This window comes from Dipodomys ordii, unplaced genomic scaffold, assembly GCF_000151885.1.
Source record: "Dipodomys ordii isolate 6190 unplaced genomic scaffold, Dord_2.0 Scaffold10, whole genome shotgun sequence".
Lineage (NCBI taxonomy): Eukaryota > Metazoa > Chordata > Mammalia > Rodentia > Heteromyidae > Dipodomys > Dipodomys ordii.
This window is the reverse complement of record NW_012267226.1, coordinates 17,460,769-17,532,475: the sequence shown is the minus strand read 5'-3', so window position 1 is coordinate 17,532,475 and position 71,707 is coordinate 17,460,769. Positions and strand designations below refer to the sequence as shown.

At 41.2% G+C, this 71,707-nt stretch overlaps 4 protein-coding genes across 5 annotated transcripts in view; 2 read left to right on the top strand and 2 right to left on the bottom strand.

The window, feature by feature from the left end:
• Positions 1–468, top strand: part of Nxpe4 (neurexophilin and PC-esterase domain family, member 4) — an 18,627-nt gene extending 18,159 nt beyond the window's left edge. The window contains exon 7 of the mRNA XM_013009587.1: positions 1–468. This exon is cut by the window's left edge and continues 250 nt beyond it. Coding sequence (XP_012865041.1) covers positions 1–286 — 286 coding nt within the window. The 3' untranslated portion in view covers positions 287–468.
• Positions 469–24,423: 23,955 nt separating this feature from the next.
• Rexo2 (RNA exonuclease 2) lies at positions 24,424–33,796 on the bottom strand. Its single transcript, XM_013009722.1, has 7 exons — positions 33,578–33,796; positions 32,451–32,534; positions 30,517–30,594; positions 29,785–29,896; positions 28,361–28,469; positions 27,114–27,167; positions 24,424–24,814 (listed from the first exon to the last, which is right to left on the bottom strand). Exons 1-7 carry the CDS (start codon positions 33,722–33,724, stop codon positions 24,685–24,687), a joined length of 714 nt encoding a protein of 237 aa, XP_012865176.1. The 5' UTR covers positions 33,725–33,796; the 3' UTR covers positions 24,424–24,684.
• A 4,248-nt stretch (positions 33,797–38,044) lies between these two features.
• Positions 38,045–43,544, bottom strand: Rbm7 (RNA binding motif protein 7). Of its 2 annotated transcripts, XM_013009720.1 has the most exons (5): positions 43,385–43,544; positions 42,181–42,343; positions 41,483–41,570; positions 40,571–40,661; positions 38,045–38,796 (listed from the first exon to the last, which is right to left on the bottom strand). In XM_013009720.1, the coding sequence occupies exons 1-5, from the start codon at positions 43,478–43,480 to the stop codon at positions 38,437–38,439; spliced, it is 798 nt and encodes a 265-aa protein (XP_012865174.1). In that variant the 5' UTR covers positions 43,481–43,544; the 3' UTR covers positions 38,045–38,436. The 2 variants fall into 2 exon arrangements, with proteins under 2 accessions (XP_012865174.1, XP_012865175.1); XM_013009721.1 differs by lacking the exon at positions 42,181–42,343 and having other exon boundaries at positions 43,385–43,470.
• Positions 43,545–43,670: 126 nt separating this feature from the next.
• On the top strand, positions 43,671–44,232 carry LOC105980711 (chromosome unknown open reading frame, human C11orf71). Its single transcript, XM_013009610.1, has one exon. The coding sequence runs from the start codon at positions 43,811–43,813 to the stop codon at positions 44,171–44,173; it is 363 nt and encodes a 120-aa protein (XP_012865064.1). The 5' UTR covers positions 43,671–43,810; the 3' UTR covers positions 44,174–44,232.
• Positions 44,233–71,707: the final 27,475 nt, after the last annotated feature.

The following is a 71,707-nucleotide window of genomic DNA, read 5'->3' as shown; positions in this document are numbered from 1 at the left end:
AGCCCTCAACATCCACAAAGCGGTACAGAGACTTCTTCTGAGAAGCCCAGACACTGTGGTTATCATCAAGACAGAAAACACCAGGGAGATGCACAGTGATGTGGAGAGATTTGGCAACTTCCACGGATACATCCAGTATCTGGTCATCAAGGACATTTTTGAGGATCTCCATGTGGGCATTATTGATGCCTGGGACATTACAGTTGCATATGGCACAAATGACGTCCACCCACCACAATACGTAGTTGGAAATGAAATTAATATATTCCTAAACTATATTTGCTAGATCACACATATCTCAGAAAATTATTTAACAGAAAGGTCTGTTTTCCGTCTGAGAAGGTAATCTGTACTACGGCTGACAGGGTCTATGAATTGAGCCAAACAAGTTATATTAAACTGGACTGAAGCTCAGTAACTGTAACCTTTTGGTATTATCACCTTTATATAATAGCAATTAAAAATTAAATTGAGGGGCTGGGAAGGTGGCTCAGCGGTAGAGCGCTTGCCTTGCATGCCTGAGGCCCTGGGTTTGATTCCTCAGCTCCACATAAGCAAAAAGAAAAAAGCCGGAAGTGGCACTGTGACTCAAGTGGTAGAGCGCTAGCCTTGAGTTGAAGAGCTGAGGGACCAGAGTTCAGGCCCCACGACCAGACCCCCCCCCCAAAAGAAATAAATAAAATAAAAATAAAATTGAAAAATGAAGCTCAGAAGAGTCATTGGGAAATGACTGCCCTTCTTGATCAGAGCCATGCTAGTCTTCTCTAATGAGAAGACACCTGCAGGGTAAAGATCTTCTCTATAATACATGCAGTCAAAGAAATAAGTAGAAACACAGTAAACATTCAGATAAAGCAGTCTTTCTTTCTCTTTCTCTCAGTAATAATATGCCACCCAAAGGATCTTCAGATGAGAAGGTGGTGCTATCAGGTAATTCATCTACTATCATGGAGGAGCATGGTCCTGGAAGCCCCAGTCTTCTCTCCCTGTGGGCACCCCCCCCCCCCACACACACACACTGCGCTCCAAGCTGATTCTCTACAGAGACTAACAGGTAAGTCACAGAATGCTGCCATTCAAGGAGCTGGGCTTTAGTCTAGTTGTCAATCATTTTAAGGCCCTATAAAAGTCAAGTCAGTTCCCTGGGCCTCAGTTTCCCAAATGTGTAGCTGTGGATGCCAGAAAGTGGTCCTCTGGACACTATTTTGAGGGGTGGACAGAATACAGGAATCCCTGTAACTTCTGCCAAAGTCAATCTTCTCTGTATATTGCATTTCTGGGCCAAGGTTAGATCTGATAAAAAAAAAAAAAAAGTTCCACACCTTCGTACAAGTTGGTAAGGGCCATTATGTAGGTAACCAACAATATCAGTTTCTATAATATCACCTTTCATGATGGTTAACATTTTAATCACAGTCGTTTGCACTCTAGGACTTCCAGAAGTCTGACCAAAAAAGACTGATTAAAAAGAATTTCAATGGAATAAGACAATATCATTATCATAACTTGTACTATTCATGTATACCTCCTAACACTGGGCCCTGACCCACTCTTGCTACACCTGGGAGACAACAATTAGAACATTTATTAATTCTTAGGCATAGCCAGTGTATTCTTAGAAAATTGAAGGGTCAAGAAGACACCTGAAAATATTGGCCATCCAACCTCATCTACAAAAAAAAAAGAAACAAAATATTTCAGAATAATTCCTAATACTTTGACAAATATGAAGTCTGTGACAGCTAAGGTGGTTAGAGCATCACATGCTGTGGTGATGGAAATGCTGCCTTGCTAGAGACATCTTAGAAAAGCATTTCAAGCAGGATCAAAATGATGGAAAGGAAAAAGCCATAAGAGACATGGAGGAGAGAGGGCACAGATTGTTTTGTGTAAAGAATAGGAGACCAGGATGCCAAGAGTATTGCTGATCAGAGAGATCAGTACAAAGAAGGGAAGGATGGAGGGAAGCAGGCGCCAGACCCTAGATGGCTCTGAGCCATGGGAAGGAATCTGAAATTTATTCTATTTATTATGGACAGTTGAGGGAGGGCAGGAGGAAGCAGGGTGGGAAAAGAAAAAAGACAAAGGAAATGAGTGGAGACAAGATAAAGGAAACTTCCAAAACTACAGTAGGAGAAGAAGGCAGTAAGAAAATGAACCATACCTGCTTTCTCTACTCCACAGTGTAATTATGCATCTGTTTCTTGGATAAGCTAAAAATCACTATGTCTGCACCGTCTAATGCTCTCTGCACATTCACAGCAATAAGTCCCACCCCCTAACTGGGAGCTGTCATCAGTCTCCTGTTTCTCAGCGGTGAGTTGACTCACACAGGTGAGCCACCCTGAGTATTCTTTCAAAAGTTTTTAAAATTTATTTTGTTCATGTGGCACTGAGGAATTGAACCCAGGTCTTCATACATGCCAGACAAGCACACTACCACTAAGCCACATTCCCAGTACAACCACCCTGAGTATTCTTTTTAAGCCATTTTTTATTGACATTAAGTGATTACATAAATTCCACAAATTTCAGTGTGGTAAGATAGTGATACTTAAAGTCACAAACTCATTTTTAACCTTCACAAGGCAAACTGTCATTATCATCATCTATAATGTTTGTGAATTCTATGAGCTTTGACAATACAGCTATTTCTTCCACATTAGGTGGTATGTGCATTTCTTTTCTTTTGCTTTGTATTAGCTGTTCCCTCTTTCCTTCTCATTCCCTCCCTTCCATCATTGCCCTTGAGTTGCTTAGTTCATTTTCATCAATGTCCAGTGCAGCTGATGGGTCCCTCTGATGTATTTTTTTCCCATTTCCTTCACACACACACACACACACACACAAATATGTTGTCAAGAACATGGAGTCATTTAGAAATGATTTGACAAATTGAGTGAAGGTCCTTTGTTTCTTGAGTCCTGTTTACTTTGTCATATCTCCTTGCATTTTGGATTTAACATCCAGATATCCACCCTGAGGATGCTTAACACTCAGATCTCAAGAAACTTAGGTGTCTTAAAATGAAGATTACTATCTCCATGGGAAGGGTTGGGAAGGGGAAACAAAGGAGGAGGCTACAATGCTTGATAAGAAATGCACTCATTATCTCGCCCATGTCATTGTAACCCCTCTGTACAGTATTTTCACAATTAAAAAAAAAGATTACCATCTCCAAGAAATGGGAGAAAATAAGACTCGCAAACAATTCCTGAGAAACATCAGGTTACCAGAGGCTTTAGAGTTACATCACCACCTAATTTGTACTATTCTTTTCTTAAAAGTTTTGTTTGAAATTAACAAATCACTGTGTAAGTTTATGGGGTACAATGTGATTTTACCATACATTAGTATATTGTGGAAAGATACGTGAGGCTAGTTAGCATCTTCTCTAATATTTTATCTTTTATTTCTTTGGCAAGAACAAATAGTCTCTTGTTGCTATCCAATGTTGTTGTTATCTATAGCCATATTCTGTGCCATAAAACAACGTGACTTAACCCTCCTATCTATCAACTTGAAACTCTGAACTCGGTACAATTTTTATTGCCTCTCCAAATCTATGCCCCAAGATAATAATAAATCAAGTGACAATGACTATATTCTGATACAAATTAAATTGTTTACAGACAAGGGGGTGGGGAGAGAAATGAGGAAGAATTCTCAGGTACTTTTCCAACCTCCCAAGTAAGGAAGTCTGTGTTTCAGGGAACTAGCAGAACTCTGGAGGGTCTGTCATTGTAGCTCTAACCTTGCCTGGTGTTTGTGAGGGAGGAGGGAAATCAAAAGCGATTAAAAATACCATGTCTCCGCAAAGAATTCTCAAATAAGAAATAGATAAGAAAGGGGGAACATTCAGGGGACACAAACAGAAAGAAATAAGCACATATTGACAATGACAGTCTCTCTTCTTAAAAAAGGACAGGTTAGTTTTGAGTATGACATGTATGAAGACAAAACGGCTTCCTAAGAACTGACCCAGTACCTAGTACTGAGTACCGAGCACTCCAGGAGGAGTAGGTATGGAGACAGCACATTATAATTAGGAACTGATCATCAGACTATGCTACTAAAGAAAATGAAAACCATAAAAAGGCATTTGCAATACAATAATCTTTTTTCATCTTCAGTCTGATGGCATGAAATCCAGTAATAAAATGAAATGTGTATGAGTGTGCCCTTCTAATTATAAGCGAGATCAAAAAATTAATGACAAATGAGAAAAATACTTTAACCTATATCCCAAAGTAGCTATGCACTGGTGTTTCACACTTGTAATTCTAGCTACTTAGGAGAGTGAGATCTGAGGTTCTTGGTTCAAAGCCAGCATGAGCAGAAAATTCTATCAGACTCTTAGTTCAAATTAGCTAACAAAAAGCAAAAAGTAGAGGTATGGGACAAGCGATAGAATGCCAGCCTTGAGCAAAAAAGCCAAGCAAGAGTACCAGGCCCTAAAAATAAATAAATAAAATAAAGAAGTAATAAAGAGTACCAGACCCTGAGTTCAAGCCCCAGTACTAGTACACAAAGAAAAATAAGCTAAAGGGCTGGGAAGGTGGCTCAGTGGTAGAGCGCTTGCCTTGCAATGCATGAGGCCCTGGGTTCGATTCCTCAGCACCACATAAGCAAAAATAAAAGCCGGAAGTGGCGCTGTGGCTCAAGTGGTAGAGCACTAGCCTTGAGCTGAGGGACAGTGCCCAGGCCCAGAGTTCAGGCCCCACAACCGGACCCCAAAAAAAAAAATTTAAAAAAAAATAAAAAAAAAAAATAATAAAAAAAAAATAAAAAAAAAAAAAAAAAAAAAAAAAAAATAAGCTAAATATATATGTGTATGTATATACATATATATATGTGTGTGTGGCTTAGTGGTAGTGTTCTTGCCTATATATACACACATACACATATATATGCACATATATATACACATACATGTGTATGTATGTATATATATTTTTTATGATTTTTTTGCCAGTGCTGAGACTTGAACTCAGGGCCTGGGCACTGTCCTTGAGTCTCTTTGTGCTCTAGGCTAGAACTCTACCACTTGAGCTACAGTGCCAGTTCTATCTTTTTTTGAGTAGTTTATTAAGAGTTCTTAAGTAGTTTATTACAAGGATTTATTAAGAGTCTAACAAATTTTCCTGCCCAGGCTGGCTTTGAAGTGCAATCCTTAGAACTCAGCCATGAGCCCCAGTGCCCAGCTCTAAATATTATTTTTTATGGTTTAAAAACAAAAGGACACTTAGCAAAAAAATATATGAAATTTAGTAAAAAGTAAAGCCGCCTTTAAGCATAGAAAAACATACATACTAAAATTGCACTGACTGAGAAATTACTTCTCATCTATCTATTGGCAAGAATCTCGGCTAGAAAGTATACTCTGTTGATAGTGCTGTGAAGAAAGAGGCTCTCTCCTGTATTGCTGATAGGAATTCAAAATGGAACAGTCGCAGAGAAGGGAAATTTGGGAATATTTAGAAAAATTATGTATTCATTTGTTTACCTTTTGACCCAGTCTAGAGATAACAAACAAATAAAACAATTATGTAAAACATTATTGTCACATGACTGGTAATCATGAAAAAAATGGAAAACAAATCAATGCCTCAAGAGAAGATGGGTAAAACGAAGTATGATGATACATTTCTTCAAAAAACAAAAAATGCTGGGGCTGGGAAGATGGCTCAGTGGTAGTGGTAGAGCGCTTGCCTTGCATGCCTGAGACCCTGGGTTCGACTCCTCAGCACCACATAAGCAAAAAGAAAAAAGCCGGAAGTGGTGCTGTGGCTCAAGTGGTAAAGCGCTAGCCTTGAGCTGAAGAGCTGAGGGACAGCGCCCAGGCCCAGAGTTCAGGCCCCACGACCGGACCCAAAAATAAATAAATAAATAAATGCTATTTTGAGAGGAGGGGGCGCTTGATTAACTACAACGTTGTAGTCCCTAGGACATAGTGTTAGAAAAGAATGTTGCAAGATATGTATTATGCAACCTTTGGGGTAATAAAAAAGAAAGGCTATAGTTAAATGTATTTACTTATGCTAGCAATAATACCACACAACCGCAAGATAAATCAAAAGTAAACTTAAAAAGTCATTCATAAAAGCCTGGTGAATTCAAGAGCAGGAGTAAGACTTCTTTTAATATGTCCTGCGCTATACTTTCGCATTTTAGAAATGCACGTGTAATTTCTATATTAATTCAATCAAAAAGAAAAATGTAACGTCTACAGACCGGCATGTACTGCTTAACAACAGGGGTGGGTTCTGAGAATGGTACTAATGTGAATTTCATCACTGTGCAAAGATTATAGTGTTCAGATGATGCAGGCCAGCCACTCAATAAGGCTTCTTAGTGCTCCAGGCTAGCACTCTACCCCTTGAGCCACAGAGCTACTTTGGCTTTTTCTGTGATTAATTGGAGTCTTGGGGACTTTCCTGCCTGGGCTGGCTTCCAAGCACAATTCTTAGATTTCAGCTTCCTGAGTAGCTAGAATTACAGGTGTGCAGCTATGTCTGTTTTGCTGGCTATCACTCTTCCTGAGATCATCACTGAAGATAAAACACCATTTTGTTCAGCAAGAACCCTATCCTAGTTAGCCAAACCAGTTTTCTGAGCACTATGAAAAAGGGACAGATTCTCCTCTTAGGTATCAATGGATAACAAAGGGCAGACCAAAATACTCCAGATAAATAAGTAGTGGGGAAGGACAGAGAAAGATGACTGTCACATGGAGTAGCCATCAGAGGAGCAAAGCAAGCACTTCAGCCCAGCTGCTGTGCAGACATGAGCTTTAGGAGTATTGGCATACGTGGCTGGACCTGAAATATGGGGCTACTTGAGTTGGGTGTGTGGCCTAGAACTCCTGGTTACAAATGATAAGGCCAGCAGAGAGGAAAGTGCAGTAAAGAATCAGAAAGTGGGTTTGCTCAACTGAAACTCAAACTGAACATTTATAAAAGGCACCGTAGGAAAGCTGACTGTGGGAATTACAGACAAGGCCATGGCCGGAAAGACACCAGATTCTAGCCTGGGGGAAACTGTGGCCAATTTGTGGAAAGAAGCTATTATAGAGGGACGAAGGTGTCGCAGAGGAAATGACACCAGCACACACCTCACATGAAATCAACTCTTGGAGATAGTTTTCTTTCACAACATTAAAAGAGGAGATGATAAAATGACAGAAGTTGGTTCAATGGGAGAAAGGATCAGCACAAACAGAAATGAGGCTGGACACTCTCCATGAGCTACTTTTTGTACAAGGTTAGCGCTCTACCACTTGAGCCACAGAGCCACTTCCAGCTTTTTCTATTTATGTGATACTGAGGAACCAAACCCAGGGCCTCATGCATGCTAGGCAAGCACTTGACCACTTAGCCACCTTCCCAGCCACTCAGATTAATTTTTTCTTTTCTTTTTTTTGTCGGTTGTTGGGCTTAAACTCTGGGCTTGGGCGCTGTCCCTCAGCTCTTCAGCTCAAGACAAGCACTTTACCGCTTCAGCCACAGTGCCACTTCTGGTTTTCTAGTGGTTTATTGGAGATAAGTCTTATGGACTTTCCTGCCCGGGCTGGTTTTAAACCGCGATCCTCAGATCTCAGCCTCCTAAGTAGCTAGGATTATAGGTGTGAGCCACTGGCTTTGTCAGTCATGGGGCTTGAACTCTGGACCTGGGCGCTGTCCCTCAGCTCATCAGCTCAAGGCGAGCACTCTACCTACTTGGGCCACAGCACCACTTCGTTTTTCTGGTGGTTAATTGTAGATAAGGGTCTCATGGACTTTCCTGTCTGGGCTGGCTTTGAACAGAGATCCGCAGGTGTCAGCCTCCTGAGTAGCTAGGATTATAGGCATGAGCGAGCTACCAGCGCTGGCCCCTTGGACTATTTTTGATTAGTTTTTTTTTTAATGATTATGTTAACTTCCAATGTTTAGGCTTTCAATAATATACTATAAATATTATCCTTGGGCTGGGAAGTTGGCTCAGTGGTAGAGCGCTTGCCTTGCATGCCTGAGGCCCTGGGTTCGATTCCTCAGCACCACATAAGCAAAAAGAAAAAAGCCGGAAGTGGCACTGTGGCTCAAGTGGTAGAGTGCTAGCCTTGAGCTGAAGAGCTGAGGGGTAGCACTCAGGCCCAGAGTTCAGGCCCCACGACTGGACCCAAAAGAAAAAAGAAAAAAAAATATTATCCTTGCCATTTTTTCACTTCTAAATACATAAATAGCAGTCTGAAAGTTCTGAGTATGTTAGCAAACAAGTTTAAGGGTCATAGACAGACGACAATCTTTCCCACTGATGATTCCATTCCTCTGCATAGTGTAGTGTAGTTTGCATGGCCCTACCCTTTCACACAGGTGAAATGAAACACGTCCAGGGTCTATCAAAGATACCCAACAAATGTCACCTGTCATTTCACTGATACCACACACCTTGCTTACTGCAAAGTTTCTTTTGATATCTACACTTGTGGAGCCCGTTTTGAAGAAGGGACTATTGACAGAGTGAACATCTAAACTTGTTTAGGAAGGAGACAGGACAACTGCATAGGCTTTACCTAATCCAATCAGATTTAATCCCTATCCCGAAGTCAGGTGTGGAGAGAGATGTGCAGTGAAACTTGACACACTTCGTCATCTAATAACCTTTCTTTCCTCAGAAGAATCAGCAGGTTGTGACTGTTACCCATTGTTCCTCAGTTACACCAATGCCACATGCCTCTTACCCAGATATCCTGCTGCAAAAAAAGAATAGCACTCCAAAGCTGTTTGCACAAAAACTTCCTGGTGGGCAAGGGGAGGAAGAGGCAGAGGTTGGCTCATAAGTAGAAAGCTGAAGTTAGATAGGAGGAGTTATGTATAGCAGAGTAAGGTGACTATAGTTAAAAATAATTCACTGCACATCTCAAAATATCCCAGAGAGAAATAGAACATTCCCAAAAAGAGATGCTGAGTGTTGGAGGCGGTGGATATGCATATTACCCAGATTTCTCACACATTATATACATGTACCAAAATATCACACCGTACTCTATAAATATGTGTAATTATGAGAATCAATTAAAATAAATGTAAAGCCCCCTTTGAAGTAAGTACCAGAAATATTGTTTAAAAATAGATTTACAATTTTTTTTTTAAAGAAAACCTTCTCTAGTATTTCCCAAACAAGGCAAAACCGGTCATGACAGAATGACAGGCTAAGACTTGGCCTGGGAGAGCAAATCATTCGTTACTTGCTCTTGGACAGTTACCTGCCAGTAGGTGGCGCTCTCAGGACTGGATGAATGTCATGAGTCTGCAGTGGCAGCTGTCCCTTGAACCTTGGGAAGACACACTAAAGGTTTGTGAATCTGGGAGTGGCAGTCTCTATTTTCCCAAACCCCAGCACTTTGTGCCCCCTGCCTCCAGAAATGCAAGCAGTAAAACTACAGTCGACAGCAAGGTTATGGTTGTCTCAACAGACAAAAACATAGCTCTATCCTCTACCCCGTGTTTAGAAGCTGTCAATTAAGAATCAGGACTCCACTCCCCACATATTTGGGGAAAAAAAAACTGCATAGGATTTCCTACTCTCTAAACGAAGGTACATTATAATTCTATGTATTTCCTTATACATGTCTTGCACTTTGTGTGTATGTGTGTGCGTGTGTGCTCCAGCCCTGAGACTTGAACTCTGGGCCTGGGTACTGTCCCTATATTTCTTTTGCTCAGGGCTAGTAGTGTTCTACCACTAGAACCTCAGCCCCACTTCTGGTTTTTTAGGGGTTACTTGGAGATAAGTCTCATAGACTTTCCTGCCTGGGTTCGCTTTGAACCATGATCCTAGACCTCAGCATCTTGAGTAGCTAGGATTACAGGTGTGGGCCACCAGTGCCTGGCTTCTTGCACATTTTTGTACAAAAAAAAGAAACTACTGCTTTTTGATAAATGGTAATGAAACAAACTGAATATTCATACAGAAACAGTCAACTTTAACTCAGATCTTATATATAAATGGGGAACTGGAGGTATGGTTCAAGTGGTAAACACCAGCTATGAGGGAAAAAGTCAAAGCCTTGAGTTCAAGCCCCAATCCCAGCACATGTATATACATGTTCACATTCATGCACGCATGTGCGCACGCACACACACATACAAATTAATGCAAAATGTCATACACGTAAGAGTAAAACCTAAAACTATACACACTCTAGGGAAAAACAAAAGATAAAATCTTTATGCTTTTAGTCTGGTTAAGACTAAAAGAATGTTCCATAGAAGAAAATATTGATAACTGGACCACCTCAAAATTAAGAAAGTCTCTTAGAAAAACACTCTAATGGAATAAGAATGCAAGTAAAATTGAGAGAAAATGTTTGCCAATTACAAATCCAGAATATGAAAAGCACCCTCATCAAAGCCCTTGAAACTTGGTCTTATGTCAGTGTGGCAGGGCCTGGTCCTCAAGCTCAACTGAGGCAGCAGTCTAGATGCTACTGTGAGAGATTTGGTTGTTGGTGTCATTGTTTAAATCAATAGTCTTTGAATAAAGGTAATTTATGGAATATGGGCAGGCTTCATCAAGTGAGTTGAAGACTTTAAGAGAATAAAGTTTTTTCTCCTGAAAATGGAGGTAGCTTTTGGATTTGAAACCATGCCAATGGCTGACCTCATCTGTCTGCATGCCTCCTGAGGCTTTCAGACATGCCAGCCCCATCGCATGAGCCAGTTCTGCAAAAACAACTCTCCCCTGCCATACCATTGGTCATCTTCCTCTAGAGAATACACAACCCAGTTTTTTTAAAGGCAAAACATGTGCACAGATACCTCAGCAATGAAGATACCTGGGTAGCAAATAAGCCCAAGAAATAATACTCAACATCATCTGTCATTTGCATTAGGAAAATACAAATTAGAAATATAACAAGTTACCAGTACACAGCTACTAAAATAGATTAAAATTCTAAAGAATTTAGGCTAGCCATACTAAATGGTTGGTGAAAGTACGGAGTGACTAAACTCTCTACATAGGCAACGAGAATGGAAAACGGAAAAACAACTTCAGAAAACCGTAGTTTCTCAAAATGTTAGATATATACTTACCTTATGATCCAGAGATCCCATTCCTAGGTATTTTTCTCCCAAGAAACAAGAGCACATGCCCATACAAAGACTTACTTGTTCATAACTGAACATGCTATCTTTATTACGGCCCACATCTAGAAACAATCCAAATCCATCAAAAAGGCAATAGATAAACAAATTGTGGTAAAACCATACAATGAAGTGCTACTTAACAATAAAAAAGAGCAAACTGCCATGTTCTTGACCTCATATAATGGTATAAACATCTGTACATCTGAGGGAAGCTAGGAGGAGGACACAGAATCAGAGGGAAATGGGAAAACATACAACAGAGGGGCCCGTCAGCTGCACTGGACATTGACGAAAATGAACTAAACAACTCAAGGGCATTGATGGGAAGAAGGGAATGAGAGGGAACAGCTTACACTAAGCAAAAGGAAATAAATATACACATCACCTGATTTGGAAGAAATAGTTGTACTGTCAAAGTTTATAGAATGCACAAACTTTATAGGCCATGATTTGCCTTGTGAAAGTTAAAATGTCTTTGGGACTTTAAATATCACTAACCCACAATACTGTGAGATTTATGTAATCACTTAAATCTCAATAAAATTATTTTAAAAAATTGTCGATACCAGCTGCTGATATTGAAACAAAGAAGACATGCAACCATGCTAAGGTACAAAAGATGCACAAAACCAAGAGCACTCACCAAACCATCGTTGACATAGAATGCCAGAGGATGCAAGATCAAAACTACTCAGCCCTGACAGAAAACAGATCTGCCTTTACTGACCCACATTACACTCACCAACTCTCCTCTCCTCTTTTGAAGGGATTATCATTTCACTAGCTATCTACCATGATTGCCTCTGGAAAGTAAGTTTTCAAAAAGCCAATCCTAATGTCTTCTTTCAACCTGGGGCCTCCTGTATTACAGTGTGATCGTGATTATGATTACAGAAGATATTCTCCAGTACCGTGGCCTACAATGGCCTCTTCACTTCTGGAACCGTGAGGAACTGTTCTAGTTTGTGACCATCCTGAGAAGCTGAGACATGTGGAGAAGCCTGGGAAGGCCTCCTACGTCTCTGTTCTACAGTTTTAGGGTAGATGTTAAAAACAGTCCCTTTTGGGGCTGGGAAGGTGGCTCAGTGGTAGAGCGCTTGCCTTGCATGCATGAGGCCCTGGGTTCGATTCCTCAGTACCACAGAAGCAAAAAGAAAAAAGCCAGAAGTGGCGCTGTGGTTCAAGCAGTAGAGCGCTAGCCTTGAGCTGAAGAGCTGAGGGACAGCGCCCAGGCCCAGAGTTCAGGCCCCATGACTGGACCCCCCCCCCCAAATAGTCCCCTTTCCCTGAAAGAAAAGATTTGGCTTTATTCAGAAATAAATAAATGTGGAACACATCAAATTTTAATATAAAAACAATGTGCTTATAAACACAGTAGGAGCTAAGACATGTTTTTGAAAACATGTCCCAAAACACTTTTACTAGCATAAAAATGCTAGCTGTTTATAGATCCATGTGTAAGTTAAATTTCTAAAGCTCTGACTTCTGAGAAACGTTAACATGATGCTTTAACTACAGATAGATACATTCCTTTGAACTTCGTGATAAAAGTTGTGCAGAGTATGAAGTCACTTGAGATAAAAATTACATGGAAGTAGAACATTTTTCTTGACATGTTTAAATTTGGGGTTATTATTGCATCACAGGGGAGATAATATTTCAGAGTTATATATTATACCAAAGTTGTGTGAACAGAGGTGACATTCACTGTCTTAGGAAACCAGTGAGATCAGAGCTGGTGGGCTTCAAACCTCTAACTCAGTTCTGCAATCTGGACTCCCAACCATCACTGGGTCATGAGCATCTTTTCCCTGTGATAACTGAACACTAAACTGCTCCAGGAAACCAGGAAGAGGGGACTGGGAATGTGGCTCAGTGGTAGAGTGCTTGCCTAGCATGCAGAAAGCCCTGGGTTCGATTCCTCAGTACCACATACACAGAAAAAGCCAGAAGTGGTCTGTGGCTCAAGTGCTAGCCTTGAGCAAAAGAAGCTCGGGGACAGTGCCCAGACCCTGAGTTCAAGCTCCAGGACTGGCAAAGAAAAAGAAAAGAAAGTAAGAAGGCCAGAGATATGTGCTCATGAAGGATGGAAAGAAGAACAGTCCAAAAAAAAAGTTACAACTGAAAAGCAAATACTAAATTGAAAGAGGGCAATTGCAATAAGGACTGGTACTCTCTTTATATAAATGTTCTTGTTAATTGGTTTTACAAATTAAGTCTTTAAAAAAAACACTGTGTTCACAACAGAAAATCAGTAAAGGATATAAAAATTCATGGAGAATGTAACAACTGAACAAAAGGAAAAAAAGTTAAACTTTACTTAAAAGGAATGAATATAGCTAAAAAAAAATTTTTCAAATTACCAAGTACTATTGTTGAATATTTCCCAATATTACCCACCAAGAGACAAGGAAATGTACACTGCAAGTGGCAACCTAAATTAATACTGAACAACACACATAAACAAAAAAGCATAGTCTATTCTGTGATATGATTATGCGTGTATCACTAAGAAACCTCAGGCGATCAGAAATAGACACTAAAATTGAAGCTGTAACAGGCAAAGGGGGAACAGAACAGCATTTCAAATTGTAATACCAAAATTATTTTCACTGCAGGAACTTCAATAAAGGTATTTTTATTCATCTGGGTACATTTTGTTGTTTCAAGCCACAAATAAAAAATTATTCAATAACTGTCATAAAATTACCTTCGTAGAGATTGTTTTGCAAATCTACCACAGCACTGTTTTAAGAGAAAAGAGGGAAAAAATAGATTAAACCATCCTATATGCCCCCCAAACTCAAATACAACCCACAACATACTACCTATCTTAAAGAGAAAAGCAGGAGAATTTCTAAAAGATTTCAAGCTAAATAAAGCACTACTTGAAAAAAAAATCTGTGGATGCAACCACAGCTACATTTAGAGGGAAAACATTTTTATGTTAATAACAACGAATAATAAATGCTTATTGAGTATTTCCTATACACCATGCATTTGCTAAGGCCTTCGTGGAGTATCACATTCCAACTCTTCAATCATAGTTTTATTGTAACATATAATGTATTTACGGAAACAAAGCCTAAATATAAAGAGCAAGATTAGTAACAAGAAAACAGATGCCTGGGCAAACATCACATTTTGTGGGAAGAAAATACCGCCCAATCCTTGGAAACTTTCGTGTAAGTCTCTTCCAATGTCTTCTCTCCCAGAGAGGAGGAACTAACCTGAGCTTGACCCCTACTTTCTTTATAACTGCTCCACTTATGAATACATTGCTAGAAGTACCCTGCTTAGTTCTATTCTCTCAATTGTCTAGTCTCTCAACTTTAAGTTATATGATGTTTTTATTTTTTCATGCTTATTTTGCTCAACATGGTCTAAAAGTTACTAATGTGTTGGAATAAACTGCCTTTATGAGTGTCCTATGGACAACAGACCCTACCTTTTTTTAAATCATTTTCTCTCTTAAGAGTATTGTAGGTTAAATTTATTCCTACGTATGCCACATTTTTCTATGCTGCTGTGAATGGTATACGAGATGTTTGCTATTGTATTATAATGCAACTATCTTCTGCCTCTTGGCTTTTAAAAACCAACTTTTAAATTCCTATTTCAAGAAAATAGGAATCCTTCTGGGATGCCCCCCTCCAAAAAATCACCCATATAACCACATCACCTGTGGATGAGTTTTGTTACTTTCATCCCAACCTCAGCATCTCCGAGGTCTCTATTGACTCACTGCCATAAATATCTCCAGATGATAATAAACAGCAAGATACTGGGCATCCTTTTCAAGTTTCCAGTCTCCTAAGAATATTTTGAACCCTCAACATTAAAATGCTGCCTAGGCTAGGCACTGGTGGCTCAATCCTGTAATCCTGGCTACACACAAGTCTGCGATCTGAGGATCACGGTTCCAAGCCAGCCCTGGCAAGAAAGTCCATGTGACTCTTCTCCAATTAATCACCTGAAAACTGGAAGTGGTGCTGTGGCTCAAAGTGGTAGAGTCCTAATCTTAGTGAAAAAGCTCAGGGACAGCACCCAGGCTCTGAATTCAAGCCTCACAGCTGGCAAAATAAAAAATAATAATGCTGCCTAAACTGGAAATGGTGTTGCATAACTGTAATCCCAGGTACTGGGAGGTACTAGCAGGAGGATCTTGAGTTAAAGACCAGACTAGACAAAGGTAGCAAGACCTTCTCTCAAAAAAAATAAAATAAAATAGGGGCTGGGAATGTGGCTCAGTGGTAGAGTGCTTGCCTAGCACGCATGAAGCCCTGGGTTCAGTTCCTCAGTACCACATACACAGAAAAAGCCAGAAGTGGTGCTGTGACTCAAGTGGTAAGGTGTTAGCCTTGAGCAAAAGCAGCTCAGGGACAGTGCCCAGGCCCTGAGTTCAAGCCCTGTCTGGTATAAATAAAATAAAAAATAAAGAGGCAAACCCCAAGATGACCATGGTTCAAAGCCACCCAAGTAAATGAACAAACCCTATCACAGAGAACAGGTGTAGGGTACAAACCTGTAATCCCAGCTACAGAGGAAAGGCAGCTAGGAGATGGCAGTTCAAAGCTGTCTGGAGCAATAATCATGCAACCCAATCTGAAAAATAAAAATGACTGGGGGTGTAGCTCAATAAGAGGTTTGCCAATCAAGTGCAAGGACCTGAACTCAAGTTTTGGTACCACCAAAAGAAAAAGGACTTAGGATATGGGTCAACTAGTAGAGTGCCTAGATGAGGTAAATGAGGTCCTGGGTTCAACCCTCACCATTTCCAAAAAAAGAAAAAAAGGCCTAATGGTTGAAGTAGTACCTGTAGATAACTTTGGCCATGTTAATTCCTTTGTTTTCCTAGTTTATTTTCCTTTGATTATGAATGAATACTGATTTTTAAAACTTCATTTCTACACCTATGAAGATGGTCACAGAACTTCCCCCTATGTCAATATACTAAATTATTTCTCAGGGTGTATTGAGCTCATAACTCGTTTCATGGCATTTTGATCATTGGTTCATGCAAACTATCTTTACTGTTTTCTGTGCAGATACCGAGTACCAAGGCTTGAACTCAGGACCTGGGCCTGTTCCTTAGGATTTTTTGCTCAAGGCTGGCACCTACTATTTGAGCCATAGGCTCCACTTCTAGCATTTGGGGGTTAAATGGGAAGAATCTCATGCACTTTCCTGCCTAGGTTGGCTTTGAACCTGGAGCCTCATAGTAGAGCCTCTGAGTCGTTAAAGGGTCTAGCTGTGAGCCACCAACACCTGGCTCTTTTATGTTTTACTCAAACCAATTGGAAAGCTGACATTGTTGTGCACCTGTGCTCTCCGTGCCAGCCTACCTCATCAACGAGATCTCTTGAATATTGTAATCATTCCCAAACAGATATACACATGTTCCCCAGGGAGTATGATGCTCACTTTAACAAGTGACATCTTTCTGTTTTCCCACCTTTTGGAACTTCTCCATATAGATTTAAGTAGCACGCTCATTTGGATGGCTAGGACTGATCTCAGAATATGTTTTATTTAATGTTCCCGGGCTTTTTGTTTCAGTAAATAATGCTGCTATTAACTTCGCATTATCTATTTACAAGTTGTGCCTGCACCTGGAAACCGAAGTGCTTGACGAAATGAGCGGATAAATGTTTTAACTATTCAGAGAACACCAAACAGCACCGGGAAGTAGCTGCGGTGTCCTCCATTCCACTACTGGTCCTCTCAGACTTTTTTTTTGGCTCCTTGGCAGGGACAACGGGTCACCATAGAGTTAGAGTGTGATGGGCCTTTACCTTTTGCTGTTCCATAGGACCCCGAGGTCTTTCCATTTCTAACAACGGTTCTGTCTTTTTTTCCTCGAGCCTTCTTGCCAAATGTTTGTCAGTTTTATTACTATTTCATTCATTTTTGCCCATAACTTTGTTATTCTGCTCACCTTTATTTCTCCCTAAAGATTTATAGCTATAATGTTCACTCAAAGCATTCATTAACTGTGATCTAAAAGTTTTTATATGTGCTATTTCCACAATATGTTTCAAGTACTTTTCTAATTTCTACTTTTTTTTTCTGTGACCTGACTTATTTGGAACCCTATGACAATCTTCAAAGCTACTTTTTTTTGAGGGGTGGGTAGGTGGGGGGAGATGGGATCAGTTGTGGGACTTGAACTTGAACTCTGGGCCTGGGCGCTATCCCTGGGCTCTTCAGCTGAAGACTAGCACTCTACCACTTGAAGCACAGTGCCACTTCCGGTTTTCTGGTGATTAATTGGAAATAAAGAGTCTCATGGACTTTCCTGCCTGGGCTGGCTTTGAACTGCGATCCTCGATCCCAGCCTCCTGAGCAGCTAGGATTACAGGAGTGAGCTACTGGTGCCCAGCTTTCAGTTACTCTTTAGATACTGATTTTTAGGGTTTATTTTAACTTTAAAAAATTGTCTTTTAAAAATTATCTTTAAGGCTGGGAAGGTGGCTCAGCGGTAGAGTGCTTGCCTCACACACATGAAGCCCTGGGTTCGATTCCTCAGCACCACATAAGCAGAAAAAAGCCAGAAGTGTCGCGGTGGCTCAAGTGGTAGGGCACTAGCCTTGAGCTGAAGAGCTGAGGGACAGCGCCCAGGCCTAGAGTTCAGCCCTCACGACCAACAAAAATAAAAAATTTAATTTAAAAAAAATTTAAAAATTATCTTTAGTTGTACAAATGTGCAAATTCAACATATCTGATTTATGGTTTAATTGAATCATTCTCATAGAACACTCACTTAATGATTAGTCTTCTGATATTTAACTCTTCATTGTGTGACTGAAAGAAAAGTTGCTTGAAATGAGGTACCGGTGGCTCACATGTCTTAATGCTAGCAGCTCATGAGGCTGAGATCTAAGAATCATGGTTCAAAGCCAGCCTGAACTGGAAGGTCTAAGACTCCAATCCGCAGAGCTGTGGCTCATGGTAGAATACCAACTATAAACTGACAAGTCACGAGAAAGTGCGGGACCTGGGGGTGAGGAGGAAAAGGAGAAAAACTGTTATTAATCAGAATATAAGCTGAAAATGAGCTAAGAACACAGCACCTCCTCCTGTTCACAGAGAACACACTCCAAGAACCCCGGAGGTATCTGAGAACACAGGCAGTTCCAACCCTGCACACAGCGCTTTCTCTTTTGAGTCCATACCTATAATAAAATTTAGATTTATAAATGAGGCATACTAAGAGATAATCATTTATAACAGCCATAATAATACGTTATAATGTTTCTCGAAATACCTTCTGTACTCAGCTCTCTTCTTCTTGCCCATGAGTAACTGAACCATGGAAACAAAATTGAAGACTGGGGACCACTGCCCACCCAAGGAAAAAAGAAGGAAGGAAACAGTGAAGGGCAGAACATGAATACAAATAATACACTGGTACAGAGTCATGGCACCAGAGGCAACAACAACAATAATAATAACTACTATAGTACTTGAGAGGCAGAGGTTGGAAAGATCATGGTTCAAGGCCAGCCCATGCAAAAATTTAGCAAGACCCAATTTTGATCAATAAGCTGGGTGTATGTGAGCCTGTGATCACAGCAACACAGGAAACAGACAGGTTACAGTCCCAGGCTACCTAGGGGTAAAGGGGGAGGGAATGTCAGACTCTATGAGAAAAATAGTCATAGCAAACAATAGCTTGATGTGTACCTCAAGTAGTGCAAGTACTCTCACTAGAGTTTAAACACCAGTCTTGTACCAAATTAAAAAATTAAAATTAAAAACCACTAGAATCATGCCTATAATCCTAGCTACCCAGAAGGCTGAGATCTGAAGATTGCAGTTCAAAGCCAGCCCAGGCAGGAAAGTCCATAAGACTCTTATCTCCAATAAACCACCAAAAAACCGGAAGTAGCACTATGGCTCAAGTGATAGAGTACTAGCCTTGAATTGAAGAGCTGAGGAACAGCACCCAGGCCGAGTTCAAGCCTCATGACCAACAAAACAAAAAACAAAAACAAAAACAACACACTAGTATACACAGCATCAGGAAATAAAAATTAAATGCAAGCTGGGCACCAGTGGCTCACGCCTGTAATCCTAGCTACTCAGGAGGCTGAGATCTGAGGATCACAGTTCAAAGCCAGCCAGGGCAGAACAGTCCGTGAGACTCTGATCTCCAATAGACCACTAGAAAACTGGAAGTGGCGCTGTGGCTCAAGATGTAGAGCGCTTGCCTTGAGCTGAAGAGCGCAGGGACAGCGCCCAAGCCCAGAGTTCAAGTCCCACAACCTACCAAAATAAATAAATTAAATTAAATGACAAATAAATATGTAAATAATGTAAGTAAAGATCTTTAAAGTTCTACTAAGAATTTAAATTCAAATATTTTTGGAAATCTACAGTAAGGACACTAAGGAAAATATAGTAAGTACAAAATTATTAATTATGAAATAGAAAATCTGAATAGGGAAATTAAGAGCAAAAGAAATGGAAGGTTATCTGAAAATCTAATTTTTAAAAAGCTGCCTAACTGACCTTACAAGGGAATCCTACAAACTTGGAACCAATTATTTCTATGTAGCATGAATGGACTCAGAATTAGAAAGACTGTGAACCACACCCAGTTCATTGTTCAGGTGGACAAAATCAGGTGAGGATTATATAAAAAAGAAAATTACCATGGAAGGTAATCCCTTAAATAAAATATCAACTACCACACTCTGACTTTTCCTAAGGCTTTTTAGGATGCCTGGACACACTTAAGATTGCTCATGCATGGGCTGGGAAAGTGGCTCAGTGGTAGAGCGTTTGCCTTGCATGCATGAGGCCCTGAGTTCGATTCCTCAGCACCACATAAGCAAAAAGAAAAAAGTGGCGCTGTGGCTCAAGTGGTAGAGTGCTAGCCTTGAGCTAAAGAGCTGAGGGACAACGTCCAGGCCCAGAGTTCAGGCCCCACGACTGGACTCCCCCCCCCAAAAAAAGAAATAACACTAGCAATATTTTAGTTTATTCCAGGAGTATAAAATTACCTTAATGTCAGGAAAAATCTTCATGTGTTTTAGCACAAGAATAGATAAAGAAGAAAACATGATTACCTTAAGAAACAAAGGGAAGGCATTTAATAAAGTTCAACATTCAATATGGTATAAACCAAAAATCCTATTTAGTGGTAGATATGCCCTTGTAAATGCAATGAATTAAAGAGAAATAAAGTAAATAGCATTTGTGCCAATGTAATATATACACATACTATTGTGTATTATCAAGAGTGAGAGTAGTATGAAATAACAGATTACATATGGCAGGGATTGAGAGGCAGGGAATGGAGTCACAGATGGGGAATAATATAAAACAAAAAGCAATTTTCCATTAGCCAATAACATGCCATGAATGACCTAGGTCTCATTAACTTAATTCAGTAAATACAGGAATAAAGAAAACAGGGCTGGGAATGTAGCTTACTGGTAGAGTGCTTATCTAGCATGCATGAAGCCCTGGGTTCAATTCCTCAGTACCGCATAAACAGAAAAAGCCAGGAGTGACACTGTGACTCAAATGGTAGAGTAAAAAGTAACTCAGGCACAGTGCCCAGGGCCCCCCCCCAAAAAAAAACAATTTATAAAGCCTGAAGATCCCGTGAGCCTTTCCATGTGTATTTTCATGAACATCTTAATTCTCTTACTGTTAGCCTTGACTCAGAAATCGTGCTTGCAGCAGGTCACTAAAAGAAAACAAAACAGTAATAAAAATAACATAACACCACAATCACTTTGAAACATGCAGTAAAACTGTCTCACTCTAGATGCTCTAATCCATCATGTTTATGTTCCGCTCCTCCAAGATGTGCCCATTACACACTGATTCTAAGACAAGATCATTCCAAAAATGGTTGTGGCGAACTAAGTGTGTTTTGTGTATGGGTAAAAACAAACATAAAACTCACCATATTCTGTCTTATTCAAGCACCCAGCTGACGACCTAGGGTACACGTTCACATTGTTGTGCAACCCAATTCACGTATCTGATCCTGGACCCTCACACGGACTGCTCATGACACGTTTTCACTCCACAGCTTTTCTTCTCCACAGCTCTCAATCTCGTTTTCATTTGCTATTCCCCTTCAGAAGCCCTCATTTTCTATATCCCAGATCACCCATGGCACGATCAAAATGCATGAACTATCCCGCAGCCCAAGCTAAATCCTGCATTCGCTGACCTGCGTTCAACATGAGCTGTCCATTGTGAAAGTAACTGAGGCATGAGGCATGGCTTCTTCAACTGGAAGACACCATCTATTCTTTCTTATGGGGATTTCAAGCTCCATTGTCCCTTTACTCAGGAGGAAATGCTCCTTATTATGTATATACCACCGCGATCTACGGGTTTATAATGAACCCTGTAAATTAAAGGCTTTGTTCCCATAACTAAAATGCAATCCATTGTCATAGCAGAGACACAGTATTTATCAACAGATACATAGCACAACTGTTTTGGCCCTCATTAACAGTGATAGAACTAGAATTGCTTTTGCTCCCATCAATCTGCTACATATGGCTCATCCTAGCAACAACCCTGTCTCAGATCATTATTAATATTTCAAAATGCGAGGGATCTGGAGTGACCCAGGTCACGCGGCCATCAGTGTGACAAAACTGTATGCGAACATTACAACTAGCTATTATTTTCTCTTTATGGCTTATAGATATTTAAAAAAAAAACACTACGTTTGCCCAAGAGCAAATTTCTTCTATGAATCTGTCAGCTGTTTAAAAATAGATTGTTTTGTAAGTGAGAAAACAGGCATGTTGGATTTCATTCTGATCTCCTCTGGCTCCACTGCTGGAAAAGGAGGCCTTCTGGCTGAGACTCAGGACAAGGGCTGGAGCATGGAAGGCGTAGGAGGGACAAGATGATCAGCACAGTCCAGTTCATTCACGTCTGAGTCTACTGCAGGGGAAGCACATCTGGATGGCTTGGGGAATGAAGTTTTCAGGATAATTACCGCACAGGCAGAAGCCCCGCCATTAAGAAGCCCCGGGAGCAAAGGAATGGCAGGCTCCGCGCTAAGCAAGCACACTCAGGGTTTTTCAAGCTGAAGTTATATTTAAAACCAATTGGTACTGCAGTTCATTTCACAAAAACCACTTCATAGCTTCAAGAATCCCCTGTGAAACACTAAGTGCCAGCACTACACATTTACATTTCTTCTTTTTAAGTTGGAGAATAAATAATGAACTAATCGCTGCACATCATGTCTTTCTACAGACCTGCATCAGACCAGACTTGCTCATTCGCTAGGATGCCAATCACTGTACAAAACCCTTCACGCAAGCTTCATCTGCAGAACAACAGAGCTCTACTGTACAATGAAAGTACAAAATGGAGGATTCAGCCACCAGAGTGGCCATTCCATGACAAAGACTTAAAATTCTCACTGGAAGCTGAAATGTCCTTATCTGAATGGCACAGCTCAATAGTTAAAAAAAAAAAAAAACTGATATATTCATTTACCAGGGTGTGTGGAAAAATTCTCAGGCACAGAGCAGTGTCTGGTCCCTAGGACTCTCTTTCCCCAGACCAGCATCTTCACATCTATTTCTGCAATACTTTACAACATTCCTGAGAGCTGAAGTAAGCAAAAAGACCATCTTGACAAAATTTTAGCTGGAAACACTAAGTCAGGTCAAGGGCACACTGTTGTTTGTGACCTTTCCCACTTCAAAAGCATTAAATGAACACTACATTAAGATAATGCCCCGTGATCAACACTAACCAATCACAATGAAGAATAAACCTCCCGGAGGTGAGTCAAATCCTTGATAAACATTAGATGTTAATTGAAGGTGTTCCTGGTGGCTCATCTCTATCATCCTAGCTACTCAGGAAATTGAGATCTAAAGATTAAGGTTGGAAGCCAGCCAGGGCAGGAAGTCTAAAATATTTGATCCCCAAAATAACTGGTGAAAAGCAAGGCTGGCGCTGTGACTCAACTGGAAGAGTGACAGCCAAACATACAAAACTGAGCGAGTATTGAGGCCTTGAGCTCACACCCCAGTAGCAGCCAAAACAAAACATGCTCATGATGGCCTAAGGGATAAGTTCAGAACCACAGTATTTAACAATTCTTTGTGTTAGGAACCATTATTAACTTTATAGAAATGGAAACTGAGACTCAGACAAATGAATTTACCAACGTCCAACATCCTTGAATACATCAAAGAACTTGGATTTGAACCCATAGGTTGATTCAAAACCCCTGTTCTATTTACCCGGTCTGGCTTTCCAAACCACTAATGTTACCCCATCCCATTCCAGAGAGGAGAAATAGCACAGGAAAATCATCGGACCTAAATTTTCATCCACTCATACTTACTAAGACATGTGAATTCTAAGCCTTCACTTTCTTCTTTGGAAAAAGTTACATTAAAATAGCTCTCTCCACTTATTCGCTTGTTACGTAAGTGACACAAGTTAGGACAAGTTTTACTCAAGGAAAAGGACTGTAAGATTCTTCTTCTCCAGTCTGTATCTGTAACGATCACACTTGAGGACTATATTACTGCGTTATCCTATGATCGAGCAGGGAGGCAACTTGAGATGATCACAGAAGTCTCCTCTTCCATTAGGGTTAGTTCTCCATGAGAGCATAATTCCCCTATTCAAATTCCTCAACTTCAGAGGACATTTGTCAGAGTGAGGTATACAGTGAGCCCTGTGTTCCCATGACTCCACAGCACCCAGCACACTCACCTTATGCTGCGGTCTAGGTTGCATCACCTTGGGAGGAATCCATTCCGACTGCAATCCCATCTCAGCTACACGCCAGCCAGCAGGCCCAGAGCGTCAGCTATTCACATTCTGGGACCCTGGCATGCTGACTGCCTGAACATATCACCCGGTCAGTGAACCAAACCTTGGGGGTCCCTTAGAGAACTTCTAATCGCACTTGGATTTCATGAAAGCCAGTAAAAGTCTATTCCAGAGCAGTCTAGATAACAATCAGCCCAAATCCACTGCTTCAGCCTAAGCTGTGGACTTGTAAAGCAAAAGATAGTTAAGTGTGCTTCCTGGTAGACATAAGAAACATTCCAATTACATTGTGAGGATTTAAACATTAGCATACTACTTCTTTTAAAGGCCATTTTTCATACATATTAAATATTAAAGCCCTTTAAACAACTATTTAAAGATTTTTTTTTAAATACAGTAACCCATAAATACAGGAGAAGAATGGGGCCATTGTCTCCCCCTCCCCCAGTGACTAAACCACTAAAGAATAGATGGTACACAGAGTTTGCATTTCAATAGAACTAGCTTTATTATTTATTTTTAAACAAAAGAAATGATCTAAAGCAAACGAAGGTGTGTACCAAGGGATGGGCAAAGCCTGGTGCTCACACAGGAGCTGCTGTATCATAATGGGGCATGAAGAGAAGAGTAATCTGGAGATGCAAGTTAACTAAAAGAAGGTGCTGTGCCGGCATATCAGCATAGAGAAAAAAGAAGAAAAAAAAAAAGGAAAGAAACCACTAGAGGCGCTTCCAGAGAACTTTGCTGTAGCGGCCAAGAACCAGCGTCAACTCACTGTCTTCTCATTCTCCCCATTTTCTATAATTTTCCTCTTCTTCTCATCTGTTTTTTTCTTGAAGATGTTATTTCGGTAAAATTGAAGCTCTTTGATGCTTTCACTAATGTCATCAAGGGCCCTACAAGCAAACACACCACACTCAACTGAATGTCCAAACACAGGGAATGAAAATTATTCTGTAAACATAACTTTTTTTTTAAATAAATAACTTAGGGACGAGTTACTGCAAATCCAACTATCTGGCATCACAAAGAAGTGGATCTTTCTTGGCAAAGCCATTTTAAGTATTTTGTTTTTTACAAAATATTTTCATCATTTTATATAGATTAAAATTTCCAAAACTGTTTTCTAAGGTGATGATGGAATTTCCCTCCCTGGTCCCTGGGGGGAAGTTAGTTCAAGGACAAATAAAGAAAAACTAGATTAAACGTGTATTTTCAGAAGTTTTCTGTGAAACATTTAATAAACTAATAATGTGTACAATGAAGCTAGACATCTATACGATATTTCTAAAACTTAATGGACCATCTTTATGGATACTTATTAAAGTTCATAAAACACTGCCCAATACTAAATGATGTCCCTGTCCCAAATATACTTGAACATCCTTCATGACTAAGTCATTGCAAGAAATATCAACGATCAGCTCAGACAGTAAACAGCCATAAAAGGGGTTCTACCCCCCTCGCATGGTGATTTGTGCTGTAATCAGTGGCCACCCCTCTCCAGCTGACAACCCTTCCTCTCCAACATGCTGTTTTATCTGCTATAGTACGAGAAATCAAATAACCAACATTGTTAGAATAACGTTCAACTAAATCACTAATCTCTGAACAATGGGCCAGAGGCCTCTGAAAGAGAACTGTACAAAGTTTACTGCAAGTTTTATCACAGGTATTTCTGTAACTAAGTCAAAAATCTGCTTTCTTCTCAGGTCCTAGAGATATGGTACAGAGCTAAAGGCTTTCAAAAACACAGCCTCTGCCTAAGTAGACGTACACAAACTCACACCCAATGTTAACATCTACAATGGATTTCAAATCCTGAAGTACTTTTATAAACAACTCTGTGGCAAAAGCCTGACATTTTTACCATTTGGTAAAAATATCCACATTTCACATCTTATAAAAATATCTCTAATAAGCCGGTGGTGGTGGCTCACGCCTGTAATCCTAGCTACTCAGGAGGCTGAGATCTGAGGATCGTGGTTCAAAACCAGGGCAGGAAAGTCTGTGAGATGCTTTCTCCAATAAACCACTCAGAAAACCAGAAGTGGCGCAGTGGCTCAAGTAGTAAGACTGCTAGCCTTGAGCTGAAGAGCTCAGGGACAGCTTTCAGGCCCAGAGTTCAAGCCCCATGACCGACAAAAAAAAAAAAAGATCCCTAGTTCTAGTTCTTCACCGAAATGACTGTTTCAACATGGAAAACCTCCTGAAACCTCACCAAGAGTGACATTACCTAACATAAACAATACAAGACTATTGCCTTGCTTAAAATAAAAGTTAAAACACCCAAACGCTACCAAACCCCATCTGTTTCAGGCAGAGCTGAACTACTCTTTAGGCATGCCCAGTAAAAACCCAGGAGGATGCCAGGCTTCTAAGCTTGAGGACTGGTCTTGCTCTGACTGTATGATGCTATCCTTGGAAGACTACCCTTAGAGACCCAGGCAGCAGAGGCCTGTAATCCTAGCTACCCAGGAGGCTGAGATCTAAACATTGTGGTACAAAGCAAGCCTGGGCAGGAAAGTCCATGAGACTCTTATCTCCAATAAACTACTCAGAAAAAGCCAGAATTGGTGCTGTAGCTAAGTGGGAGAGTGCTAGCCTTGAGCAAAAACAACTCAGGGACAGCACCAGGGTCCCAAGTTCAAGCCCCAGGACTAGCAAAAAGAACAGAAGACTATCTTTAGAAGCTGAACACTAAATCTCCCACCACATTTTATGTTTCTAAACAGCTCAAAAAATAAAATAGGTAATATAAATTAAATGATAAAGAACACTTGATGCATCCACCTTTAAATTTCTTGTGCAATAATACTTCATGCCAATGCTATGAACACACCAAACAAAAAACAACTGATTGTCCATCTGTCACAACTGTACTATACAAGAGAATTCAAAATCTTCTAATTCCAAGTCCTATATCCTCTGCAAGAAGAAAATTAATGTTGCTCACTTCTAGAAAGACAACACGTTGTATCATCATACCTACACATCAAGTTAATACAAAAACAAGGAATACTCTAGATAATCCTAAGAACAGAATCTAGAAATCTCCACCAGACTTAACTAAAGAAAGGTATCTTTTCTGCTGGTCATCCTTTATCTTTCTCTGAGAGGGAGATATTATTTCAAACAGCCCAAAACTGGGAATTCTGTTATCAGTCTGGCACATACTTGAAGACCCAGTCTTACCTGTGAGAAGCAGCCTTCTTTGGTGCAAATTCATATTCTTCTGGATACCAGCGTCTATACGTGGTAGAAATGGAACTCTCAAAGGAAACTGTCTCAGACACACTGAATAATTACCTTCTTCAAGTCATTTATTAACATTGAAAAAGGCATTTGTGACTTTGAAGAGTTGTGACTTTCAAATTGCCTCTTTGCCAGTGATTCTATCTTCCACCCTTCCCTCTCTTGTATGTTCTCTTTGAGCAAGCCCACCAGTGTATAGGATTCCTCAGTCTCCAATGACAGCCCAACCCTCTCCAGAGTTTTTGTCCCAAGTGCCTTACTGGGGATCACCACCTAAAAATTCACCAGATAGTGCCAAATTTAATATCTACTCATTCTTGTTTCTTTTTAGTCTTTGAACCATCCTGATCATCTACCTAAGCTGCCTCACCTAGAAACACCAAAAATCTTCCTTTTCTTCACTCCCTCACTCAAACTTTCAATGTTGTACCAACTGACCTGCTCAAAAGTTTCATCTCCACAACCCTCCTGACCACCCAATGGCCACTTCCCTGGCTCATTCTTTTCTCCAAGATGAAGCAAAATCTCCCTCCCACTTTGCCCACTCCATTCACTGCGACCCAAAGGACTTATCCCATCACCATTGCTTCTGAAACCTTCCCAAAGAAATAGATAAAACCAACCCCTCAGCATGACCTGACCTGACCTTCCACCTCTGCACCCTCACGTTTCTGCACGCCAGCACTAATCATCTCCAATTCCTTGTACACACTGGCTTTACCCTCCAACTCCCTAACACCTCTGCTGACTGACTCTAAGCAAAGTTCTTTCCTCATTTATGTATGTAGTTCTTTCTTCACTTACACATCGCACCTTCTTTAAATCTTAACTCAAAAGCTACCTGCTACTTCCAAATTTCCCCTCCTGGAGTACACAGAGGCTCTTTCCCTAATCCCTCAAGAGTCCATCACATTACACAAGTCAACTTGCTAGACTCAAAGCTTCGTAAGAGCTTTTCATCTATGGGCACCTAGCTGATAATCTGGCTAATGTAAGGCACACAATGAGTGCGCATCAAGTTACCAAAGGAATATCCCAAGGCTCACCATTCAGGACAAGTGAGAATGGGAGGAGGAAAATACACACCAGCTTAGCACCTCGCTTCAGCCTTACTGTTATGGTCTACCAATTCTCGATGAAGACATGCTAAATGAAACAATTTAATGGATCCTACATTGAGCCCTTACCTGCACAGTTCTTTAACAGTGCTCACATCAATTATTCTATAATGAAGATGTTTCATGAACTGGGGCATGTATTTGTCAAGAAACTTCTTATCTGCATGAACTGAATTTCCTAGAAAGACATGAAGCATACTGCATCTATGGATTTCTAGTAGTAGAAATATATACAGCAAGGTATAAAAGCTCTTTTAAATTGCACTCTATTCTAAAAGCATTTCTACATCAGTTTGAATAAATTACAAGTGCAGAATCCCAAGCATTTCAAACTATTGATTCAGTCTACGCCAAAATAAACTTACAAATGGTCTCCCGTGGACAAAAGAATAAAGCTATCATTACAGGACAAAAGAATAAATCTATCATTATACACACTTTTAAGAAAGCACATATCTGTGGCTTTTCCAGGTCATTCCAAATGTGCAAGCTTTCTCCCAGGGTCACAAAATTCACACTAACACTCATAATTTAACTGACTTGTAGTAAATAAAACTTTATTTACATTCCAATTTTTTGACAAGTCATATCTATATTCATGTTTCCATACAATGGTTTATTTGAAAACACTAAAACTGTAATAAAAACTTTAAAATAAGACATCAGCCATGTTTGCTGGGGAAAACCTTTTTACAATATATCCTCTTTCTTGAGCTTAATGCCAAAACGTTTTGTGTGTATTTAAAGGAAACTTTAGTTACCACATGAATTTACATACACAAATGCAAATATACCCCCACAGAACATCATCAATTGCCCTCTGACAATGTCAACCTTTAAAAAAAAATCCTGGGCTGGTCTTTTTATATCACAAGGGGGAAAAAGATAAGAGGTAGAGGGTTTTAGATCAACAGACTAAAGAGACATAATAACCAAGTCAAATGCATGAGCTCTGATTGACTCCTGGCTTTAAAAACACTAAGACATTCAGAAAGAGCATCAAATGTAGACTAGGCATCACAGATGGAATGATTTTTAATCATTTTCAACACAGTAATGACACTGTATTAAAAAGAAAATGATGTCCTTCTTTCAGAAGATACTTGATGAACATCGTTATTTTAGGAATGTGGGTCACAATGTCTGTAATTTCTTTCCGAAAGTCAAAAAAAAAGAAAAAAGTAAAACCAACACAGCACAAAGTTAACAATTACAAAACCCAATTTCTCAGCACATTTGAAATTTTTGTGAAATAAAAATATGGGAGGGAAAAAAAAATCATCTACTGAGTTCATCTCTGTGCTTCCCAGATCTAAGGTCAAGTTTCAGGACATTTCCCCTTACATTCCTCAAGGAAAACTTGAACCCGAGAGTTGAGAGACAATCCAAATCAGAATTAAGTGGAAGACACGGCTGGTCTTGCAGGAACGGCAGTGTGCTGACCCACCACAATGGCAGACTATCTACAAGATACACATAGGATTGCATTTTACCTGCAAGCGGACAGAGCCCCGGAGGAGTCTGCTGCCGTACAAAGGACAGAAATTCATACTCTGCCTGCTGCAATGTGATTGTACTCTCCTTCACTGCCTTGGTAAGACCAGACTGCAAGAGAGAATCCCCAACCCCCACCAGAAACACATGAAGTCAGTGTTCAAAGGTATCCAGAAATGAAACTTCACTTCTAACACGAGCAAATATCATCACTCTTTGGTTCTGTTTTTTTAAGAGCTCAAGTTCGAATGGGAACTGCCATCTTTATACCGATTGTTTCTTAAAAGAATCCAAGACAAGTAAGTTATGTTCCTCATTGGCTAACAGCCAATCTCCACACAGTCAAAAAAAGAATGTTGCTCAAAGTCCGAGGACATAACCTCTGGGAAGACACACACTTAATGAGAGCGCATTCCCCTTTCTCTGAGTTGATGTCTAACCTTATCCAAAAGACTGACTTGAGTAATACTTGACAATCCACAATGCGTTCATTTGCGACAGACTGAATGCAGCAGAGAAAAATAGAGGACTTTCAGGAGAAGATCTCGAGAGGGCCCAGAGATGAAAAGTAAAGAGCAAGCAGTTTCCCAGGCTTGCCAAGCAATCTTCCTCTAACCCTTTTTTTAAATTTTGTTTTAATACCATCCAGCAATGGAATAGGATTCAGATGTGGGCGCAACAAGCTTGTTACTGATCCCCAAAGCAGCAATCTTGTTATTTGGTAATGTTACCTTCCCATGATGCTCCTTACACCAATCGGACATGCTGTCCAGCAATTCATCTGGCTGTTTTATAATCAGGTTGGGACCCTGTGGATAGGACAAGCCATTAGTCGCTAAGGATTGATAGGAATGAGCTTGCTTTCAGAGGTACGCATTTAAGGACTAAATGAATTTACCTACCAGAGAAAACAGGCGTAAGGACACTTTGTGAACTCCACAAGTAGTACACGTGGAGGCAAAAAGGATACAAAAACAAACCAACACACACACACATCCTTCTGAAAACCCCTCTAATGGGCAACATGGATACCTACAACCAAAAGTCAGCAAACCACAGCCCCCAGTTTTGGGGATTTTTTTATGATGCAAGCTAAAAATGATTTTATATCTGTAAAAGAATAAAAAAAGAGAGGTATTTGGCATGCAAAGCTTAAAATATTTAATAGTTGAAAGTCTGCCAACCCCTGATACAAGTTTATTTTGAAAGGCATCAGGACTGACAAAAGAAAATACACACACTACAGCTGGAGAACCAATAGATTATAGTACAGGTACTTTGAATACATTATGCTTTTTAATATTAACGGTATTTTAATGTTTATGTTTTTTTTGCTCAAGGAACACAATCAAGGTTCTCCCCAATAATTCATCTACAATGCTTTGTCTTCTCATCTCTTTTCCTCATCCAGGAAATAAATGAAAAGTCTAAACATGAGCCATTTCTGCCCTCTGGTAACTTATTTTCACAGGACTTTTCCACAGACCTCTCTATTTTGGGACTACAAAGTTTTTCTTATATTGTTGTTTAATGGCTCCAAATATTGCTGACAGTTACACAGAGTTATTCAAGAAGAGAGCCTTCTTACCAATCAGAGGCAACATGAACTTATTAAAATGTTTCATGAGTGGCTGAAATGTAGGTTTGTTTTATTTAATTTAATGTTGCAGTGAACAGCAGTTTGCAAAAACCTTTACCATGCATGCCCCGTATGTCAACAAGAAAGCACTTTCTGAATGTGTACCAACAGAAATCTTAGAATCTTAATATAGATATAGAAGAAAACACATTCTGGGTGAAAAGGCAGCCAACCCTCTATTACCACAAGGTCCATAAGTAAAGATTCAACCAACATCAGACTGAAGATTTGGGGAGATGAAGGAAGTCATGCATTGCTATTGTGTGTACAGAAACTTCTTGTTACTTAGTATAACCACCCTTTACACAACATTTACATTTCAGTAGGTAACTGACAATACACATCCTAATTAGAATAAGTAACCTAGTCTAGAGAGGATTTAAAGCATAAATGAAGAATGTGCATAGATCACATGTAATATTTTCTCAGTTTATATAAGGGACTTGAGCACCTGCAGATTTTGGCTTCCATGGGTAAGTCCTAGAATAAATGTCCTCTAGGCTTAAAGGGACCACTACATATGAAATCACGTGAAGGCTCAGGTTATGACATAAAGATGGACACTGAGGCAGCAACCACAAAACCGATGGGACATTTGTTGGTTATCCTAGTACTGTAGGAGAGGCGATTAGGAAACTTTACTGAACAGCCTTATTTAAGTGACTAGCTTCCCCAGTAACCAGCCAGGTGGCCTTTGGCAAAATACCCAATACCTTCACCTATTAAATGAGCGTTATTATTAACACAGTACCTACCTTAAAGTTGTTGCAAGGGCTAAGAGAACTATCACTGGGACATAGCTCCTAGCAAACAGCAGTTTCTGTAAAATTTTGGCACAGCCAGTTGAAAACCAGTCTATGAGATGAAATCACTTGGGTCCTAGTATCAAGTCTACCATGGTCTAACATATTCCTTTGGACAACCTATTAGGACATGTGTTTGCTTATTTTTCAAAGAATGAGATTAGAAAAAAAGTGAAATTTGATTTCCAGTACCCTCCCCTCTAAATAGTATGGCATCACCTACTTCAGCCAAAATGTTAAGATCAGAGTCAGTAATCAGACAGGCCATCTCAATAATCTGGTCCTTCTCAATGTCCAATCCTGTCATCTGCAATAAAAAATAAATTATAACATTCCAAAATTCTTTCTGATCTCTTCTACCAGTCTATTTCACAGGATGGTCCTCATACTTACTCTACGTATACTATATAGCCAGAATAGAAAAGGGCATTAAATCTTGGGCATTAAATCTAAGTCCTTCAATATTCAACAAACATACTTACCAAGAGCTTGCTATTTGTCAAGCACTGCGTTTCTACACTGGGACAGATGAAGAGTAAAATTCAGACAGCACTCAATTAATCACTTCATCTCTGAAGTTCACAGTGTCCAATTTATTACAACTCTCCATCTTCATTTCCTCCATGAAATGAATTCGCCTCATTTCATGGAGGAGAAGACCGAGGCTCAAGGGAAAAGGGAAGGCCAGGTATGTTAAAACGCCGGCGATCAGGAGGAGAGTTCTGGTCCCTGAACTCACAGAGCGTGACCTTGAACCAGCTGAATCCTCTGTTTGGGCCTCAGCTTTCTCTTCTATGAAACGAGCCATCTCCGGACTCCCAACTAACCAGAACCACCTGGAGTGCTCAGAAAGGCAGGGGAGGGCGACCCTCCCCACCCCCACCTGTGGCCCTGAGCCTGGAGTGTCGGGAGAGTTGGGAAGTACGCCTACATCAGGGCAGACATATGGACAACTTCTCCCCAGTGACAAGGCACCCCCGCTCCCCGCGCCTGCAGAGCCCCCGCCCCGCACCCAGGCGGTGCTCACCGGGGACACCTAAGACTCCCACATCCCCCCCACCACTCCCCAGCCGTCCAGCTCCGCGCCCCCCACCGCCCACCTGCAGGGCTCCACTTACCTGGGCTGCGCTCACCTGGGACCGCTAAGACCCTGACAACCACCCCCCAGCGCCCAGCGCCGGCCCCGCGTCTGCAGGGCTCCAGCCCCACCCGGGAGACCCGGGCGCCCCCCGCCCCGCAGCCGTGCCCCACACCTGCAGGGCCCCCCACGCCACACCTGGGCCGCGCTCACCTGGGCACCCGAGACCCTGACACCCGCCGCTCTCCCCGGGCGGAAGCCACCTCACTCACCTCCAGGTCCACCCAGACCATCCGCTGAGCCATGCTCTCCCCCGCCGCCATGGCTGCGCCACCTTCGCGGACACCTCGCGCCCCGAACTGCCCGCGCCGCCCACCCACACTCCGCAACAGCCTGGCGCCTTGGGAGCCGCCTAGCATCGCCCGGCACGAGCCGCCGCCGCCCCAGCCCAGCCGCCGGGCCGCGCGCAGGCGCTACAGTCGCTAAACGTCGCAAAGCCTCGGGGATGGGAGGAGGGAGGTGAAAGAGCAAAGACCACAAGTCCCTGCATCCCGCGCGCCAGATCTGCCTCCGCGGCTTGATTCGGCTGCCGAAGGGGCTGATGGGACTGGTAGTCCTGCTGTGGACCAGCAGCTTTCCCCACCCACCCACCCCCACCCCGCCACGTGTTTTTCGGATGTGGCTGGACGCGCATGTTTTTCACAGCGAAGTTTGTTTGCTTCCAGGAGTTATTTCCTGAGTTTTGATGAATTCTAAATCAAGGTGTTGCAATAAGAAAGAAAGAAAACCGTTCTACTTCTAATGGTCAGGAAAAAAATCTGATTTAGTTTTTAAGTATGTCCTTCTTTGCTTACCTCCCCCCATTTTTTTTAAAAATTCATCTTCCTTTTCTTCCATAGACTAAGTGGTTTTTAGGAAATGAGATAATTGGTTTGGGGTTTTGTTTTTTCATTTACTTGGAACCCAAGAGCAATGTGCTATTTTGAGCTAGTGGGCCAATCCTACTGTCATTATTTACAAGTCCTTAAATGGGATCTTTATTAAGAGATCACTCCTCACGTGCCAGGAGTTATATAAAAGTCCCCTTTCCATCACTGGCAGAAGCCCATTCCTTCTGGAGGAATGTGAGCTGTGTTGCAGCTTAGTTGGTGTCATCTCCATCCTTCAAAGGTCTCAGTCAGCCTTCTGTACCATCTATATTACTAACTCAATTAAAATGCACGAAAACAGCTGTCCTCTCCTTTTGTTTTTAAACTGTTCTTAATCACCCATGACAGAGTTTCAGAGTTTCTATCATTTCCAGGAAGAGGGCCACCAAAAAAAAAAAAAAAAAAATTAGACTCTAAGGTGTCAAATTTGGTGAATCCCTTAAACTTTGATAGTTTGTTTGAAAGGGTGACTGTCAAAAATGTTCAGTCTTCTAAGTAATATATGCTATATTTTTCTGAAACTGCTCTGCCACAGGTTTCAAAACTAGTGATAGTGGCAATATATAACTCCTGCCTGAGAAATGTGTTTTCTGAGAAAGAACTTTGTTACCTAATGGGTGCTTTAAAGATAGTAAACTGGATTTCTTCTATTCTTTTGATATACTCAATTTGCCAAGGCCACAAACTGTTTAAAAGATTACTGAAACATATACAAGCATAAAGGCATATTGTGGACAATGCACATAGATAATGTATATAGTAACTGCTTTGCCTATTGAATCATTGTTTTGTACTGGTCCAGGGGCTTGAAACCAGGGCCTGCTAGATGTCTTTGGGCTTTTTTGCTCAAGGCTAGAGCTCTTCCACTTGAGTCACAGCACCACTTCCGGGTTTTGTTTTAGTTTGGTTTTTTGAGTTTATTGGAGATAAGTCTCAAGGACTTCTGGCCTGGCCAGGCCTCTAACTGCCTTTCAAATCTCAGCCTTCTGAGTAGCTAGGGTTACAGGCATGAGCCACCAACGCCCAGCCTATTTTGCTACTTTTATATGTGTCTTAATTTGTAAGAAATGGTCTCCATTTCTTAGTTTCTTTTAAATTTGATTCATAGAAAGTAAAATTGCTTGTATAGAAACATTCATGGGCTGGGTTTTAAGGATAGCTTTTTCCTAATCCTGTAAGACTCTCTTTAAGAGTAAGTGATCAAACCTTAAGAGGTTAACCTGAATTTGTAGCCTTGGAGTTCCTGAGCTTGTGGTTGCAGTCTAAAGTGTAGGAAATCTCAGAGAATTAATCCTTTAACTTGTAAGTTTGGCCTAACTCTAGATAGTGTCAGAAATGCAATGCAGTTAATCAAAACAAAATTTGAATTTTAGATAATAAAGGATTAACTTCTATTTTTTGACCAAGATGAAGTAACAGAGATAAGATTTACCATCTTCCAGAAACAATACACAGGCAAGAGTCTTAAGACAAAATAGATGAGGAACAAAAGACGGTGAGCCCTGAAAAATGAGAAACAAAAGTGAGCCCTAGGATTGCCTCAGCTAGCTACCCCGAGGGTACCTCCAGGCTGTAGGCTTGAGGCAGGGCAGGCTGTGTCCAGGAGCCCTCAATTTCCTGAGCTGAGAAACACCACTGGAAGTGGATAAGAAAACAAGGCAAACAGAACATCCAATACAAAAGAAGGGGCCTACTGGCTGCCTCTAGTTTCCATGAGAATGCCTATCAGCATACAGGGGTCAATCCGTAAAGATTCGTAATTACTCAGCAGTTATGTAACACCAGAACAGTATATTCTCACTTGCCAGCAGAAAATTCTGTAACTCATACATGGGACACCCATTCCTCGCCATGTCTTGCCTCAATTAAAATTAAAATTGAGGCAATATGCTTCTGAAGTCACCCAAAATACTGAAATCAAAGCCCTGAAAAAATACAACTTAAGTGTCTCAGAGCAAAGTTCATAAATATTTATAGAAACACAATAACATAATAATTCACAAGGACTAGCACACCATCAAATAAGGCACCCAATATCAGAGACTAGAACCAACCAAAGTAATTTAAATCGACATGTCATTCATGAACGTAGATCCAAATCTTACTGAAACAATATTCACATATCTGCAACACATTAATGGCACAATATACCATGACATGCAGTTTTTTTTACAATAGGATCTAATGGTTGTTCAGAATTTGGTCATTGTTCAGAAAATCTAAAACAGTTTTCCCTTCATTTTTACTGTCATCTTTGCACTCATTTTCCTATTGTGGCTCTACACTGACTCCTCTGAGGGTGTTCTGCTGAATCCATTTACAGGTTCTTATTTCAATTACTTTGAAGGTGTGAATGAAGAAGTCACAAGGAATCTTCAGTATGAAAGCCAGGAGGAGGAAAAAATTACTCTATCCATCCAAAGCCCATCAATATGGGCGCTGGTTTTATGTGTGGTGATGGGAATATTACAGGACTATAATTATAAAAGACTAATAATCTTCACTCCAATAAAGTATGAATATGAGCAGCATGAGCTTACTGAACAAATATCTCTGAAGTTAGTGATGCCAAAATAAGGACACATTCCTTTTTGTTTTTAATATATTAAAAAGCAACACGGTACAAATGCTGTGGGTTAATAGTAAAATGACCCAGATTTTTCAGAGTGAATTTTTATAAACAATTGTGCAAGGAAAAGGAAACATAACCTCGGTACAAAACATTTTCTAACAAGATTAAAAATTTTTAAATCAGAAAATGCTAACTTTCTTCCCAATCACGTACACACACGTGTACACACACACACACACACACACACACACACACACACACACACAGAAACCTGTACAAGCTCCATAATAAACTGTATCCTTACACCCCTGTTGTTTTGGGCACTTTATAAAGTCAAAAATGATGAAGTCTGACTGATAGAGGCAGCACATAAAGGCTTCCATGAACTTTTCCGAAAGAGAGCATTTTGAGTAAAACGTTTTACTATTTTACCTATGAATTGTTATTATTCTTAAAGAGATTTACATTAATACTGTAATTTTTAATGTAAAAATATACAAGTAGAGATATTTAGCTTCCTGAGTGGCCCATCTTACATGAAACATGATTTTTTGTTTTTTGTTTTTTTTGCCAGTCCTGGGCCTTTAACTCAGAGCCTGGGTGCTGTTGTCCCCTGAGCTTCTTTTGCTCAAGGCTAGAACTCTACCACTTGAGCTGTCACAGCGCCACTTCTGGCTTTTTCTGTTTATGTGGTACTGAGGAATCAAACCCAGGGCTTCATAAATGCTACACAAGCACTCTACCACTGAGCCACCTTCCCAGAGCCCATGATTTAATTTTTTAAAATTCTAAAATCTGCCAGACACAGGTGGTTCTGGCCCATAATCCTAACTACTCAGGAGGCTGAGATCTGAGTATCATGGTTTGAAGCCAGCCCAGGAAGGGAAATCTGAGGCTTTCATCTCTAATAAACTACCAAATAAGCCTGAAGTGAAGCTGTAGCTCACTTCAGAGCACTAGCCTTGAGCAAAAGCAGCTCAGGAATAGCACCCAGGCCCTGAATTCAAGCCCAAGACTAGCAAAAAAAACCAAACAAACAAACCCTAAAATTGTGAGTTTGAGCAGGCCTACAGCTCAAAAGAACAAAATTTGTACTTAAAATTACCAAGAAACTTAAGTCTATATTCTCCCCTCACCAAATGTAATCAATCTGCTTCCTCAAATAAAGTGTTAATAAAATGAATCACTGAAAAGTTGTATTTCCTTATTAACAAAATACATACAGCCATTTCAGACTATCAACTTGAATGATTTCTATTATATCCACAGAGATTAAGATAATCCTTGCATTACAAAAGGATAACAAATAATTAAAATATTTGCCTTATAATACAACCAATCTATACAATTCATCCTTTCTAATTGTCTAAAATTATCAATCAGAAACGGTAGCACTTTTTTTTGTATAAAACCCTTTCCTCTTCCTAAAACCCTGAGGTGAAAGGTTATTACGTAATAAAACTGGAACCACAGTTCTCATGTCTGCATGAAACTGCAGCTATGGGTTTTAAAACTTCTTATAAGAAATGTGCAACTTGTAAAGCTGCTCTGTACAGTTCTACAAAATGTCCAGACCAACTTAGTCACAAGGGCCTGAAATGGCCCTAAGACAATCTCATTGTACCACTTTCTAGTGCCGAGATAAGTGCCATTTTCCATCTCTACTAATGTCTCTTCTGTTATCGTAGTCATGGTTCCAGCCATCAGGACTCCTGTCTTCATAGAAGAAATCATCTCTGATTCCTCTGTAATGGTAGTCAGGCCCATGATCAGTGTAACGCGGTTGGCTATAATGTCTATCTGCTAGATAGGGATGGGAACTCTGTCTGACTTTGCGCTGTGATGACGGTGTATCCTGGCGCCACTGGGAGCTTGAAGACTGGTTAAAGTTATGACCATGTGACTGAACTGATGATGAAAATCCAGATTGATCCACACGCATAGAACCAAATTTCCCACCATATGACATCTGTCTCAAAACACTGTTCATCTAAGGGAAAACATAAATAAGGAAATATTAACTGCAAATTAGAAGAGCTAATACGTATTTAGTCAGAGTTAACCACATAACAAAGGAAAACCAGAACCTAAATAAAACAAAAAGTAATTCAAAAGCTTCACTCACTTGGATGAATACCTACTGCTGATAGTTTTATCAGCATTCCTACTTTTGACTATTATGTCACACAAGATGATTATGAGTTACTGTCTAATGTGACATAGGATTTGAGTACTGAAAGGATGAATAGACCAATTTAAGGAAAGTGTACGAACAACAATAACAGAAGAAAAAAATACAATCTGTTCAAAGAAAACCAAGTAATTCTGCCTCAAAGTACTATGGAAGCAGTTCTAACAGTGTAAGGCTTTACTGGAATAAGACAATGGGATGCCTAATAACTAGAGAAATCTGACTTTACCTTTCAAATAATAAAAAGTAATTGTGTAGGGAAGATAAGACAAAAATAGCATGCAAGATGAACTAGTATGGGGAAAATAAGAGATGTGATACTAACTAAGCCAGTGTTCTCAAATTCTTACTGTACAAAGCTATAATAATGCAGGTCTGTAAAATACAGAAGTCTGAGGATCACAGGCCAAGTCATGTTTTGAACACTGGTGGCTCACACTTGTAATCCTAGGTACTCAGGAGGCTGAGATCTTAGGACCATGTTCAAAGTCAGCCTGAGGACATGAGATGCTATCTGCCTTGAGCCATCTGAAAACCTGAAATGGAGCTGTGGCTCAAAGTGATAGAACACTAGCCATAAACAAGAAACCTCCGGGACAGCACCCAGGTCATGAGTTCAGGCCTCACAACTGACATAAAACAATAACAAAAAAAAAAAAAAAAGGAATAGAAGAATGGCTTTTCCACCCCCCTCGCTCCAACAGAAACCAGCATGGCCATTGAGTAGCACTGAGAGAAATTAGTAAAACAGCTAAGGTTTTAAGCCCAAACTCAGTGATATGAAACAAACCATTAAGCTGATCTAGAAAACATAAGTATAAAAAAAAATCATTCAGAAGCCAGGAGTTGGTGGCTCACATCTGTAATCCTAGGCTCCTCAGGAGGCTGAGATCTGAGGATCATGGTTTGAAGCCAGCCTAGGTAGGAAAGTCCATGAGACTCTTGTCTCCAGTAAACTACTCAGAAAAAGGTGGAGCTGTGGCTCAAGTGGTAAAGTGCTAGCTAGCCTTGAGAAAAAAATCTCTGGAACAGCACACAGGCCCTGAGTTTAAGCCCCAGGACAGGCACCAAAAAAAGATCATTTAGAATAGGTAACAAGGGCTTCAGAAAATTAATCTCCAGTATTTATATATAAGCATTAATGACAGTCAAGAGAACTACAACACAAAATGTGGGTTTACTCCTACTTATCTTTGAAGTCTATACTGACATATACTATATGTCATATAAACTACATGCCTAGTGAAAGATAAAATGAATATTCAAACTATGAAGATCGAGCTAGTCTAACAAAAATTTGAGAAAATGTTATTTAAAAAAAAAAAGGATGTGCTGGCACACACCTGAAACCTGAGCATTTGGGGAGCTAAGGCAGGAGGTTCATGTGCTCCACAAGACAGAGCTACATAGTAAGTACTAATAAGTTCCATACTTAATTTATGCCTAAAGGGCTTTAGGAAAAAACCTACAACTGAACAATAGTTAATAACAAACATTTTACCTGGTAAACCCTAAGCATTTTAACTTAGTATGACTTTGCTTAGCAATTCAATTTGAAAAATAATTGGCCTACCACTGCTTGTCTCTGATAATTTTCTGGAGATGAGAATGATCTCTGAATTATCTGTGATGATGGAGTCATATTATCCACAGTCCTTTCATATCTGTCAAAAACAAGAAAATCAACATATGCATTTAACAAGCTTTACTAAACATCATCATTGTAAATATAACCCAATTCTCCAAGATGAAAAGGAATAAGACACAGTATCTGCTCTTAGAGAGCAAAAAGAAAAATACAGGCAGGATATTTTCACGATTCTAAGAAATACATGACTAACAGATCCACTGAAAGCGAGACAGACAAGGGGTTCTATGTTAGACTGGTCAATCTAAAGGAGACCTTTTTTGTACTACTGCTTGCTACTTTCCAGTATCTCCTCACACCTATTCAGTTCTTTACAGCTCTAGGTATTGCCTTATTCCAATTGTCACTCCAATTCTCCTGCCAGGAAGCTACCAACAGCTTCTTTTTTGTGTGTGCCAGTCCTTGGGTTTGAATTCAGTTCTCTACCACTTTGAGCCACAGCACCACTCCTGGCTTTTTGGTACTAACTGGATGAAAGTCTCACAGCCTTTCCTGCAGGTGCTGGCTATGAACCACAATCTTAAGATCTCAACCTCCTGAAAGGTAAGCCAGCAAGAGCCAGCCCATGACCTGCTAGCAACAGCTTCTTAATTGGTGTTTTAATTCCATTCTTGCCCTTTCTAATCCATTCTCCTATTGAAGCAATTTTTAAAAATCAAAATATACTATTGTTATTCTACTTAAAATAAATGATGTGCAAAGCAACACAAGTAATAAAGCAGAAGAACAAAGACATAGGAATATAAGGAAGAAGTCAGTCACTCATTATGGATTTTGAGTTCATTACCTGAGGAAATTTCTGAAAAGTGACTTTAACAGTTAAGTGGGAAATTTTACCTGGTAGGAGATGTGGAGGTAGGGCTTGAGTTTACAACTTGATGCTGGGGATAGGAAGGACTGACATCCTGTGAGGCATGACTACTTCCTAGAATGAAAGAATTTCAACATTTCGAGCTGACAAGAAGGTTAATTTGAAATTTTGTCTCCCTCACAAAGAATCGATCCAAAAAGGGAAATAGGATTTAAAAAATAAAAACATCTAATATTTTCAATTGCTTTAGTTTTTCTTCAGTAAAAATTTTAAGTGCATAATATGAAGTTTGCAAAATCAAACAATCCAAGTAAGATACTATTTTAAATATCCATTCTGGCCATATTTGATTCCTACGCTAAATTATAATCCTGAATCTATGGAAGGTTTCAAGATATGATCAAGAACCAAAACTGTGAAAGTTGCTTCGACAAGCATTTTCAGAGAGAAAAATCCATGCTATTAAGAGCATGGATTTTAAATTTACACACATTTCGCAATAAAGCATACATGTTCTTAGGAATCCAAGATAAAATTTTAAAATCGGTTTAAATAGGACAATTTTCAAGAACCCATGTGTCAAGTTTAACTTTTTCAGGGATAAGTTTGCTACTCACATAATTTAAGAAATTATTTTCATCCAGAAATGTATTTAAAACTGAGCGTAACTTAAAAACAAAACAGCAAAGGAACCCTGCTCCTTGTAACATTGTGTCATAGTTACCTGATCTAAACTGAATTTTGATGGGCCTCCCAAAAAGTTTGATTCCATTAAGAAGATTCATTGCATAAGGAACAGATACTTCATGTTTGAAGTTGACAAAGGCAAATTGCTTTGGTTTACCATCCTTATCTTTTGGAATTTTCACCTTTATTACTGGCCCAGCCTACAAACAGAAGTGTTGAGAATTTAAAGAAGGCGATTTCAAGAAAATACTCACACTTAACAAGTCAAAAAGAAGACAACGTTCAAAAGCAACAGAAATGCAACCAGGAACTTAAAAAGTAGTAAGCAGCCAGGGAACACACGGATTTCATTTCGGTTAGGGGTAAAACAGCTGTTTATCACTTAAAACGGATACGGATTTCCTAGGGGAAGGGAACCCCCGTGAGCAAAGTGAAGTTGCCATTCACTGAATTTCCATTCCGCCACCACCCTGTGACGTTTTAAACAATGTGACCAATGGGGGGAGGGGGCGGGGGCCCTCCAAAGTTTCCCCCAGCCAGTCCCGGACAAGAACTGATTTTCCCCGACCTCCCCCCCACTCCACCCCCACCCCACCCACCCCCCCAAAAAAGAAACTTTTGTTATCAAACGCTGTTACAGTGTGGCTCATTCGAACCAGAAGGAACAAGATACTTAGAATCCTTCCAGTATCCTAATCCCGAAACGCTACGAGGCTGACTTCCTATCAAAGAGTGTGGGTTTCTTCTTCTTTTTGTTGTGTAATTCTTGGGGGCGGGGGGGGGGGGGAAAGGCGGAGGAATCTGTAGCGAGCTCGGACATTCACCAGCAGACCTCGGCGGAAAGAGATACGAAAGATACAACGTCTGAAGTCAAGGGGGGTGGGGGGGCAGAGAGGAAATCACCTCAAAAGGAAGACGGGGCGAGGAGGACAAAGGCGAGAGCGCTGGTCGGTAACGGCCCCGCGCGGGTGACCGACGGCCGCAGGGGTCCCCCGAACGCTGATCGCGGGGACGGGTGGATGCGGGGTCCCGCCACGGGGGTCCCCGCTGTCACTCTGGGGCTGGATGCCCGGCGATTCCGCGAGCCTCCGCGCCCCCCGGGCGCACCCCCAAGCCCGCCCCCCAACAGCCCACCTGCGGGGGAAGCTCCCCCCCCCCGACCCCACACCAGGCTCGCGCGGGAAAGACGTTGGACATGCCTCCCCCAAGCGAGCCGCCCAACGGACCGCAGAGCCGCTTACCTGGTGGAACAGCTCGAAGAGGAGCTCCTCGGTGACCTTAGTCTCGAGGTTACCCACGAAGAGGGTGCGATCCGCCTCCGCCGCCGCGGCCCCCATCTCAACACCGCCCCCTTCCCCACTTAGGCCGAAGGGTCGCGACCCACGCCCGCACTGCGCACGCTCAGAAAGTACGTCCGGGCCGGCGGATGATATCATGACGTACCAACGTCCGTCACGCACGTTCTTCGCGGCGCGCCGCGGCTGCGCATGCGCAGCGTACGCTCGCGAGAAGCGCGTCCGTGAGGTTTTGTGTTGTGTTTTGAAGGCCGCCGCGCTACGTGATGGCGCCCCCGGGTTAGTGAGGCCTCGCGTCCGAGGTGGGCCGGACAGACCTGTGGAGCTTCGAAGGCCCCCGTTTGACGCAGACACTGCGGGCAGTGTTTGACGATGGCCCTGAACTGTGCGTCTCTGTCGGCCGGCGACCAGCGGGACCGGGTGGCGTACCGTTGCTCCCATGGCGACCTCAGCCCCTCGGCCCAGGCCTTGGCCATGGTGTCCGGGGACAGCTTCCTGGTGGCCGGACCCGAGGCGGTGTATCCGGGACCGCGTCCGACGGTGCGGCCGAGCGTGCGGACCGAAGGCCGGCGGGGCCCCGGGGTCGGCCGGGGTGCGGCCCGTCTTCTCCGGAACCGCCAGAACCGCTTCTCGCCGTACCCGACCCCGGGAGTCAAGCTCGACCTGCTCCGAACCGTGCTCCAGCAGCGCCTGATCGCCTTCGGGAGCATCATCGCAGCCCGACTCGCCGTGTAGAGCCAAGCCCTTCCCCCTGTTAAGAGTTAGCTTGCGAACAAGGCCTCTCGCAAACCCTGCCCTTGGCGTCCCTGCGGTTTTCTTTCGAAAAAGGGTATTATTTTCACTCACAGATAGATCAGAATAAGCACGTAGGGGTTAACAGCAGCACAAAAGAAAAGGTTGCCACCGACCCAGACGTAGCTTGGAAGGGAGGTGAACAATTCTTCGTTGACACTTTTCCTGCCTGGGGGTTCCAGTGATCACATTTGCACAGCCCTCCGGGACAGATCTCCTTTTCTTGTCTCTTCTCTTTTTCTTTTCTTCTCTCTCCCTCCCCCCCCCCACTCTTTCTTTTTATTGGGCCTGGAACTCTGGGCCTAGGAGCTGTCTAAGCCACTTCTCAAGGCTAACACTCTTACCGTTTGAGCAACAGCATCATTTCCAGCTTTTTTTCTGGAATTTGAGATAAGTATCGTAAACTGCCCTGCGTGGACTACCTTCAAACCAATCCTCAGCCGCCTGAGTAGCTGGGATTACAGGCATGAGCCACCAGCACCCTGCTTGATTCCCTTTTTTTGTAATTAAAACGGGCCTCACTGCCTTCCTCCTTGCCTCACTTAATATCACTTTGTGTTGGTGAAAAGATGAAGTCCTTTCTATTACACTGGCTTAGGCTATCTTTCCCTAGCATTTTTAAGTCCAGTGTCCATGCTAACAAAGCATGAGCCATAAAACTCAACTATTTCAAATTACTCAAGCTAGTTAATTCCCTTCTTTGCCGAGGCACCAAATGGATTTTTACCTCGTGTTAGTCACTTTCTTATTTGTGCCCAAAGCTCCTTAATCTGCATCAGCATGCTAAAATATACTGGATAAACGTTAATCATGCAGGTACCTCTTCTCCGTTGACAGTAGTATCTTAGAAGTTCTTGTCTATATTCCAGCCATTCAAACGTATTTGGGGTGCTTCTCTCCTGTAAGCACAGTGGGGAAACTTTACACAGCCATATTCTAAACAAAGAGGCAACTAGACTAATGGGTAATTATCACACTGGATTGTTCATTAAATACAGTACATTGTACATTAAATACAGGGGCTGGGAAGGTGGCTCAGTGGTAGAGCGCTTGCCTTGCATGCCTGAGGCCCTGAGTTCGATTCCTCAGCACCACATAAGCAAAAAGAAAAAAGCCAGAAGTGGCGCTGTGGCTCAAGTGGTAGAGCGCTAGCCTTGAGCTGAAGAGCTGAGGGACAGCGCCCAGGCCCAGAGTTCAGGCCCCACGACCGGACCCAAAAAAAAAAAAATCACTGTCAGTTGCAGTGGCGTTCCAAGATAGTGCACTATCCTGGTGGGGTTTTTGTTTTTGTTTTGGTTGGCTGTAGGTTTTTTGTTTTGTTTTTCTTGCTTTTGTTTCCGGTCCTTGGGCTTGAACTCAGGTAGTCCTTGAGCTTTTGTGCTCAAGACGATCCAGACTCCAGATGGGTGCTGTACCACTTGAACCACACCTGCACTTCTGGGTGTGATAAGGGAGCATTAATTTAAGATAAAAGAGTCTCACAGATTTTCCTGCTGAGGCTGGCTTCAAATCACTTCCCTCAGATCTCAGCCTCCTGAGTAGCTAGGCTTCCAGGCAGGAGCCACTGTTGACAGTCGTGGGTTTGTTTTTAACCTGCTCACCTCTTTGCTGTTTTCCTTAGCCACATATTTACCAACAGCCATTATTGTTGATTTGCTTTTGCTTTTTTTTTTTTGGGGGGGGGGACAGGATCTTGCTCACTGTCCCAGGCTAGGGCTGAACTAGTGATCCTCTTTCCTTAGCCTTACTTACATGTACCCTGGTTTAAGTCAGTACATTTGAAGTGCCAGTTTTTTATAAGAATAAGTAGAGGAACTTTTTCCTGGTGAACTCTTGTCTATTATAGGCTTTCTTAGGATATTTACATTCAAATAAAAATTTCCACAGACTATACAATATCTGTTAGGACTACAATTAGATCAATGGGATAATTTCCATAAAGGATTCATGTGAGACATCGAGGAACCAAGTCATAAGGAGGAGGATGGACAGAATAATACCAGCTTTACTGAGAGTTGTATATAAGGTAGTGTGCTAGGGGCTAATATTCATTGTTTATTGAGATTATTGATGATTCTGTGCCTGAATTAGGCACTTAGAAGTAAGACTTATGTATCACTTACAATACATAATGATTTCATGGAGCTTTATGCTATTTAATGTTCATAGCAGCCCATAAGATAAATACTTTCATTTTGTTCTTGAGAAAGTTTAAATGAGATGAAGTAAATTTTCTGAGGTCATATAAAAGGTAGTAAATGGTGGAGCCTTGCAAGTTTTCAGTTGGGCATCTTTCTCTGAACTACACAACAAAATGATGTTAGGTGATTATTTTCTCTATTTTCCAAAGACAATATGTAACACACTACCCAGATGGCTAAAAGAAGTTGAAAGTTCATACTATGCAATGGATGACTCTAAGCTGAGTATTAAGAAAACTCATGATTGAAAAAGGAATCCCACGTACACCAAGTGTTAGGGTAGAAAAGTATAATGAAATTAAAGCTAAAATGGAGGGGAACATTTTTAAGACATCGAAATGCCTAATAATGGAAAACTACCATTTCAAAGGGTAACAAATCAGCAATCTGCAGGGCCAAATCAACATTGAATCCTCTGAAGAATTTTATTGCAATTCTCACCATATATAGAGTAGGACCAAAGGACTTCTTAGAGTCTTTTCCATTTAATCTATAATTCTGTTCTTTAAAAAAACAAAAATTTGGTTAGGGCTGGGAAGATGGCTCAGTGGTAGAGTGCTTGCCTCACATGCATGAGGCCCTGGGTTCAATTCCTCAGTACCACATAAGCAGAAAAAGTGGAAGTGGCACTGTGGCTCAAGTAATAACTACTAGCTAGCCTTGAGCCAAAGAGAAAAATTAAGATATAATACATAGGGGACTACGTCAGCAAATGAGGACAGAGAGGGGACAGTGCTGTCCATAAGAGGCACACCAGTTAATCTCATATAGTCATCACTTAGAAGACAATCTGGCATTAAATTGCCTCTGATTGTATTTCTTAGCATGTGAGGGAAAAGACTGAGGCTTGTAACTGATGGAACAAAAGTCTGACGTAACACTGCCCAAATTTACAAGAGCAAGAGAACCAAGAAAGACTGAGTTTCAGCTTGTCCACTCATGTAGTAATCAGAAATAAGACTGGTTGAATAATGGTGTATGTGTCAGAAAATAAAATGATGTGGCTTATTGTATTTCATTGGAGAGAGTCTTGTTCACAAATGTTCCATTATTTATGTCTGAATCAGTGGGTGTTCTTAACATCTGCCAAAGCAACCAAGTCCCAGTGTGTTCTAGTCACAAAGACTATATTGTAGACATAGAAACCAAAGCCCCTCTCTATGAAATTTCCTAAAACAGCGACAAATTTTTCCCAGAACAGGGCCAAAACTGGCACTGATGACTCATACCTGTCATCCTAGCTACTTAGGAGGCTGAGATTTGAGGATCATGGTTCTAAGCCAATCCAGACAGGAAAGTGTGAGACTCTTATCTCTGATGAATCACAAAAAAAAGAAGAAGAACTGTTTCAAGTGATAGACTTGAGCAAAAACAACTCAGGAACAGTGCCTAGGCCTGGCTGTAGTTCAAGCCCTAAGATTGGCACAAAAGAAGAAGAAAAAAGGCCAGGTACCAGATTCTAACTACTCGAGGCAGAGATCAGAAGGATCCTGGTTTGAGGTCGGTGCAGGAAAAACATTTTGAAAGGTCCATTTCAACCCACTGCTAGCATAGTGGTGTGTGCCTGGGACCTCAGCTAGCTGGAGGCTGAGATTGGAAAGGATTATGTTTCAGGTAAGCCTGCACCAGACACCATCTCAAAAGAAAAAGTTAATGTAAGTAGGAGAATCCCTGTCCATACCTACAACCACACACACACATCCATATGCTAGGTGGGCTTTCACTTAAGTTACAGCCCTATAGGTTATAGCATGTTGTTACTGTAAATCTTAAACTCTTAAGTCCAAAAAATTAATACTTCTGTGTTTTTTCACCCTTATACCTTCCAGGTTTCTTTTTGATTTGTTGCTGCTTTTGTTTGTCACCATTATTGTATCCTTCTAAGACTCAAATTTTCAGGCATTTGTTAATTTTTGTATATGCTCTGACAGATTTTAGTAGGCTTCTGGCGTGTTCTTAGGCATATGAACTAAAACCATGTCCAAATCAATTTTGTATGCACTGAGTGAAAAAGCTAAGGAACAGTACCCCGGTCCTGAGGTGAAGTTCCAATATCCTCACAAATAAGCCAGGAAGTAAATATTTTAGAGTTTGTGGTCCAAGAAGCAAAACCAAACTATGTATGTATATTTACATACACACACACACACACACACACACACACACACACACACACACACACACACACACATATACACATCAGAAGAAACAAGTTTTCACAAAATTTCTTCTAATGAAATTCACAATAGAATGATACAGCTCTTCATGATACTAGGAGGAGACAAAATTCTTTTGGGGAGCATAACATTTCTCTTGGCTGGATGGAGTTCAAAGTTGTATTCTTTCTTTTTCTTTTTTTGTTGGTTCTGGGGCTTGAACTCTGGGCCTAGGCTCTGTCTGTCCCTCAGCTCTTCAGCTCAAGGCTAGCACTCTACCACTTGAGCCACAGCACCACTTCCGGTTTTCTGTGAGTGGTTTATTGGAGATAAGAGTCTCATGGACTTTCCTGCCTGGGATGGCTTTGAACCATGATCCTCAGATCTCAGCTTCCTAAGTAGCTAGGACTACAGGCATGAGCCACTGGCAAAGTTGTATTCTTTATACTATGAAAAAAACAATTACCACCATTCATTTGTTAATGCTGAATTTAATACGATGTTATATAGTCCATCTTTGAAAATGTCTTTTCATACAGATAGAGCTGGCCAAGTACTGACACGAGTCCATGAGCATATGGCTTTAATTGAGCATATTCACTGCTTCAAAGGCATTCACACAATTTTATTGAACATCTTCTGATACTTGCTTTTTAGCATGTCATTACATTGCAGATTAATTGCTTCCCATCGAAGATTAGGTAGAAGCTTCTCAGTTGCACAATTAAAAATGACTTTTGAAATATGAAATGTTCTTTCCATTTACATTCAGGTCCAGAAGACCCTGTTGGACTCCAGTTGGAGCTCAGAAAGTACATCTACTGCAAAACTGGATAGACAGGGAAATCTTGCTTCTTGTTCTAATCTTTATAAACACAGGACACGTGTAAAAGAAATCGTCTTGAGATTGCTTGGGACTCCAACAATTTTAGTTGTTATTGAAATACTGGTTGGACATGTAAGTGCGACTTTACTTTTTAGTTTCAGGGGGGTAAGGGTGGGGGACACAGAACCCATTCTATAGCCAAAGCTAATTTCCAAAATGCTTCACCATTCCATGACAATGTTTGAGGGCAGTTTTTCCAAACACTTAAAAAATGTACAAACCATCCTTAGCTGGAAGGCTGTACAGGAACTGGCAGAGCTGTGTCTAGCCTTCAGGCTTGAGTTTGCAGAGAATGTTAGTAATTCTCTGCTAAGCTGCCCAAGGGTACAAAACTATTTAGTGGTAAAGCAGGGATTCAAATGTGATCAGGCAGCCTGGCTTCAGAGCTTATTCACTCGGTGACTGTGCAATTCTACTTATTGTGCTAGGGTAGCCACGAGCCAAATCCACATGGGATTGCTCTTTGCCTAACAGGGTTTTGGGGGTTCTTTTTGCCTTAAAAAATGTATCGCACAATATGTGTTATATACAAAGTAGTATGAGTAAAATACCCATGTATTTAAATTTAAAATACCACCCCACAGATTAAATCTTCCCTTCTACTTAATTTGCATCTATAACCTGCCCACATTTCCTCCTGCTATACATGATCACTGTCTTAAATTTGGGGTTTTGCATTCAGATGCTTTTTCTTTTTCTGGTTTTTAACCTACTTTTGCTACATGTGCATTCCTAAGTGTAATATCAAATTGTTTCACCTATTTTAAAATAAGGGATATTAACCTGTGTGTATTCTTCTGTGACTTGCTTATTTTCTCCACTCTCTTTTGTCAATGTGTGGCTAGAAGTAAAACTAAAGGTGAATGCCTTTTGAGTCAGGCCTTGTGTTTTCATGAACCTATCTTCTGCACATTCATCTCACATATTTCAGTTACCTGCCTGGATGGCCCAGGAAGCTGGTTTAGAGTCCTGACTTATAGCGATATCCCAGGTAGCAGCTATTCAGATGTTTTTGAAATCTTAATCACGTGAATCTTAGCTGTTACAATGGCATTTATGTTACATATGATAAAAACCAGATATGGAATCATATGTATTATATGATCTCATCTAAAAAAAGCTATCTTGACAAAAGCCAGTCATGTATGCTTGGGGTTGGAGATTGACTGGGAAAGGGTATAAAGAAATGTTTTGAATGGTTTTGATCATGATGATCATTTCATGAACATACACAATGATCAAAACTCATCAAATGCCCCGGTATACTGGATCAAGCCTGTAATCCTATCTAATTCAGAGGCAGAGAATAGGGGATGGTGGTTCAAGAACAGCTCAGGCATAAAAAAGTTTACAAGACTCCTGGTGAACGCCTGTGATCCTCAACAACAAGTTGAAGGGTCACAGCAGAGTCCAGCCCGGGGGGAAAAGTGAGACCCTAGCTTAAAAATAACAAATGCCCTCAAGGAATTAGAAGAGTGCTAAAGGGTTAGAGAACCTGCCTGGCTAGAGTTCAGTCCCTAGTACTGCAAAAAATAAAGCAAAACATCAAACTGGAGTGGATAAATGATTGTATTTCAATATGGCTGGAAGATAAACAAAGGCCACAAAGATTGTAGTAACAGAAAAACAGTCTTTATGGTATTTCTAAAAAGGCAACCCCTCCAGACGCTGGTGACTGGTGCCTGGACTTCTGTCTACTCAGGAGGCTGAGCTCTAATGATTGAATTCAAAGGCAGCTCAAACAAGAAGGTCTGTAAAACTCTTCAATTAGCCAACCAAAAGCCAGAATTGGAGCTGTGGCTCAAGTGGTAGAGCACTAGTTTTGAGAGAAAAAAATCTCAGGGATAGCTCACAAACCTAGAGTTCAAACCCTAGTACTAGTGCACACACACGCGCGTGCGCGCACACACACACACACACACACACACACAGAGGCAATCCCATAGGTCCTCCAATGTGAAAGCATCATCTAATCTGTAGAGATGGAGACATAGCCAGATTAAACCAATTAACAAGCTTTCTTAGCTCTGCTTGCCCCGGTTCCAAGCTGACCAAGCAAGCAACTATCAGCACATCTTAAGGATATTGAACTTGGTTTACCTAACACCTCTACGTCTCATGGTTACCTGTCTTCTACTCTATGTCCCATCTTCTTGTGACTCTAGTTCATGTGAATTTACTCCAAAGAATCTGACAGTATTTGCAGTCCCTCACAAACAGTTGCTTAATCTGCAAAGCCCAGGGAATCAGATCCTGGGACATAATATCCATGAAAATGTGCTTTGATTCCAGAAAGTCTTATGTAGGCTCTCTTCCAGTGCAGATTCTCTTGGGTACGTCCTTCACATCCTCTGACTTCCTTTCAACTTATTAAACAATTCCAATATGGCCAAAGGGAAGACTTGGCAATCATAGGCTCTAATTGAAGTCTTTTCTAAGCAAATCTCCTCTTTCCATATGATAACTGAGTAAATAAAGACAATGATATATTTTTTGTGGGTTATCTGGTCATATTTAGCCTCTGGCTATCTTTCGCCATGTAAATGATCACTCATAGTCTACTTCACTTTAGGCAATGCCAAAAAAAGTCACAAAATTTCAAGATTTTTTTTGGTGGGGGGGGGAAGAGGAGGGTGAGGATTCTAAAAATCTTGCCAAATTAGGACATACTAGCAATTCTGAAAAGAATCCAATATGTTAGTGTGGGAAGACTGTGCATATAAATTCTTTCATTATCCTTCCTTTTGGCTTAGTTTTGTGGCATGAGAGAGGATCTGAGTTTTCATGCTGCCATAATATTTGATGGCAGCTGCACTTGGCTCTTTTCTGGGCCTCTGTTGAGAGCAGAAGGACAGTTCTGTGATGTGGACACAGTTTCCATGCTAAAGCCATCCATTTTAATAAAGTAAAGGTCTAGCCCATTGAGCCTGGTTGAATACAGCTGTTGCATTGATCTCTGCTGGTGCTACAGCCGTTGAGTTCATTTCCTTAATCACATTTTCCATACGGGTAAAAGCATGAAGGCGCTCGGTATCTTCCAGAGTGCATGCATTCTAATTTCAGAATTTAATCAAATGGAACTGGCTTCCTGACAGAGTAAACAGAGCAAAATACTGTATCCAGACCAGCTGCCAAGCTAGCAGCCTGAATTTATTTTTTCCTTGCTTTGCTAAATGCAGCTTGAATTTCTGAAAACACGGTCCAGGTTTAGGAAATTTAGCATTTTTTTTTTGAATCAAGACCAGCTACCTCTAATATTCTTCCATAAATACATCCATTAAATTTCAGAAGTCAGGTAGCTGAGTTAATCCTTTCTCACACATCCATGGCCAGAGGAGAAAGCATATTCCTTTGTTCTACTGATGATGGGAATTTATACATAGACTCTTATCTTTTGGGCTAATCTAATAGCAGAGAGTACCTGTAAATATGGCTTTTTTCTTTCTGATGGCTATTTTTGAACTTCTTATTTCTTATTTGGTTCTTAGGCTCTAGCTCTGAAATCTTCCAGATATTCTTTATGCCACTTAAAAAAAAATATTCCAGGGCTGGAATGTAGCTCAATGGCAAAGCACTTGCCTCAAAAATGCAACGTCCTGGGTTCTATCCCCAGTACCAAAAGAAGAAAAGACAAAAGAAAGAGAGTATTCCATATTTAAATGTCGAAGCTTTAGTTATAATGTAGATTCAATGTGGCAACCAGAGCACATGGAAAAGAAAGGGAGAAGTAGGATGCCAGTGGCTCATGCCTGTAATCCTAGCTACTCAGGAGGCTGAGATCTGAGGATTGCGGTTCAAAGCCAGCCCAGGCAGCAAAATCCGTGAGACCCTTATCTCCAATAAACCACACGAAACCCAGAAGTGGCGCTGTGGCTCAAGTGGTAGAGTGCTCACCTTGAGCTGAAGAGTGCAGGGACAGTGCCCAGGCCCAGAGTTCAAGTCCTATAACCGACAAAAAAAAGAAAAAAGAAAAGAAAAGAAAGGGAGAGTCAATGAGTGGAAACAAATCTCTCTAACTACCTGGCTTGTAAAAGACAATTTGAAGAATTACAGAATACATTCCAAACTTCTTGACTACTGTTAATTCTAATTTTTATATGTATAAAAAGAACTGAGTCTCATTAAAAAGCTCAGTCTGGTATTGAACTCACAATCTGCCTTTGTAGTGCTGAGATTACAGGAATATGCCACCGTGTGTGTGTGTGTGTGTGTGTGTGCACGTGCACATGCAATGGGCACATGGGTGCGTGCGCATATGCCAATATGGGGCTTGAACTCAGGAACTGAGCTTTTTAGCTCAAGGCTAGGACTTTACTACTTGAGCCACAGCTCCACATTCAGCTTTTTGGCAGTATAAGAATCTCACAGACTTTCCTGCCCAGCTTAAGGCAAGCACTCTACCACTTGAGCCACAGCACCACTTCTGGTTTTCTGGTGGTTAATTGAAGATAAGAGTCTCTCAGCCTTTCCTGCCAGGGCTAGCTTTGAACCAAGATCCTCAGATCTCAGCCTCTTGAGTAGCTAGGATTACAGATATGAGCCACCAGCGCCCAGCAAGACTGTAGAACTTTGAGACTGTATTCTATTTTCCTCTTCATTCTGTCCAAAGTAACATACCTTATTTCCTTTCCTTCCTAAGTATGCTCTCCTTCACAAATCAACAGAGACAGAGCTTTCAGTAACATCTCTTCTTTTTCCTCCTCCTTTCTGTCCATCCCTCCCTCCCTCCTTCCTTCCTTTCTACTTTCCTTCCTTTTTTCTTTCCTTTTCTCCCTCCTTTCTTCCTTTCTTCCTTTTTTCCTCCCTCCCTCCCTCCCTTCCTTCCTCCTTTTTGCCAGTCCCAAGGTTTGAACTCTGGGCCTGGGCAATATCTCTGAACTTTTTTGCTCAAGACTAGTGCTCTACTACTTTGAGCCAGAGCACCACTTCCAGCTCTCTGAGGGTTAATTAGAGACAAGAGTGTCATGGAATTTCCTGCCCAGGCTGGCTTTGAACCACAGTACTCAGTGTCAGCCTCCTGAGTAGCTAGGATTACAGGCGTGAGCCACCAGTGCCTGGCACATCTCTTCTGATATTTTACACTCTTTCTTAGTTTCAAAGAGCCTCCATATATTGAAGATTCTCCAATTTAAATCTTCAGGCCAGTTCTCTTCTGAGATTCAGATATTTACTTATTATTTAGTTAAAAATATCCTTCTAGAGTATATCTTAACATCTCTAAATCCAACTATCAAACCCATCATCACCCTTACTTCAAACAGACAACAAGCAAACAAAAGACCTGGCACTAACACTAAATTGGTTATCTACTGCTTCAAAGCCCTGTGGCTTAAAACAACAATAAACAGTACTTTGAATTTTCTGTGAGTCCAAAATTTTCAGAGTGGCTTAGCCGAGTGGTTTTGGCTCTAAGCTCAGGAGGTTGTAATTAAGATACTGGTCCTCTGGTAGCTCAAATGGGAATGGAAGATCCCTTCCAAGATGACTCACTCATGTGGTTGACAATGCGGCAATGCTAGTGGTAAGAGAACCCTGGGTCCTCTCTGAATGGGCATTTCCATAGAGTTCCACAAGGCTAACTAACCTCACAGTATAGTGACTGACTTCCTTCAAAGCAAGTGACATTTGAGACTCAGATACTTCCTCCTCCCCACTTCCCCCTCCCAGTCCTGGGCCTTGAACTCTAGGCCTGGGCACTGTCCCTAATTTCCTTTTGCTCAAGGCTAGTGCTCTACCACCCACTTGAGCTACAGTGCCACTTCCCACTTTTTGTGTGCTTAATTGGAGATGAGAGTCTCACGGACTTTCCTGCCTGGGCTGACTTGCAGTGCGATCCTCAGATCTCAGCCTTCTGAGTAGGATTACAGCTGTAAACCATTGGCACCCTGCATTAAGATAGTTCCTCTTTAAAATGTCCAAAACAAACAAACAAACACCTCATGGAATTTTTGTAAGGGTCATTTAGTCAAAGTCCTTCATAGAAAAGTTCTCAGGAGAGAACCAGTGCTCCACATGTTGAAGAGGAAAGGACTGTTACTTAGCACCTATTGTCTTAATCTGATGGTGTTAATTGACCTTAATTATCTCCCAGTATCACCAATATGAATTTAGGGATTTAGTTCCCAACACACACACTTTTGGAGCACACATGAAGAGGCTTTGTCTCTGCTTTACAAAGCAGGAAAGTAAGTTATTAAGTAATGAGTCCATCTCTCCCCAGCTAGCTAGTAGATAGCTGCATGGGTTTCCAGATCCAAAACTAAATCCTTCAAAGGTCACTGATTATCCCCCCCCCCCCACTTCCCTTCAAATCTCCATCGTCACCTGCCTACACTCAAGCAGCAATCTAGGAGTGAGTCTATGTAGTCCCTTTATAAGGTTGTGTCTGTCTTGATGTAACACCAGGAAAGTATCAGTCACAAGATCCTATTAGGACTACTTCCCTCCTAAAGATGTAGATGATAGAAATGACACTTGTCTCAAGAGTTCTCATAATCACGCACAGGAGAAGAAAAGGACCTTTATGAGAACCAGGCCTACCAGAAGGAGACAACTTAAGTAAGGATGAGAACCAATCCAAGTCTATCAAATAGAAAATTGAAGGTGGAAAAAAAGCTAGGTACAGTGGCAGAGTGCCTGTAGTTCCAGCTATTCAGGAGGCTGAGGTAGGAAGATCCCATGAGTCCAGGAGTTCAAAGCCAACCCAGGCAACCTAAGAAGAGCCTGCCACAAAAATACATCCATATGTACATACATACTTGAATAATTAAGTAAGTAAATCATCAAGGAAAAGATTTCTGCTTCCAAAGCTGGTCTAAAGCTCAGAGACTGAGATTTGTTTGTGTAATCATATAAGCAGGAGAGCTGTGCATGAATTTGAGTTCTGTTGGGATGGCACAGAACTCAGAAACAAGAGCTTGGCTTTGCTGCCAGCCCTCTCCTTGCTTTTTTGCTACCTTGCATTACTGAAACAATTAGAAAAGATTATGTCCTTGGTGTTATCCGATAATAAACAGGACTTACTGGTGAGAAGATAATAAAGCTAGAAAAAGGAGATGAGCAGAGGCAAAAAAAAAATCTATTTCTCAGGAGACTAAGTTGCAGCCTATGGAAAGGAACACAATTAATACTCTTGACTTGTGCCCTTCTGAACTCTACATACCAAGTGTCATAATATGGAAAAGATATGTTTGGGCTTGACAGTAGGAGAGAAATGGAATAGAAACCCATTGGGTCATTTTAGGGGGCCTGTTCTTTGTTCCTTCCCTGGGGCTCAAAGCCTCAGAGTAATTGGCTCAGGTAGTAATGAACCACTTATAAGATACATCTTCCAAGGGTCTTTCCATCTTCAGAAAGATGATTCCACCTAAACACAAGGAACTGTCTCTAAACTCTGACTGTTAGATGCCAAGTCCTTGGTCCAAGTCCCAGGGGGCAGGGACGACTCTATTTTTAGAGACAGAGAACAAGCTTAGGAGCTCTGGTCAGATGCAGAGGCCCAGAGCAGCTTCTTTGCTTTGCTCAGTTCTGTTTCTGTGTGTCCTCGTGGGCTGGCTAATTTCTTCTTGAAACATCTACTTGCTGACAAGTTGGAAAACTTACCCCTGCTTTCTACTTTCTTGGGGATGCTGTGTGGATTCATGAAGGGCTGTCATGCAGGGAACTGGGAGATTCTTGTGGCCAATGTGATTTAATTGCTTAGGTTGTGTCTCTGAGTAAGCTCATACCTGAAGAGTTGACACTTGCCTGGGGCATTTAGTCCAGATTCCAGTTCTTTCGCAAAGGGCAGGCCCCAGGCTCTGTCTAGTATATATGTCTACGACTCTGCAGCATAGAGGACTCTAGCCAACCTCTTGTTAGGCCAGTTTCATGCCTAAGAGGGAGAAGAGAGGTCATTGTGACCTCTCAGATTTCATGACCACTATTTCCAATGCTCCCCAAATAACAGGAAGACAGGGCTGAAATCAAATCCCCATATGACAACACACGTCTGCTGCCTTCATTTAATTTGGCCAGAGAAGTAAGATTAGGCCGAATCTTTGGATTCAGAAAGTAGGAAAATATTATTTCTTCAGAACTGTTGCTTCTGTTGATGACTTTCCAATTATATGGCAGCCAAAATATATTCATAAGTGACTTAATGGTTTATAAGGGAATGACACAGTGTTCTTTGGTTTCTAACAGTTTGGGGGATACATCAACTTTATTTATGGAGGGAGAATCAGCCTCTCTATCAACTGTAGCACAGTTGGATTTATGTATTCCTTAGCTGTCTAGTCCAAAGCTTTGCAATAAATGACTATAGCACAAGGTCTCTCTTTGCAGTCTAAATTTGGGATATATATATATATATATATATATATATATATATATATATATATATATATGCATGCATGTACATACGTAGCCACTCTGTGTAATCTACTTCCTTCATCTCCTTCATTAAGTGCCTCTTCAAAATGTCTTTTCCAATGCAGCATCATGTTATATCATTTTTACTGATACCAGTTCCAGGTCTAGTTTCCTCCCTCTAGCACTTTTCTTAATTGGCGATTTGGCAACATTGGGTTGGTTTTTGTCCGTTTGTTTATTTTGTCTTCCCACCTGCCAGTTTCCTTCACTTAGCGCAATTCCTGTCAAATTGTGCCCATAGCACAATTACCAAGCACAAAATGAAAACGAAATTGCAACTATGCATGAGTTTACCAGGGTAGTGCCTAGATTATTAAAAGAAAACAAAGAAAAGAAGAAAGAAAGAAAGAAAGAAAGAGAAAGGAAGGAAGGAAGGAAGGAAGAAAGAGAAAGAGAAAGAAGACAGATTGACTGATAAAAAGCAAAAAGAAAGAAACCAAGGACTGGAGGTTGACAGGAAAATGGAGCATTCATTCTTTTCATTCTGCCTCAACAGCTGCAGCATCCCATTAGAGGGCCTCCAGCCTGCCCAGCATCGCCTCCTGCAATGACACTAATGAAGAAATGTGCGTTCTTTAACCAACTGTGTGACTCTTTAGCAGGGAAGATGGTGCTTTCCTTCCTGTTCACGCAGCTATGAACAGCCAGGTCTCTAGGGCACCTCTGATGTAGACAACATTCGTTTCCCTTTGGGACCCCTCTGATTAGATGGTAAATACACTTCCTGTCAATAAACCCACTGCTCCAGATATTTCAAATTATGGGCAGAAACAAGGAGTTGTTTTTCTTTATTTTTTCCCCCTTCCAGCTGGCAGGAAACCCAAGAGAGAAGAGAGATCACTTTATTTATCATCACATTTCTCTGCTTTGGGGAAACTATACTGTTTTCCTTTTAATTATTTCCTAATCATTTTCTTCAGTCTTTTTTAAATTAAGACTTCTATATCTATAAGCTTTTTGTTGTTGTTGTTTTGTGTGTGATATCTTCCCGCACATGGCTGACTTCTAACTAGTTTCTCAGTTAAGCAGAAAGTTATTCTGCCACTTGGCTAACACGTCCACTCCCGGCTTGATTTCTCCTGGGGCTTATTTAGTTCATTCTCTGTTTTCTTCTTTGGGTTCTTTCTGTTTTGCCCAGAGGTATGGAATTAGATCTCATGTCAGTTCTTACAGACTCACCAATAAATGAAGGTTGGGTTTGAGCAGGAAGATGTGTTTTCAATTCACTTTGACCTTTTAGCATGGTATATAACGAAAGTTCTGGGTTAGGGCCAAAAGCCCAGGACAGGACCTTACACAGAAAAGCATTTACAAGATTTAGGATTAAAAAAAAAAAGAGTGTCTCCTAGGGAGTAAAATAGATGCTCTCCCACTTGGCAAGCATTTTATTTCTAACGGATGATGGTTAGAATTTTATTCTACTGCATACAAAAACATAGCTGGGTATTTGAAATGAAGCTTCTCAAGTGGCATCAAAATCGGTAAATAGATGAAGAAATTTCTTTTTTTCTTTTTCAGCTGTGAAAACCCAAAGAAAGTGATATAGTGTTTGTTTAAATTAAAAAACAACTTTACTTTCCAAATATAACTGAAACCACTGAGTTAGCAAGCAAAGGCTTACTAACATTATTATCACAATTACTATTGCTGCTGTTAGCAATTCAAATGAACGAACATTTATGGAGGCATGTTATAAAAAGATGGGGAGGAAAATAAATGACAAAATTAAATGACATAGCCCTTGAAATAAGAAGCCAGCAACAATGGCAGAAATAAACATGCAAATGACTGCTATAAACTAAGGTGGAATGGCCTAAGGTCTAATTAGACAACTCAGAGGAAAGAACAGGTAATATATTTTTTGTTTGCAAAAGGAGTTCTCCCTATGTACCTGAGCCTGGCCTTGAATTTGAGGCCTTTGCCTCAACCTCCACAGTGGTAGTGAAAGCTAGGACCCAGCCCGTCCCCTCCCCCCCACCTCCAATCCAGATACAAAAGAGACAACATTGTTTCAAAAGGGATTCTAGCAAGAAACAAAACTTGCTATCTTCTGCCCCTCTCTAGCTCCTCCTAGCTTCTCCTTTCAGTAACCTTGAGGGATCTTGAGGGAGGAATTTGCAGAGGGTACCTGATTAGGAATTAACAGCCTATCTAGGCTGAGTCATTCAGATCATAGCAGCAGGCTTTGATTAAGATACTAATCTTGGCCCACTCCTGTAATCCTAGATACTTAGGAGGCTGAGATCTGAGGATTGGGGGTTTAAAGCAAGCCTGGATTTTTATCTCGAGTTAATTACTGAAAAACTGAAAGTAACACTGGCTCAAAGTGGTAGAGTGCTAGCCTTGAGTGGAAAAAAGAAAAGAATAAAAAGATACTTCTGAATAAAGTTCTTCACACTCACCCTTCATTGTCTGTGGGCTTCCTTTGTCTAGACAGCAACCAGAGGAGAAAGCAGTGAAGCTAAGCCTTGGGAAGGTATTGTCTGACGTTGAGCTGCAATACTAGCAGGTGTTGCCTGCTGCTGAGCTGCAACCCTAGGGCACCTCAGCTAGCTGTGGACCCAGAAGGGCTGTGATGGTGAATAATCTTTGTCCACCTCAAACAGCAGAAGAAACCCGTATCACTGGGAGTACAGGTATGCACCCACCTTAGAAACAGGTAATTCTGACTTGGGATGTTGGTGAAAGTGGCCCTTCATAAGTGTGACTTTGAGCTAGATGAAGTGTTCCAGGTGGTGAAAAACTTCACTTTCTAGCTTGAGGGAACAAAATAACCAAAGCCATCATACTAAGAATGTGGGATGTCTTATCTACCTGGAGCAGGGGGTGGTAGAGGATAACCAGGCTGGAGACACAGCTTGGGAAGAGTCTGAACACTATGCTACTATGTATTGTTTGTAGACAATCCAAGGTGTTAAAAATGTAACCGATGGAGTATGGCTTCAAATCTCAATTCTGACATTGGTAGCTCTTTGAACTTGGCACCAGTCTAGCTGTTGTGGCTGTTTTTGTTTTGTTTTTTGGTTGGTCATGGTGCTTGAACTCTGGGTGTCGGTGCTGTCCCTCAGCTCTTCAGCTCAAGGCTAGTGTTCTACCGCTTGAGCCACAGTGCCACTTCTGGCTTTTTCTGTTTATGTGGTGCTGAGGAATCGAACCCAGAGCTTCATACATGCAAGGCAAGCACTCTACCACTGAGCCACCTTCCCAGCCCTGTTGCTGGTTTTTTAATCCTTAAAAATGAAGATAATTAAAAAAATGAAGATAATAGCCAGGCACCGGTGGCGCATACCTGTAATCCTAGCTACTCAGGAGACTGAGATCTGAGGATCACAATTCAAAGTCAGCCCGGGTAGGAAAGTCCATGAGACTCTTATTTTCAACTAACCACACACACATACACACAAAAGCCAAAAGTGGAACTCTGGCTCAAGTGGTAGAGTGCTAGCCTTGAGCACAAAAGCTCAGGGAGAGCACCCAGGTCCTGAGTTCAAGCTCCAGGACTGACCCCCTCCCCTGCAAAAAAATTCTTATGAAAGTCAAATACATGTGAAAGAGCTTATCATATATGAAAGGCATGTTATAAAACTTCAATACTGTTATGGGTTATTTAAAGAGACATTAAGAATGTATACAAGAAAGTTAAAGAAGGGGGGAAAGAAATGCTCTAGACATTAATGCAGAATTTAGGGTGCTGAAGGAAAATTTGGATAAGGAAGAGAGTTTATTAGCCACCAAATGAGGCAGGCACCTTTAGAGACAAATTCTTAGGAGAAGACATGAGAAGTGACAAAGACCATCCCACAAGGTTTAGAAGAATTCACTATGTTTGGGGACTTTTGGGGGTTTGTTTTTTGTTTTTTGCCAGTCCTGTGACTTGAACCCAGGGCCTGGGCACTGTCTTTGAGCTCCTATATTGCTCAAGGCTAGCACTCTACCCCCTTGAGCCACAGAGTTACTTCTGGCTTTTTCTGTGATTAATTGGGGGACTTTCCTGCCAAGGCTGGCTTTGAACTGTGATCCTCAGATCTCAGCCTCCTGAGTAGCTAGGATTACAGGCATGAGCCATGGCTATAGGCGCCCAGCTGTTTGTTGGTTTGTTTGTTTTTCTTGACAGAGTATGCAAGGTCCCTGGTCTAGTAGGTTACACTTTTCCTACTGGAAGCTGGATTGTGGACATCGTATCTTGATAAGTCAGAGGTCCTCAGAAAAATCAAGCTTTGAAGGTCAAACCTGCACGCTTAAGGCAGACCTCATTCAAACCCGCTACAAATTTAAGTCTGTGACATGGTGACAGGGAACACAAACATGGCTTGTCCCTAACCAACAGCTCCTCCGCAGGGAGAACAGAACTTGTCCAGCAGCTGGTAAATTATGGCGAGTTCTGCCTCATCAGGAACTTTTCTCTGGGCCCTGGAGTCTCTTCCCCAAGGACGCTTTCTCCCACTGGTCTGCAGGATGTCAGCCACAAGACAGAGATTTTCCTACTTGGATCACATGGAAGAAGGGCCAGCCGATAAGATCAGTTGGCAGAAGGAACTTTTCCTTTCCCCCCAGTCTTCTAGAATCCATTTTCATAGAAACACTAGACCCTGCAAAAATAGGGATATTAAAGATCCCTCAACACTAGGACAGATGATGATAGGCAAAATGTCAGGTGATTAAAATTAAGCTAGAAAGATGCGAAGACTTTTGGGGGTGTATGTGCATTTCTTTGTGTTTCATAGAATCTTCTGTTTCAGAATCCTCCTTGTTTTTATGAATGGATTTCACATAAGAATCCAATCAAACAGCGAACAAATGCAGATTGGTGGAGAAAAGGATTGGCAGCAGTAATGGATGGCTTGTGTGGCTTTCTGACCTTTCAAGAGAATGATTCGATGAAATGATTTGATCCAGCTACACCATATCCATCCATAGTCCACAGCTCTTCAGAAGTCAGTCTAGCAGCACCAGGATAAATAAAACCACAGGAGAGCATTGGAGATGCTGTGGCTATTAGAATTGCTGCTCCCAATTAAACCCCTGTAATGCTAGCAATATGAGAGGTTGGATTGTTTTTGTTTCATCAGTTGTGGGGCTTGAACTCTGGGCCTGGGCAATGTCCCTGAGCTTCTTTTGCTCTAGTTCTTCACCACGTGAGCCACAGGGCCACTTCTGCCTTTTTCTGAGTAGTTTATTGGAGATCAGAGTCTATTGGACTTTCTTGCCCAGGCTGGGTTCAAACCATGATCCTCAGATCTCAGTCTCCTGAGTAGCTAGGATTATAGGTATAAGCCACTGGCCTCTGACTTGATTTTTTTTTTCAGTCATGGGGCTTGAACTCTGGGTTTGGGTGCTATCCCTCAACTCTTCAGCTCAAGGCAAGCACTCTACCACTTGAGCCACAGCACCACTTCTGGTTTTCTAGTGGTTTATTGGAGTCTCACGGAATTTCCTGCCTGGAGTGGCTTTGAACCATGATCCTCAAATCTCAGCCTCCTGAGTAGCTAGGATTACAGGTGTGAGCCACCGGAGCCCAGCTTTTGATTTTTTTTAATTGTCAAAATCCATCATTTATTAGCTATTGAATCTTATAGGAGATTTATTTTTTAATGCATATATTCTCTTCTCCTTTTTTTTTAAACATTTAGCTGTATAAATTGAAATGTTATTCCAGCCTTCACTTAGGCTCTAGGATGGCACAGATTAGATCATGCATCACTTAATGACAAGCTCAAGGAGCCAAGAAAGAGTCCAAAGAAAAAGTCTCAGGGACCTCCTGGTGTTGGCAGTGACAAGGAGACTGTTTGTGAATCTTATTAAAAAACACAACAACAGCACAATTCTCTCTATCCTGTTACAGGAGGATCTGTTGTGGAAACGCAAAACTAGTGTTAGACAAAGCTTTGGTGTCAGACATCCCCAACACCTGGGAGAAACTGCATGTCTTAGTCTCTAAGTGTCAGCTCTGGGAATGGGTTTTACTCCTGAGAAACGCTGTTTGCTGTTTCTTCGTAATGATGGTTCATGTCTGAACAAACGCTGCTTCCACCGCTGGAAAATTGCATCAATGATCCTGGTGTGTACAAACAAGGACACTAATGAAGCAGAGCCCTGTGGTTGGTGCTTTGAAAACAACAACAACAATAAAAAACAACCAGCAGTGATAGAGTTGGGAGGGAAAGAGTTTGGCTAAATGGACTCATTTCCAAGAGCAGGAGATGAACGGGTAGAGTTAGAACAAAGAACCTGCTGAAAGCAATTATATATTTAAATCCTTTTGCCCTGTGTGGCAAGAAAAATTCCTCATTTTTTTCTTTTTATCACGTTCTCCTCTTGATGTGTTAAAATACCTAAGTTCTCAAATCCTTTAGGAGCTGTGATCTCCACAGATAAAAAAATAAAAAGGTCTGATCTCCAAGGGGGCATTTTGGTACCAGGTGATAGACAGGAAAGGCATTCAGAAAACAACTCTTGTCACTCATCTTTCCTCTGTTTGTGGAGCTGATTGCATATGTCAGCCTTGCCTGGACCCAGGGCCTGACTACCCTCCTAGTGCATCGTGGGGTCGAGGCTGTAACGGTGACTTGTTTTACCCCGCGACCATTTAAGGCTCTGAGGGCAACAGAAATGGAGTTGTTGTGGTGGAGGTGTGTAGGACGGGGGTGGGTAAGGATCCTGGATCTTTGCATGTTTTGCCACCTTGGAGAAAATGGTTATCCCTAATTACACAAGATGATAGAGAGAGCAGTTGACTAAAATCACTGCAAATGACAGTTATTTCCCAGAATAGCCTGAGAGAATAGGTCAGCCTGGCTAATACACTAACAGCATACTTTCCTGTATATGCAATTTCCATCACATTCCCCGAATGCTTGGGTGCTGACTGACATCTGCACAGAGCAAGGAAAACAGCTCATTTTGGTTCCCTTCCTGTGGGATGTGTTTACTTGCATGATTTGTGAGCACAAGTAAGTCCTGAATCTGCAGTAGGAACAAGGAAGATGGCTTTGAGTGAGAAAATGAAGGCCATGTTCATACAGCAGAATCTAAAAGCACCTGTCTTTTTCTTTTTCTTCCTTTTTCTTACCTTTCTGCACAGTTTTGTTGTTTTTTTTTCCTCCTGGCACATCTCGGAATAGAAGTAGTGACAGCAAAAGTCCTGTCCTTGGCAGGCACCAGTGGCTCACATTTATAATCCCAACTACTCAAGAGGCTGAGATCTAAGGATCACAGTTCAAAGCTGGCTGGGGCAGAAAAGTCCCTGTGAGACTCTTTATTTTCAACCAACCACTAAAAGCCAGAAGTGGCGCTGTAACTCAAAGTGCTAGTCTTGAGTGAAAGAGCTCAAGGACAGTGCCCAGGCCCTGAGTTCAAGCCCCACAACCAACAAAAAGAAAAAAAATTCTGTCCTTGCTCACATTCTTACTGTGAAAGAAAATGGTGGCTCATGCCTATAATCCTACTCAGGAGGCTGAGATCTGAAGACTGCCGGTCAAAGCCAGCCTGGGCAGGAAAAGTCCATGAGTCTCTTATCTCCAGTTAACCACCAGAAAACCCGAAGTGGTGCTGTGGCTCAAGTGATAGAGTGCTTGCCTTGAGCTGAAGAGCTGAGGAACAGTGCCCAGGCCCAGAGTTCAAGCCTCACAATGGACTAAAACAAAAAAAAAAATTTCAGAGTGGAGCTAATTTGATATTCTGTATAGAATTTTCAAAGATACCTTTCATCAGACTGATGAATTTTTACTTCCATTTTACTGATGTTTTAAATCTTGCTATTACTTTTTATTTCTCATTGAGATGATCATGTTGTGTTTTTCATTTATTTTTTATTATGAATTATGTGGGTTGATTTCAAATACTAATCTAATTTCATATCCCCTAATACCCCCCCACTTCTGTCTTTCTTTATGTTATCTTGATGGATTTAAATCACATCACAGCTGGCTTCAAATCACAATCTTCATATCTCAGCCTCCTGAGTGGCTAGGATTACAAGGTATGAACCACTGGTGCCTGGCTGGTCTATAGTTTTCTTATACTAGAGTCTACTGTGTTTATGAATAAGTAATATAGAAGTGGTTTGGACTGTGGGGAAGTATATTGAGGTTGGTGTACTGTTTGGTTGAATCTAAAATTATACCAGTGAACAATCAATTACCTATTCAACCCTGACACATGCATGCACATACACATGCATGTATGCTTGCACGCATGCACACACACACAGTTTAAGCATTGCTATAAAATATAGTTGATGTAGTCTTAGGTGATTCCAATGACGCAACACAATTGAGTACATAAGGTGGAGTAAGCTTGGCAGAAAAGTATGATTAGAAGAGCAAAAGAAAGGATCCGGCCATTTACTCATATATTCTGGGGAAGAAGGGCAGAAGATAGAAAGCACTTCTTTTACCCATTCCATTTTATATATAATGTATACATATAATATATATTGTGAATTTCAGAAGTGAGAAAAGTTCAACTTTAGGGGGATTGGAAGAAAAAGTTTGGGGTCATCTTAATGATCTGTATGCAGAGAGGCACCTGAAATCATTGGCAAGTCTGTCTGGCAGGTCCTTATTAATGGTGAGTCTGTATGGTTTATGTTTTGACAGCTCTCTGGCTTAGTTTTTATCCCAGGACCTCCTTTTAAAGGTCATTGTCCCATGTCTCTATCTTCAATTGAACTAACAAAAGATATTTATATCTGGCTAAGAGCTACTAGAAGGGTAAAAACAAACAAATTGATGGAAAAGAGACAAGATAAGTGTTTTACATTGTTTTCAGATGGGAAGACAGTGGGAAGAATATGGCACTCATGTGTTAAAAACACGCGTTTTGACAAATCTGTCAACAAAATCTTTGAAGAGAGCTGCCTCAAAAGACATAGAGAAACATCCCTACACCAGAACAACCTCAGAATCAAAGATAAGGATGAAGACATGCGCATACTAGAGAAATAGAATTACACTAACAAATATTCTAGTCATAGCAGAACTAGTTAGTGACCAGTCACAGCCCTATGGTAAAAATATATTACAACCAGGGAAAGTCATCCTGGTGAGCTCTATGTACCAGCATGGTGCCATGTCACAAAAAGTCCAGACATGCATGCGTTCAAATATGGCGGGCCCAGCAGAAGAGGAAGGTCAAAAGGTCAGCCCTCGGGTACAGGACATGTGCATAGGGCCACTAGAAGCAAACATTAAACTAGGACTCGTGCTTCTGTCTGTAGAAGAGCATGTAGGATTTTGCTTTCCTTCTTCTAGTTTTCTTTTTTGCTCAAAGGTACTGCTCTCCCACTCTGAGCCACAGTTCCGCTTCCCATTTTCTGATGGTTAACTGGATTTAAGAGTCTCACAGACAGGCTGGGAAGATGGCTCAGTGGTACGGTGCTTGCCTTGCATACATGAGGTCCTGAATTTGATTCCTCAGCACCACATAAGTAGAAAAAGCCAAAGTGGCACCGTGGCTCAAGAGGTAGGATGCTAGCCTTGAGCCAAAGAGTCGAGGGACAGCGCCCAGGTCCAGAGTTCAGGCCCCATGACTGACCCCCCCCCCCAAAAAAAAAGAGTCTCACAGACTTTCCTGCCTGGGCTGGCTTCAAACTGCAATCCTCAGATCTCAGCCTTCTGAGTAGTTAAGATTACAGGCGTGAGCCGCCAGCATCCCACTTAGTTTTCTCAACTTGTATTTCCTAAAAATCTGTATTATTTTCCCACTAAGGGAAACTAAGGCAAAACAAGTTCTTGGATTTGGTTTGGGAGCTTTATTTATGCTAAGAGGATACATTTCCACTCAGCCTTAGAGATGCCCTCTGTGATACCAAAGGACTAGAGATCATAAGAGGGCTGGATTTCAGACTTACTTGGTATTTTTAAAGCTTTCTCTTTATGAAGCCATTATTTAAAAGCTTGATGGTTTTGATCCTTGGCCAATTTTCTTGTTTCAACCCACAAGCTGTTGTTTTCCCAACACTCTGAACTTTTGCTAACTTTGTAAACAGGTAAGTACTGAATTCTGTTTTGCATACAGGCCAGGTACACCAGGCAATAAACAAATTTTGAAGCCAGTATATTGGTCTGCTTTTAAGAGACTGTAAGGGAGGAAAATAGAAAGAATCTGAATTCAAGTCTCTGCATGACAAGCTAATGGCCTCAATCTTCAGCTCATCTTTGAATGCGTACACTGGATGACTATTTCTATACCACTGAACAACATCAGAGTTGTGGAATTCAGCCAGCTCTAAAGTTTACATGGAAAGCAAAATCAAAACCAAAACCAATTCACACTCAGAATAGTCAACATAATACTGATGGACACAAACACAGAGAACTGATGCTAGCCCACTTCAAGATCTCCTGTAAAAATCCCAATCATGGGCTAGGAAGGTAGCTCAGTGGTAGAGCGCTTGCCTTGCATGCATGAGGCCCTGGGTTCGATTCCTCAGCACCACATAAGCAAAAAAGAAAAAAGCCGGAAGTGGTGCTGTGGCTCAAGTGGTAGAGCGCTAGCCTTGAGCTGAAGAGCTGAGGGACAGCGCCCAGGCCCAGAGTTCAGGCCCCTCGACCAGACCGCCCCCCCCCCACAAAAAAAAATCCCAATCATCAAGACAATGTGCTAGTGCAGAGAAAATTGGCAAGTAGTTCAACATATCAGTACACAAAGCTCAGAAATAGATCCAAACAAATATATCCACTGATCTTGGACAAAGGAGCAAAAGCAGTCCAGCAGAGAAAGGAGGGTTTTGTTTTCCATCGAATGGTGCTATAATACTGATCATTGCCAGGTTTGTTTTTAAATCTCTTTGGGAGGTAGAGACCAGGATGATTATAGTTTGAGGCAAGATCAGGTTTAAAAAAAAGTTAGTGATACTTTCATGTCAACCAACCAGCTGGGAGTGATGGTACACAATATGATCTCAGCTGCTCAGAAGACTTAGGTAACAGTTGTGGTCAGAAGGCAGCTTAAGCAAAATGTATAAGACCTTATCTGGAAAATAATTGAAACAAAAAGTCCAGAGACTTAAAATGGATCATAGACCTAAATGTAAAACGTTAAAACTATAAAACTCCCGGAGATAGCATAGGAGGATCTCGTATTTGGGGATAACTTTTGGTTTTGTTTGTTTGGTTTTGGTTTTGTTTTGATTTTTAGGAGGTAGAATCTTACCATGCAGCCCAGGCTTCCTTGAGCTCATGATCCTGCCTCAGTTTCTCAAGTGCTGGGATTACAGGTGTGTACTACCATGCCTTGGCTTCGTGATCGATGACTTTTTAGATACAACACAAAAAGCACAACCCCTGAAAGAAGAAAACTGGTAAGTTGGGCTTCATTAAAATCAAAACGCTTCTGCTCTGTGAAAGACACTGTAAAAAAAGCGAAAGACAAGCCTCCAACAAAGAGAAAATATTTACAGAACATAAACCTGGTATCCAAAGAAAACTATAAAGAATTCACAAAACAGCAATAAGGAACACACCGACAACCCCAGTTGGAAAAAAGCAGACCAAAGAGTCAAACAGACCCATCACCAAAAAGGATTCACAGATGCCAAAGAAGCAACTGAAAAGTTGCCCCACGCCACACATCGTGCGGGAACTGCCATTTCAAACAACAACGCAATGGCGCTCCGTGTAGCCTGCCCGGGAGAACGTTAGCTTGTTCAAATGGCTGAAATCCAAAGCAATGACAACACCACATGCTAGCAAGAATGACAGGCAACAGGAAGTCTTCACTCACTGCCTGATGGGAACGCAACACGTTACAGCCCCTTTGGAAAACAGTTTGACAGTTCCTGACAAAAAATAAACATGCTGTTATGGCGCGATCTGACAGTCACATTTGCTGGCATTTAACCAAATGAGTTGAAAACATATGCACACATTAAAAACCTGCTCATAGATGTTTATATTAGCTTTATTTATTTATTTTTTTGTCAGTCATGGGGCCTGAACTCAGGGCCTGGGCACTGTCTTTCAGCTCTTCAGCTCATGGTTAGTGCTCTACCACTGGAGCCACAGTGCCACTTCTGGCTTTTTCTACTTATGTGGTGCTGAGGAATTGAACCCAGCACTTCACGCATGTAAGGCAAGCACTCTACCACTGAGTCACCTTCCCAGCCCTAGCTTTATTCTTAACTGCCAAGACTCAGAAACAACCAACCTGTCTCTCTGCTGAGAATGTATCAAACAAGGGTGATACATGCAAACAATGGAATATTACATAGCGATTAAAACAAAAACTAACAAGAAAGAAGTGACCTGCCAAGTCACAAAAAGACACAGAGGAAACTTACAGAAAGAAGCATTGTTCAGTGAAAAGGGCAACATTCACCATGATTCCAACCAAATGACACTCTGAGAATGACAAAACTGTAATGCCAATGGAAAGATGAGCGGTTGCAAGAAGTAAGAGAGTGACAGGATTTTAAAGTGGAGCACAGATTTTTAGGACAGCAAAACTCTTTTTTTTTCTTTGCCAGACCTGGGGCTTGAATTCAGGGTCTGGGCACTGTCCCTGAGTTTCTTTTGCTCAAGGCTAGTGTTCTACCATTTGAGCCACACCGTCACTTCTGGCCTTTTCTGTGTATGTGGTACTGAGGAATGGAACCCAGGGCTTCATGCATGCTAGGCGAGCGCTCCACCACTGAGCCACCTTCCCAGCCCCAGGATAGTGAAACTCTTATATATGATACTATAACAATAGATGTACTTCAGTGCCTGCATTTATCACAATGTACAGGTTGGCTAGAGGTCATGACTCAAGCGATAGAGAGGCAAGCATAGCACTGTGAGTTCAAACCCCAGGACCACCAAAAGGTACAAGCTGAATCTCAATATAAATTTGGGGTTTTATTTAATAGTATTGGCTTAACACTGGTTTAAAACCATGTCCCACACTAGTGCCAGACATTAATAACATGAGAAATTGTGCACTAGATGACAGGGATATATGGAAACTCTCTATAGTTTTTTAATTTTTCTTTACAACTAAAACTTCTCAATAATAAAGGTATGTTGTTAAAACCATTTTAAGCAAAGCATTCAATGAAGCTATCCTTGGCTTCAAGTAACATAAAGCACAATTAAGAGCAATCCAGAGTCCGGCACTGGTGGCTCACACCTGTCATTCTAGCTTCTCAGGAGGCTAAGATCTGAGGATTAGAGTTCAATGCCAGCCCAGAGCAGGGGAGACAGTGAGACTCTTACCTCTAATTAATTACAAAAAGCCAGAAGTGGAGCTGTGGCTCAAAGTAGAAGAGCGCTAGCCTTGAGCACAAAAATCTCAGGGACAGTACTCAGACCCTAGGAACAGAAAAAAAGTTAATCCAGTATCTAGTGATAGATAGATAGATGATAGAGACAGACAGACAAACAGAGACAGATAATAGACTAAAGAGAAGCTGTTTGGTAGAGAATCGTTAGTACCTTTCATAGCATGATGCAGACAGGCTGTTATTATAAAGGAAAGGCGTGCATTAACCACCATGCATGTTGCTCAGTAACATGCTAATCACTTGCTCAGTGCTCGTGTCTTTAATAGTGAAGGAAAACTCTTCCTGGGTCTTGCATGAAATGGTGTAACTATTATTTTCTTTTAGTTCATGCTCGTAAAATATATACACAGTGTGAGATGTGCATTCATCTAAAAAAAATAAGCATTTGTAAGAAAGACATTCCAAACACTGTCAAATCACATGGACATCTTCTGTCTTGGAGTGTTTGTGCTTGAATGTAAGCCCTGCCTTTCTAAACTGTCACTGAAGGAGAAAACCAGACACAGGAACCAAACCCAACCCAGTCATGAACTCCTCTTGGCTTTTCTATATATGATGCTG

Excerpts from the sequence above, each read along its gene's own strand:
- LOC105980711 (XM_013009610.1), top strand. The coding sequence starts at position 43,811 with ATGGCCCTGAACTGTGCGTCTCTGTCGGCCGGCGACCAGCGGGACCGG.
- Rbm7 (XM_013009720.1), bottom strand. The coding sequence starts at position 43,480 with ATGGGGGCCGCGGCGGCGGAGGCGGATCGCACCCTCTTCGTGGGTAAC. Across the intron at positions 42,344-43,384 it reads TCTTCGAGCTGTTCCACCAG|GCTGGGCCAGTAATAAAGGT; the intron begins GTAAGCGGCTCT and ends TTCTGTTTGTAG. Across the intron at positions 40,662-41,482 it reads ACCTCCACATCTCCTACCAG|ATATGAAAGGACTGTGGATA; the intron begins GTAAAATTTCCC and ends TGTTTTTGACAG.
- Rexo2 (XM_013009722.1), bottom strand. The coding sequence starts at position 33,724 with ATGCTAGGCGGCTCCCAAGGCGCCAGGCTGTTGCGGAGTGTGGGTGGG. Across the intron at positions 32,535-33,577 it reads TGGTCTGGGTGGACCTGGAG|ATGACAGGATTGGACATTGA; the intron begins GTGAGTGAGGTG and ends TTTTTATTGCAG. Across the intron at positions 29,897-30,516 it reads GTAAGGAGCATCATGGGAAG|TCTGGTCTTACCAAGGCAGT; the intron begins GTAACATTACCA and ends TCTCTCTTGCAG.